A 71,196-nucleotide genomic window follows, 5' to 3' on the forward strand; every position below is an offset into this window, starting at 1 on the left:
AGAACCACTTACAGCAGTAGGACTCTGCTCGGGATATTTTTCATTATGTCTTTTTGCATTTTAGCACAAATATGTGCTTAATTCATCTTGAGGGATACAAAAATCCCCCACCACTGTTCTGCCAGATCCTTTGCTACCATTTCATTTCTTGCTGAGAGTAGTAATTTACATGAATTGAGGAACTACTCTCTGTAGTTTTTATTGTAACAAGATTAAAGAGACAGACAGGAGGAAGGTCATGCAAAGCCAGTTGCTCCTGAGCAGTTCATGAACAATCAAACACACTACATGCTGTGTTTTAAGTTTCAGACTCTCCCTGCCCCACCCAAATTGTAATATTTTAATGCTAACAGCTGTGAGGAACTGCCTTTATTTGCCTTATCTGTAACAGATAACACTCTTTTATTTCTTTAAATTAAATTAAATTCAGAAATTAAGGAAGTAGAACAATGGTTAGAGTGAAATATCACTACTTGTAAATTGCAGGAACAACGACCATTTACTTGCAAATGTCCCAAATGCAACAGTTTAAATACCATCATCATAATGATCATTAAAAGATTTCAGTACTCCTTGAACAAATAGGTTTATATTCTAGATAACAAGGTTTTAATTCTTAGTCACATGTCCTATACAAACTGAAGAAATAGTCCCTGTCTTTGAGGGGGGATATTTTTTTCAGTTTTTTTCCTCTTCCTCTTTTTTGATAGCTTCTACATATTTGGGTTATTTAATTAATTTTGTGAATCTTGTGTGGAGTTTGCTGTGGGAAAGTTTCCAATCCATTGCACAGTTAAAGCTCTTCTTTCTTTTTTGATACATTACTTCAGTTTTTGCTTCTGATTACCTTGAAATTTGGAGACAGAAAAATATTTCACCTTACCAGCTGTTGGTGGGTGAAGCTCTTTGTTGCTTCTCAGCAGATCCTTACTCCTTTATTCAGTGATTCTAGTACAATCTAGTCCCTCTGCAATAGGAAATTTCATCATTTTCTAAAGAGATTAAAAAATGCAACATGTAATTGAAAACAAGCTCAAGAGCATGGACAGCAGCAAAGAAATGTCATTTCCTGGACTGACTTCAGACTGCCTTGCTTTACACAATCGTTTTAAGGTAGTCCTGGGCTGGGAGTGGAGATTTTCATAGTCAAGAGGTCAAGATTCAGTGTCCAGACAGGCAAAACAGTTTTGGCAAACACACCAGCACAGACAATTTGTGAATGGAGCCAACAGTTGCAGCATTTTCAGGTGAACATCATTGCTCTGGTTGATGAATCCAGCTCTGGCCAAAAGTAACCAGCCTGGAAATTCATATGAGATTGGGACTAGCTACAGGTCTCTCCATAAATATTTACAAGAAATAAGGAAATATTTATTTTAAAGCAGAAAAGAAACATAACTGTCTATGTTTAAAAGTTGAAGCCAAGTTTCTACCTCATTAGATTTGTATATTTACTAAAATCTCTGCAAAAGCATCATTTGAAACCACAGCCTCTTCCATGCTGCTGAAGCAGAACATCTGAATTTCACTTTGTTTTACCCATTACTACAATTACTTCTGATGACCACAAAATTTGCAGTAAAGGAGGCCAGGAAGATCCACGTGTTCCCCAGACTATCCTGTTCCTAGGGAATAAACCACTGCTCAATACTCAAATGCAGGAAACACTTCTGTCCACCAGAGAAGCCACTGGAGTCCTCACACACCACCCTTGGGGGTGACAGCTGGGTCTGGTCCCTTTGCTTCCTGCAGATTCCCTCTGGTGATCAGGGGTCAGGGTCTCCAGGATGATGAGCTCCATGTGCCTGGCTCCAAGGTGGGCTGGACACTTCCAAGTGCGGGGAACTGTGCAAGGATCACACAGGGGAAGAGGGAAGGGGGGGTGGGCAGAAAGGAGGGCAGACAGATGGGAGGAAGGGTCACTGTAGTAAAAACAGGAGATACTCCCTGCCCTGCACAGCCTGAACCACCCACTCTGCCCAGAAAGCTTGAAGTCTAACAAATCACAGAATCACAGAATCAATTCAGTTGGAAAAGATCTCCAAGATCAATTCCAGCCTTTGACCACACACCACAATATCAACTGAACCATGGCACTGAGTGCCACATGCAATTATTTCTTGAACACCAGCATCACCTCCCTGGGCACCCCCTTCCAATGCTTAACAACCCCTTCAGTGAATAAATTCTTTGTGGTGTCCAACCTGATTCCCCTGTTTCCCTCTGCCCTGAACCACCCCTCTGCCCAAAGAGCTGGATGCCTAATAAATGTCCAGGAAAGCTGGAAGAAGGGGAAGCCCCCAGGCAGTGAGTAGGTAACAGGAGCTCCAATTCTCTGCACACAGCTGAAGAGGACACAACTAGGTGAGGGTAGGAAGGACCTGAGACTGCAGAAAACCCATTATCTGGATAGTCCAATGCACATTGGATTTCCCTGGTATTAGTGATGGCAGCAGCTCCCACTGCTTCAAGTAATTTGGATCTCTCAAATTTTACATATTTTTGTACTGGAAAAAGATTACAATTACAATATCCAGTTTATATAAGGCAATCAGGCCTCACCAAACACATGCAGACAAATTGCACTCTTGGCTCCCTCTCTGTGACTGACAGGAAGCCACACAGTGATGGCTACTCACATGAACAAGGACAGGTTTCATCCCACTCTTCACACTCTTCAGGATCTCCCCTCTCATTGTAAGGATGAAACCTGCATGTCAAACACTGTGACCCAAACTTCAGCCAAGTCAAACAGCAGACAAATACACCTGAGACATTTGCAGGAAGAGGTGGAATGTTCATACATAGCAAATCATGCAATTCCCTACATCTCATCCCTTACTAGAGAAGAACAAGGCTCTGGAATTGAAGAGAATGGCTCTGGTTCAAGTGTCTCTCTCTCTGCTCTGAACATGAATACATGGAGAGCATTCTACCCACTGATGTTGTATTTTTCACATCCTATCATGCACCCTCCCCCAGTTATATTTTATCCCTTACTTTTCCATTCCTCTATTTATTTTAAAGCCTTTCAAATCACTTCCCACTCCTTCCCACCACATGGGACATGCTGCTTTTTGTCTCCACTGGCTTGTGCTGAAGCAGCTTTGCACTGGAACTGCAAAGCTCTTCCAGGCAGTAACTCAGTCATCTATCACCCCCACAGTGGGATGGGGAGGAGAATTAAAAAAAATTCTGGGTTGGGATCAGAACATTTGAATAACTGGAACAAGTGAAATATTGTCATAATAATTACTAATTGAAATTTTTAAGAATAAAGCCCAACTGTTGCACAGTGCAGTTGCTCACCACATGTTGATTGATGCCTGTCCCCGATCAGCAATGGGAACCCCTTGGCTAACTCCACCCATTTAAACCCTGAGCATGGCATTCCATGGTATGGAATATGCCTTTGGCCATTCCAGCTCTGCTCCCTCCTGGATTTTTGTGCTAATCCTCACTGGCAGAGCACGGGAAACTGAAGTGTCCTTGACTGAGGGTAAGCAGTAGTTAGCAAAAATGAAACGTCTGTGTTGTATTGACACTATTCTCCAAAGCACAGCTCTGCAGCAGCCACCAGGAGGAAATGAACTCTGCCCCAGCCACAGCCAGGGCACTGGGGAGGGGATGGTTCTGGGGCTGGGGCTGTGGCAGCCCCCCAGCACCTCTGGCTGAGGGGGTGGCACTGGGCTCTGTGCAGAGATGCACAGTGGGGGAATAAGAGACACTGGGTAGGAGCTGAAGCATGGGGGGGATATATCCAACCAGTTATGAAGAAGGAAAAAAAAAAAGTCATTAGTCAATAATTTGAATGAATTTCATTGTGTGGAATCTCCATACCCAAGGGTTTTCAAGACTCACTGGGATAAAGCCTGAGGCAACACAGTCTGAACCAATTTGATTTATAAGGTTTGACTAGACAACATCCAGTATAATATCTGAATAATTTCATGATTACGGATTTTTCCTAGTGCTTTATGTGCCAACTAGTACATTTACACTGTATTTTGATTTCTTTTTAAATTATAATGTGAAATGGCTTTGACAAATGCATGGTCATTCGTCTTTTGCATCGTGCTCCACTTTTCTGTTCGTTCAAATTATTTCAAAACATACTCTGCACTCTCAGATTTGAATGAAATTCTGCTTAGTCTATTTTAAACATCTCATGTTGTGTTAATCTGTAGAACTTTATTGCCAGTGAAACAAAGTGTTATAAATCATTACATAAACTTGAAAACTGTTTTCAATGCATTACATTAAAACATTTCCCACTAAGGGGGTCAAGTTTTATTTTGCTGTTTTGGGAGAAAATAGGAGAACCAAACTCTTGACATGTGGAGAAAGGAGAACCCTGATTTCACCATTCACAGCAAGTGATGCTGCTCAGAGTTCCTCCTTTTTTTGCTACATAGTCCTGTGATTAAACAAAACCAAACTGATCACGTAACAAAGGCACTGCTGAAAATTCATGAGCTAATCACTAGTATTGATGTATGGCTCCTAAATAGATCAATTATTGTTTAACATGTCTCAGTAACTGCAGCAGCTATAGAAAACAAAGAATAGAAGACAGAAATTTAAGACAATACATCAACTGAAACCAGGCATTTCTAGTGGATAGCAGAGCCAGACATTCAGTAATAACTCATGCAAGGATCTGCTAAGTAAAGTTACAATTCTGGTTATTGGGGTAGTGGGAAAATGAGCCTCACAGCCATTCTTAGAACCCACGCAATGCACAGCTGGAGACACTAAACTAGCTCATGAGTTTCTGTGTGCCAGGATGTCCCCTTGAATTGTTAGGACAAGATGTACTCTGCAAGTTAAATGCTTGAAAACCTTTTTCAGAAACTCTGTGTATCTCACAAGAAAAGGCATGGAAGGCTTGAATCAGTTTAATAATGAACCAGAGCTCAGAGGAACCTGAGAATGATATCGTGGATGCTGCTTGGCGAGGGTCAGTCTGAATCAGACACCAGCAAAGACTCGCTCTCAGCAGTATAGGCTGGTATAGGATTTAAGAGCAATAAAACAATTAATCATGGACAAATAATTATCTGACTGCTTTTTGGATTTCTTTTGCATTCTGGAGGATGAGCAGAGCCAGACCATGTTAGCGTTCAGGTGGGGAAATCTGAGAACATGAAGAAAGGTACAGCCACTCCTGCAGAACATCGATGGTGGGACACTCTTTTCAGATGGTCACAACATCTTACAGGGATTTTCAGTAAGCTGCTTCACCCTGATGTCATTCTCTTAATGCCAACCCTATTATGCTTTGTCTTAATTGCAGCACTGAATATTTGCATTTGAAAAATCATGAAGCAATTGTCTTGCCAGTCATCCCTGTGATTAATTTCGGGAAAATGTGTGATATTCATAAGAAGTGAGGGGTTTGAGTGCTGTTGTGGCTTCATAGCCTCAACTGGAGGAAATGATGAACAACTCCCTAAAAGATAAATTATATTTAATGTGTCTCAATAATTGCAGCAGCTGTAGGAAAAAAAAAAAAAAAAAGAATAGAAGAAACTTGAGATAATGTATCAATTGCAGCCAGGCATAACTTACTGCTGAACCAACACAACTCAGCAAGGACACTTGGTGAATAAACTAAGATAATGCCAAATAGCAAGGAACAAAGCAAGGCCAGCTCATCAAATCAGGAATGGGTAATTTTGGCAGGGGGAGATCACAACCACTGACTCACCGCCCACCAGCCCAAAAAACTCACTGTCTGAAAAGAAGAGAAAGACTGAGCATGAGGACTAATTAGCAAAAGAAGTGAGAGAATAATTTAATCAATAGAAGATAAAATACTAGTTTATAAGAGAACTCTGTGACTTGTAGCCATTGAACATGAAAGTCTTTGTTTGTGTATAAATAGTGAAATGTTTTGATAGTAGCTGGGCTGGCTTTGTGGATTTGCCACCCAGCACCTGTTTCTGTGCAGAACTGTAAATAAACCAAAACACTCAACTCTATGTGAGGATCAGCCTCTTGAACACAGGGTGAAAAAAGCTATTTTGGGACAAGAGTATGACTTAGAATCTCCTTCAGAATGATCTCCTGTGCGATGAAGTGCAAGGACAGGGATGGTGAAAGAGGCCAGGAGAGCTCAGAGCTGTGGTGTCCTGCTGCAGCCTGTGCCCAGCCCCACCGTGTGTCACATTCTGTACCCACAGCCAGAGCCTGGAACAAATCCTCTGAGTCCCTGCCAGGTGCAGAATGAGGAAAAAGAGCTGGGTCCAGAGAAGTGTGACTGCTGTGCAGCCAGACCCAGGGACCTGAGAAAGGCAGTTTGAAACCCAGCAGAACAGCCAGGAATCGAGACCAGCTGATCAGTTGAGGCAAAGGGCAAAACCAGAGGGAGTGAGAAGCAAGGGAGGATCCTGTATCCAGCTTGGAAAACCCCTGACTGAACAAAGTATACAGGTATTGTTTCACAGCTTAGAGCCTATTAACAACAAAGAAAAAAGCCCCAAAACACAAAATATTGATGGCAGGAGAGCAAGGGAAGCAGAAGAGCATGCATCCTGACCTAGTGATGTTGAGAAAACACCTCAAGGTCATGAGAAACAATTTGGAATTGTCCTGAACCAGTGCATAAATCACACTGTGTGTCACTTTGCTGCCTTGTCACCCACATCCAACAACCTCTGGCAGCCAAGGCACAGCCCCACATGAGTGATGGCAGGGTTTGCCACCCTGGCTGGGATGGAAAGTCTCACTGGGAGGTGAAAAAAATACTTCTCCTATGGAGGGGGTCCTCACCCACTTGCTTTTTGCATGGAGGGATGAGGAGGCTGAAAGGATCCCCTGGATGGCACAGGACCAGCATCCTCATCAGGCAACAGCAGTGGGAGTGGGGCACAGCAGCTTGAACCAGCAGGTTCTGCCCCAGGTGTGAGTGAAATGATTCAGCTGTTGCTCAGTTATTTCCAAGTACCTCTGCCATTTGTCCCTGACATCCTATTACACAGTACAGCCAAGGAAGGAGGAGCTTAGCTGTGCTGTGAGGAGTTTCGTTTCTGCTATTCACTAAACATACAGGGAAATGAAAGGAAAACAACCCAGAACATTGCATTATTATTATTATTATTATTATTTCCAGAGTTATCACAAAGCTGTCACCTTAACAGTATGAATTTCACATTTGCCTGACAGAGCCCCTCTAAGGACTTTCACGGAGACAGTTTAGTCAAGAATTGTGTTTTGAGTTGTAGCAGAATTGCCTTTGATAAATGCATTTGCTGCATAAGTGCTAAATATCCTAAGGCTACACAGTGATTAATTAATAATTCACAAGTCACTAAAAGTTCAGCAATAATTAAGCTTAGTTCCACCTGGGTGTCATCTGCTGAATAGTGGTACAGAGGTGTAGCTGCTCTTCTGAGAGGTTTCAGTGAGAAGACTGAGATTTTTACAAGGGCAGGTAGTAATAGAACAAGGCTTTAAATTGAAAGAAAATAGGTTTAGATTGGATATTAGGAAGAAATCCTTCCCTGTGAGGGTGGGCAGGCCCTGGCACAGGGTGCCCAGAGAAGCTATGACTGCCCCTGGATCCCTGGAGGTTTCCAAGGCCAGGTTGAACAGGGCTTGGAGGAGCCTGGAATATTGGAAAGTGCCCCTGCGCATGTCAGAGGGGTGGAACAAGATCATCTTCATGTCCTTCCAACCCAAACCATTCTAGGGTACTCTGTCTCTCTGAACTTCTGGCTGTGAGGCCCCCCCTTCACTGTGGACACAATTCATGTGTTAAGATATCCATGCCCTTACCTGAGCCAGGTGCAAGGTAAGTGTGTGCCCACTCATGGCAGCTCTGTCTTTTGAAACAGCCTGGTCATTTCCACATAATCCAAGTATTTCTCCTGTGAGAATTAGTTTCATTTCTCCTGTTGTGTGTCATAATCAGAAGGTGGAGCCTGTAAAGAAAAAGGCATCTGAAGAAGTTTCAGAAAGCCACTGCTTCTCCTTCCTACAGGACACTTACCAGGGTAAGTTTCTTCTTTCCTTCTTCTAAAAAGAGTAATGCAATTTTTTACTGTTAACTTCATTCCTCTTAATGTGACTTTTTAAAGGCTGCATAAAGTGTCTAAAGTAAGTGTGATTAAACAGGGTTGCCAGGAGCAGGATTTTTTGCTTTCTGGGGTGGGAAAAAAAAGAGAAAATATGTCAGTATTGTTTCCTCTTTAAAAGGAGACAACTGAGAGATGGCATTTAATTTTCTTTTAAAGCCATTATTCAGCAAGATGATCTAGCTGGCAGTATTTATGAGGATCATAAGCTTTGCATTGCTTCATTTTCTTTTATGAGAACACAGCTAGAGTTAATAAAAATAATGGAAACTGTGAGGTTTACCCAAATATCCTGAAGTGACAGGATGTATCAGCCAGAAGTCCATGTGGTTCTCTGGCTGGGCAGAGAGCAGATAAATCATGCTCTGTGGGTTCAGCACTGCAGCTCTGCACCTTGGGATTGAGAGGGGATTTTTTAGGAGGGGCTTTTCATCTTCTACAGATGCAAAGCCAAAGGGTCATTACAGAAATCCAAAGCAACTCCTTTTCAGAACCATCAGCAGGTTGATGTTTGTGCAGATGTGGGTGTGCAGCAGAATGCTTTGTATTCTGCTGGGAGAGATTTCCCACACACAAGCAGGCAAATTCTAAAGGTAAAGCTCAAGGAAATCAGTATTGTCCTGCCAAAGGAGCCAAGGGCAGCTCTGGTCAGAGGAAATTGTTGGCAGACTTTCAGTATTGTCACATCATCCACGTGTCATGTTGTTGTAGTTTAAGGCCTGGCGATCTGAAGAACTCGGGATGTTACGGAAAGTTAGCTAACCCCCCTCTCTGTTAGGATAGTAAAACCTTCTGCAATTAGCCAATAGCATCTAGGTGTGATGTAAGCAGATGGGAGCAACACAGTGACCCCAAGCTATAAAATGTTAAGCAATTTCCCTGCAATAAATCACCATATTTGCCATCCATCACATTGATGCAGTGGGATATGGACCGAGCAGTTGGGGATTAGCTGCCGTGCTGGTTCCAGCCAGGGTACCAGCCTTGCTTGAACCCCACATCATGTTTCACAGGTGGATTCTGGCCCATTGTAGGGCTCTTACAATTGCAGCTTTTTTTGTTTTCCTCCCCTCCTTTCTTCCATCCGATGTTGTCACAGCTCAGTACACAAAGAAATCACTATGCCAGTGTGGCACAGGGAAAGGTTACAGAGCCCACTCACCCTTTCCAGGCCCAGGGAAGAGCAGCAGTGTACCCCAGAAATCCACACGATCGTTTATTCCCGGGCTGGCTGCAGGATCTTTGTGCAGGGGTGTTGTGTGTGTGTGTGTGTGCACCCTGGGGTCTGCTCCCCATCTCCATGTTTGTAAAGGGTGACCTAAGATAGTCAGGTCTCCTCAGGCATCCTCAGCCCTCCCCACCTCCCTTCCACCTCTGTGATGGCCATGGGGTTTGTCCTGAGTAAACACACCTGGTGGGTATGGTGGGAGCTCTGGATGTTTGCATAATTATCTCAGTTCCTGATCTCTGGAATGAATTATTTGCAATTGACTTTGGTGCACACTGGCTACAAAAAGGATAAAAAATGCTACTGGAGACTGGGCCAGCAGGACAAACTGGTGTCATGAAGTTGCAGGACGTTTCTGAGTCGATTTTCCCCCCTCCTCATCACCTTCTCTCCCCACCAGGATGCTCACAAGGTACCTCCAGCTCCAGCGCTTTTGGACAGGTGTTAAAATACCCAAGGCCCACCCAAACACAGACATAGAGTCCTACAGTAGCTCCAGATGTGCTTTGTTGCTTTGCAGTGGTGAATTCTGCAAGGCCAAAGATTGTAAATCTGTGCATTTCCACCTGAACCTAAAGGGCTCCTATTGTAGCCCTTTAGACATGGACTGCTGACCAAACCTGGGGCTAGGTGGGGCAGATGGTTGTTTGAGAAAAGAAAAATCTAGCTTTGAAAAAGAATTCTTGGTTTGTTTGTTTTTTTCTTTAAATCACTCTCTCTGGAAATCACCTTCTGTGGATAATGTCATGCCAAAAGCCACTGATTTCCTCAGTCACCCACAGAAAACAAAGCTTCTCCATAAGGAAATAAAACTTCTCCAAGGAAATAAAAAGCCTTGTAGTCCTCCCTTCTCTAACAACATGTGAAGCAAAGTCTGCTCTTGGCAGAGGGTTTTAAGCTATAGAGGAGGGAACCAAGATACAGAACTTCAAAAACCAGTGTCAGACTTGCCTCTGACAAGTATTTCTTCCACAAAAAAGGTGATATTAAAAATGAGATTCACTTAATAAATTATAAAAATAATTTAATATAAACAAAAAGACAATTAGGAGACAAAAGAAATAAAGCAAAGGGTTAAAACAGCCGGGTGCCCTGGCGGGTTGCCAGGTACACCCCTGGTATCCGGGAACACTCTTTTTATCCCCCCCTGCTGTGAGGGTTTAATGCATATTCAAAGCATGTCCCCTCCCTGGTTCCACCGTCTTAGATCATGCTTTTGTACAATTTTTATTTTCTGCTGGTCAGCATATTTTTTTTTTGCTGGTCATCATTATTCTAGCTGGTCAGCATTATTTGAAGTTTGGTTTCCTTTCTTTTGCAAATGGTCACTTGTTGATAACCGTCCGGGCCTCTCATCCTTCCTTTTGAGGGCAGCTGGGCTTCACATCTTCTGCTGATAACAGTTTGGGCTCTATTCTTCTCCTGATAACAGCTTGGGCCCCACTGTCTTTGCCCTCTGGGATTTCCTTGCCTTGTACCTAGGAAATTCTTTTAAGCTTAAGACTTGTTAGCAAGAAAAAAGTTCATACATAGCTAAAAAGTATTTAACATATAAGATTCATCTGCGAAAACCAATATCACAATACAAATTTATAACAGTGAGATGGCCACTTAGCAGATTATGGATTGGAGCTAGCCCACAGCCCTACACTCCTGACCCCAGGAAGTCAAGAATTCACACTCCCTCCAATCCTGCCCTAATACTGACTGAGCTTCTCCAAACACCATTCAGCAAAATATTTCCTAGAGGACAATCAGCTTTTGCAAAAATAGGTGTAACTTTTTCTTTTTTTTTCCCAAAAAAACAAATACTGTTTATTTCCATGGCACTTTTTTTAATTAAAAAAAAAGGCATAAGAAAGGTAAGAAGTGTTCCAAGTCTGTCCTCTGAGTCCAATTTTTGTGATTTGAAAAGAGCTGTGGCACTTGGTACTGTTCTAGATACCTATTATACTATTGGTGAAACAGAAAATTTAAGAATTAGGAAGAAATGCTTGACTAAAAGGGGTGTCTGACAAAAACCACACCCTGACACCCTAATTCACAAGAACAGGAAAAAGGGTCAAACTGCAAGATAACATAAGGAGCTGGAATACACAAACAAGATGCAAAGACAAAGGCACCACAGGATAAAGGAGATTCCTCGAACCCTAAGCCAGAAAAAACAGATTTGAAGCCCCAAAAGGCGGCCAAAGAACTGAAAGGGGCACAGGGCTAATTGTAATATGAAGACAGGCGGGGTTAGGAAATGAATATGTATTAGGTGTATCGTGTAAACCTGGTCTGTAAAGGAGAAAAAGGGAAAACCTAATCAAAAAAGGGTGCATGCTTTATGGAGGAGATATCCCCATGCACCTCAGAGCTGAATAAATTCATACCTGCTCTTATAACTACTCTGCGAGTTATAGGGTTCCTTTTATTCCACAAATCATTGGCTTTTCACAAATATTAAAATTCATGTTATTTGCATAATGTTAGAAAACTTTGCTGTATTAATATACAGCATATTATATTAGCATAAATATTTCTTTTATTTCTGTTATTGATAAAACTTAGAAATTGTGATATAATACATACATATATGTTAGGCTGTAGCATGGTATTAAAATAAAAACTACTTTTGTTCATATAACCCAGAGACTGAAAAGATGATCAGGAAACCTCCCCTGCACTCTTAGAATCTTTTATCCAGATGAAGACAGCAGTGACTGGAACTCCAAAGGAAGAATTTATTGAACCTCTATTATCAGGGAGTGTGAGACTCAACAGAGCCAAGATCTACTGGGGAGGGGGGAGTTGAAGCTAAACAAAGTTAAAACTTAAGAGGAATGTTTGAATCACATATAAGAATTTATGAATATGTAATAGGATTCTGTTTTTAAGGGACAATCCTTTGTTAGTAAGGTGTGCTCTCTTGGCTGAATGCTGAGGCACCCAGCCATATTTGTACATTTTGCTTTATTTCTATCTCCTAACTGTCTTTCTATTAAACTTTATAAATTTTATATTAAAAATGTGAACATTGTTTTTCACAGTACCTACTAAGGGTTTGGATCAGGAAATAAAAATGGTGTTTGATTTTCTCTGCTCTGATCCCTGTTGGAAGGTGGAATCACTCACTGCCCCATGTTTGGTTTCAGAAGCTGCACCTCAGAGTGGCTGGACCAGGCAGTGATCAAAGCATTTGTGGACAACCTGTGTGGAAGCCCAGTAAATTAGCAGGCCATGGATAAAATGAGAACACCATTCAACAATCCTTCTGGAAGAACCAAAACCCCAAAGAAAAAGGGGTTTGAATTTTCTTTTGTGAAACCACTTCCAGAAGCTGCTACAGTGCCTCTCCCACCAGACCCAGAAGAAGCTGCTGAGATGTCAGAGAACACGTTTGAGAAAAGGCCTAGCTGTGAACAGGAGGGCTTGGAGAAAGAGGTTTTTAGAGAAGAGGACAAGGCAAGTAAGGCAAGGAGAGGGAACAGATCCTCCCCACTCTCACTCTGTTGTTTCACTTTGTACCCCAAAATTAATTCCTTTGTCTCTTTGGGCAATTTGCACTTTATAGATCTAAGGAGAACTTTTGGGGTGAGGTCTAGAAGTTATTCATGTAAGTAAGAAGAGAGGTACCTGCAATTAATCTGCAGACATTAATAATGCAGGTCTAAAAAAATGAGGTGGCTGCAGCCTAGAAGCCAATTTAATGTGTGACACATGTCTGTTTTGATCCTAGCAACAAATGTTGAACAGAAACCATAAAAGCTGAGGTGTTTTTTTTTCTCCTTGAGGCTCTTCAAGCCACTAAGCAATGCACAGAAAAGTTAATAATAACCTGCTTGGATATTTTACACTGGACACAGATTGGTTTTAAGTCTGTGACACAGTTATTGAAGTTTTTTGAGAATTTGCTAGGTATTAAACATTGTAGTGAAAGGAGTGGGCAGGGGCTACCAAAAATGGTTTAAAATCCCTGCCTCCAGTAGTGTGCACTGCCTTCCTCATCTTGAACCAAAAAATCTGCTTTGTTTGAGTGCATCTGATCCATAGACATACTTTTGGAGGCATTTTTCTTGGATAAAAGCGATGGAGGAAACTTTAGTTTTTCTTTTCAGAAAATCAGGTCTGAATGTGCCTGGCCTAATATGTCTGAAACATATTGGTGTTCCCAAAATTGCATCTCCAAATGCAGCAGTCAGACTGGAAGATTGAGAGAGGAACAGGGAGAAGAGACCAAGATGATCTTTATATACTTTAGCTGAGCATATTTAACAGCAGATGGACCAGTTCTGCCAAAGACTGAAAATTATTTGGTTTGTTTTCATGTAAAGGAAGAGCCTATGTTAATATCTGGACCTGTATCAAACCCAGAAAATGACAATAACCAGTCATTTGAAACATCCCACTCATATTCATGCCTTATGTGAGCCTAAAATGAGGCAAAGAAGGAAGAGCCATGATGATCTAAAAGATTTCAGCCACCTGTTAAGAATGTTACAGCAGAACTCTTTTGGTGTCTCTGCACAAACTAAATCTCCAAATTCCGAAACAAAAATCTAATTAGGTATTTTTTACCAAATTCAGTGATTTCTGGGATCAGTCTTCATTTGCATGCACATCCTTCAGTACATCTGTGGATGAGTAGAAGAAAATGGCAGTTATTAAAAAAACTGTTATTAAAAGAAATTAATAAAACACTTAGTAATGTGTTCTTTACTTTCTCAGGATGGCTTCCAAAATTTGGTATTTTTACTAAGGATGGTCTGTGAGCCAACCTCAACTGTTTCTTTCATATTTACAGACACCTGTTTATTACATGGAGATGCAAGGATGCACAGTGATGTGAAGTAGAGCTTGATGCCAGTAAATAACTTTTACTAAAGAACGACGACTAGAAAATGCGTCTTGGTTTTTTTGGTGTTTGTTTTGTTTTGTTTTAAATTATGGAAAATTCATTGTAAGTTTAACTCTAGCAGGCTGCAGAACACACCTTGTACAACCAATATGAGGAAAAGATCCGACCCTGCATTGATCTTGTTGACAGCCTGAGAGCTCTTGGGGTAGAAAAGGATTTGTCCTTGCCTGCGATTGCGGTGATTGGAGACCAGAGCTCCGGGAAAAGTTCTGTCCTCGAAGCCCTGTCTGGTGTTGCTCTCCCCAGGGGCAATGGTGAGAATTCATTCCTCAAATTTTCATTTTGATGAGGTGGAAGGGTTCTGTGTTTTGGTTTTTTTTGGGTTTTTTTATTTTTTGGTCTAGAATCGGATAACTCCATGACTGAGAAATAGAGGTGTGAGTGAGGCACCACAGGATAAATCCAAGGCACATGTTCCAGGTGGTCAAGAGACCAGGAGTAAGAAGTGCAGTGTAATTGCCCCAGCTGACTCTATGCATTTCCCAGAAAGCAGCAGTGCAGCAGAGTATTAATTTCACATGGAAAACCAGTTTTTAAAATTGTTTTTGGGGTTGTTTTAGGTTTTTTGTTTTCTTACAGATATCTTTTTTATTATTATTATGTAAAAAAAATGTACAAAGATCTTTACTTAACGCATCATTTAAGCCAAAGATGATTGTTAGGAGACTTTACAACTCAAGAAGATCCATTTTCCAGCTTTGTGTGTATTTTTGCACACACAAATTCTGCAAGTTCCATGTGAGTTTACAATATAATCTAGTCCTTCAGGCTGGAGTTGTGCAAAGGTTTTTCATAGGATTTAGTTGCATCATTGGAAGAGATCATTCAGAGGGGAGCAAAACTCCATGTGTGGAGGTTTGCAGGGCCAGACATGTCTGGGAAGAGCCATGGTTGACCTCACCTAGCACTGGTGACAATCCTGCTCTGAGCAGGAAGTTGGACAAATCCCCTCTGGCAGCATCTCTTGGAACATTTGCACATTTTTGTGTGAAACATTAGGCAGCCCTGTGTGCCCCACACACCTCAAGGCCGTGTTTCATGCACAACCTCTGCCTTTGGATCTGCTGCAGGTATTGTCACTCGGTGTCCCTTGGAACTAAAACTCAAGAGGTTGCCTGAAGGCCAGGCATGGCAAGGAAAGATCTCCTACCAAAATGTAACCCAGGAGCTCCAGAACGCCTCTGAGGTGGACAGAGCAATACGGGAAGGTGAGTGGATTTGGCTGGCTCCATCTCCTCTGAATCCTCCTCTCAGGCTGAGCAGCATCCACGGTGATTGTGGAGTAACACCAGGAGCTGGATGCAGAGCAGAAGAAGCTGGGTCAGCAAAAATCCCCTCTCTCCAGGGAGTTGTAGCAGTGCTTCAGTGGTGAAGATGATCTATGATGATAATCCCAGAATGGCCTGGATTGGGAGGGACCTTAAAGGTCTTCTAGTTCCAACACCTTGGGCAGGGATGCCACCCACTAGATCCATGATCCTTTTATCCTGATCCATGATAAAGGCTCAGGCTATATCCTTACCTGGGTGGTGGCTTCCTGGTTTGGGGAGGTTGTCTGTCAAATTGTAAACATGGAACCTAAATGGATCCTGTCATCAGTTCAAAAGTCCAGAGAGTGCTTGAGGTGTCTCTGGCTGGAAATGTTATTATTTTGGAGGAAATTGCAAGAGGTCAGAGTGGAGGACAGAGAACTTCTGCCAGGTACTGTGACCACAGGCTCAGTCACTGTCCTTCACCTATCTCACCTTTAGTGTTAGGGCATTTCATCCTGGGTAAGAAATCATCTTCCAAGAGATGTTTTTACCCAAAGGGCAGTAAGCACTTGTCCTAAGTGTGAAAGTTGGATTGTCCTTACTTCCTTGACTAGCACAGCTCTGCACATTGTTACTCTTCCTAATTTTTTTAAATTAGCTTTTCAATACATTATTTGGATATTCTTAAAACTGGCCAAGCAATTGGTATGAAATAAGTAAGGTGATTAGAGCTGAAAAATCTCTCCTGAGAATGACTGGAGTTTCCTTGCTTTTCTGTGTTCACAGTTTAAGCATTATTGCCTTGTAGTACCTGGGACAATTTACTCTCAACCTCTCTATCAAAATGTGAAGAATATAGAACAACACCTATTTTTCTTTCAGGGCATCCAAGGATTAATTGATGCTTACAAAGTCTCTTGTTGTTGAGGGAGCATTTCTACAACTGACCAGTATTTTACCTGATACCTTTCATTATGGTTTATTTACATGCATTTTGTTTTGACATTACATCAGTTTGTTCTGCATGATAATTTCCTTAGATTTTTGCACACATGGATTTAAGTGTGTGGCTGGATCTGAAAGAAAAAGCCAAGCCTGAAAGAACCTTAGGTGGCAGTTGGCACTTTTCAAAGTCCTTGTGTTCAGCTTTGGTTTGATGCATCATTTGAAGCTTGTATTCATTGCCTTGCTCTCTTCACAGCCCAGGATGTTGTGGCCGGTCCTAGAGGTGCCATTAGTGGGAAGTTAATTTCCCTGGAAGTTCGGTCCCCTGATGTCCCAGACCTGACACTAATTGATCTTCCTGGAATTGCCAGGGTGGCCGTGGGGGACCAGCCAAAAGACATCGGGGACCAGGTAAAACTCAGCCTCGTGTGCCAGTCTGTGCCCTTAATGGGTGCCAGCAGACCCTTTGTGAAGTAAACAGAGTAAGTGGAGGGGATCTCTGCTCTTCCTCTGGCTGCTTTTAGAAGAAATGCTGGGGAATGCAAATAAAACTTTGATTGGAAAAGGCCTGCTGTGAGGCTGATGTGTAGGAGCTGGGTGTGTTGTTTCTCCTAAAACACCTTTAAATGGGAACTTGGAATAAGAGGAGCTCAAACGAAACTGGATATTCCAAACAGAAATGAGACAAGATTGGATTGTCTGGGCTTTCCTCTCTGGGAGGAGGGTAATTTAATTGCACACTTAGATAGCAATCTTTGTATTGTATTGAGAAGAAAGCAGCAGATGTGATAAAATCCAAACATTTCCATTGTCCTCAGCTGTCTGCATGCTCCAGAGATGGAGTCTACAGCACTGCAGCCTGTCAGAAACTGGGATGGGTGGGAAGTAGAGAAGAGAGGCATCTTTACCAAAATCCAGGGGGAAAAAAAGAGAATTGATTTACTGTGGAATAAATGCAGTAGCGCCCTGTGAAGCTTCTGCAAAACAACACAAATTATGAGGAACTTGTTTAGTTTGGCATTGAAACATAGAAAAATGACAACTAGATGCCATGTGAAACTTCAGTTTTGGTGCTTTTTCCTATAAATATTCCACTGAATAAAACCCGAAGACATTTGTGCTCCTTTCAGAGATACAAATTTGAGATTCATCAGTATAATCGAGCTTGCTTTCTTTCCAAAAGTGGATACCTACACATCAGAACCTGGTTTTCTTCCATGTGATTAGATATCAAATACCTTTAATATTTCCATAATGAAAGATTACATATGCACAAGAGGTTAAACTCACGTACCTCTCAAGACAGGCTTAACAACATTAGTCTGGTCTCATTCATGCCAGATGTTTGGATTAATCCTGACATAAGGAAAGAGGCTGCATTCTTCTGCTGACCCCTTTCCATGCCATCCTCCAGCATGTAACACTGTCCTCAGCACATGTGGCATTTAATGTCATCAGGTTCATATTGCTAGAAATTGTCACATCCTACAAGCAAGCATCTGATTTCACTGAACCTCCTCACTGCTGTATTGAATTGCAGATCAAAATGCTACTTAGAAGAACTATTGGCTGCAAAGAGACAGTGAATTTGGTAGTGGTTCCATGTAACGTGGATATTGCGACAACAGAAGCTTTGAAAATGGCTCAAGAGGTGGACCCCACTGGAGAAAGGACAATAGGTGAGATAATTTTTAAACTATGAGCTAAAAAGGAGGCCAAATCTTCACCCCCATCATGAGGTCTGACGTTCTGTGTTCTGCACCAGATATGTGAAATTAGCTACTAGAAAAAGAGGGGAAAAAAAGAAAACAGCCTAAAGAAAATATTTGCAAGTATTTCTAGTCACAATTCTTGAGCAGCTCCTATAATCCCTTCATTTGGTGTCTTGCTGGCACTCTTGTTATGAATAACTGGAAGCTGAAATCAGTTAATGGTAGTAACTACCAGTTAATGGTAGTTGATCTGAAGTTAATGGTAAAAAAGCTTTGCTTTTTGAGTGTTAAAAAAAGGTTTGCAATGCAAAAGGCACGGTAGGAGGCCAACTGTAGCATGAGTTTTACAGCCCAGGAACTGAGAGCTTTCTAGGAGAGAAAATACCCAAAAAAATTGCATTATAAAACACAGTACAGAGTAGTCCTGCTTGGTGGTTAACTTTCTCTTTTAATTTCACAGGAATCCTCACAAAACCCGACCTGGTGGACAGGGGGACCGAGGAGGCCATCGTGAACATACTGAGAAACAAGGTAATCCCCCTCAAAAAAGGCTACATGATCGTGAAGTGCCGTGGGCAGCAGGACATCCACAACAAACTCACCTTGGCTGCTGCAATCCAGCAGGAGAGAAGCTTCTTTGAGAATCACAAACATTTCAGGTACTCCTCACGGAAAAGTTCTCATCAAAAACATGTTAGAGTCACCTCAAAGCTTCCTGTTGATTTGCTGAGATTCCACTAAGGGGTTACAAACAGGTATTAGTTATACTCAATATTTCTCATTGCCCATGTGAGGTTGTGTTTCAGTAACCCAGATGGTTTTTACACACCAAACTTTTTCAAATTTTTTTTTTTTTTGGTTTGTCTATTTTGGGGTTGTGTTTTTTTGGCTGCAAAATACATGGGGGAAGTGCTATGAACTTCAGAAGTTCTGAATAGTCCCAGAGAATTCGAGTTAAAGCATCTGAGCAGTTCAAGTCAGGCACTGAAGTATTTCTGTTCACTGGAAAGCATGGAGGAGCAGCATGAGAAAGGCTGTGCTGAGGGCACAGGCTGCCCAGAATGACTCAGCAACAAATCAATCATAACACAGAGAATGGCAGCTGACAAGGGTTTTGAATCAGTGAACTTCACACATGAAGAAATAATAAAATAGTGCAATCAGCTGCTGTTAGAATTTGCTTTTTTCAGGTTTTTCTGTTTCCCTTTGCTCAGTCAGTAGCTGTCAAACAACTCTTGAATAAACGTGCCCAGAGAGTCCTGGGCTGTTGCCACATCTACACCATCATGGCCCAGAGACCCTTTCTTTACTCAAATTGTTTAATAGAATTAGTGAAAATAAGGCAGAGCATCAGTGCTGCCTCCTTGCCCTGCACAGCCTGGCTATCCAAACACACCTTTTCCTTTTTTTTTTTTTTCACAGGGTTCTTCTGGAAGAAGGAAAGGCTACTATCCCCCATCTGGCAGAGAAGCTCACAAATGAACTTGTGAAACACATTATTGTAAGTAACAGAGGTCCCATACTGAGCTGTTTGTGTCAGTTACTAGCGAAAAACAAGTTCAACCCTTCAACCTTGGACTGCAGCTGGATTTCATCTTTGTATGCTTAATGATCCTTCAACTCAGTGCTCTGAGAACAATCTGAACTGAGAGGCAGAGGTAAAAAGTCCCATGCTCTGTCCTCAGATTTGCCTTTTAACTGCAGATCAACAATAAGCAAATTATTTCATCTATTTGTGACTCATAATTCCTGCCCTTTCAACAGCAGCCATGATATTTCTTTTTATCAGTGTTGATCACCTGGGTGACAAGTTACTGAAAATGTCTTCAGAACATCCAGATGTTCTATTATATTTATATTATAATGTAAGGATATTGGGGGGTTTTATTTGGTATAAGTATGTCTGTATGTAATATATCTTATTCCATTAAGAGAAGAGGCTAAAATATAGGGAACACTTAAATTCCGTCTCAGAGGAGAAAAAAAAAAGATGTAAATTTACAGAAAATAAGCAACTAAACAGCCATGTTCCATCAGGTATTTATCAGGAATTGAGCAGTCATCACTCTCCTGGCACAACCTGTGAGGACATTGTTTTTGGCTCACTGTGAAATCTTGCCCTAGACTGCAGCTATTCTTCCCAGCTCTCAGTGAGGTCCAGCCTGATCCCTCAGGGAGATCCTGGCTCCTGCATTCCCTCAATAAAGGCCATATTTTCTCTTCCATGTTGTCCCCCTATCACACATGGGACAGTGACAGCAAGCTCTCAGATTTATAGAAACAGCAAAGATCCCTTGCAGGTGTAGGTTTCTCTTAGAGGGATTTTGTTTTCCTTCCAAAACCAGACAGGTTCAACCTATCTCAGTTTCCTTCTTCACTGTCTCCTCCCCAGAAATCTTTGCCAGCGCTGCAGAGCCAAATTCGTGACACCCTGCATAAAACATTACAGGATCTGCAAAGGTACAATAGAGGCACACCCCAAACTGAGTCTGAGAAGCTGTTTTTCCTCACAGATGTAAGTATCAGTATTGGTCACAGAGCAAAGCAAGGAGGTAACTGTGGGAGAAAAAGAAACCACCTGAACTTATCAAAACTTCAGCATGGACCACCAGGAAGTTTGTGGTTTCCATCATTTCAGTGAGGGTAACGTAGACAAACCACACTTGCAAAAATAACACACCACAGGAGCTCCTGGCCACTTCTAGCAATTTTTTTCCTGTGATTATGGGACAAGAAAGCCAAACAACTTGATTGATTGGATCAAAGTCAAGCATCTCAGCAAGGGAAAACTTAAACTCCTGCCTGCTCAACACTTTGAAGTGTTCCCATTGTTTACAGCACTCATAAGATCAAATGTATTCCTGATATCCAAATGTGGTTTGCAAGTCCATCTTCTGAGTTCCTCATCTCAGGGAGTTACTCCCTGATTAAGCCCTCAGTAGGCATTAGAGGTGTTTATGGAAGTTCATCAGGCTTGATACGAGCCTGGCCTATTAAAATTTACTAAATGGTTCTAAAAGTCTACAGGGGGAAAACCAAAAGAGTATCAAGTTTGTTCTCCTCTAGCTATGAGAGTTTGGGGGGAAAATAAAAAAACCCAAACAAACCAGGAGCTAAGAGCATAAAAGATGTAAGAAAGGGATGTTTTCTATGAACTGTGTCCGTGCTTTAACATCAAACAGCTGCAGATTTACTTAACATCCACAAATTAGTCTGAAGAAATGAAACTTCACTAAATTGCCTGCTTGTTGCTGGATTCACTGCAGTTGATCAAACTCTTTAACCAAGACATCTGTCGGACCATTCGGGGAGAGGAGGAGCTGTTTGGAGATGAGGTCAGACTGTTCACCAAGATCCGCAAGGAATTTCGCACGTGGGGCGTGATCCTCCTGGAGTGTGCTGCGAGGGGTAAGCACAGAGCCTGGCAGGGTGTGACACTGGTGGCTGGGTTCTTTTTCCCAGGAAGAGACTTGTTTTCTCATATTCAGGCTCAGTTGTTTATTCTTTCTTATCTATATTACATATTTGCAGAGTACAAGGAGCTATATACACTGGGGAAGCAACGTGTGAAATGGAGAGTGAAGAATCTCTCCAAGGTCTTTTATGTGTCTATTTGTCCAATAATCAAATTTTTCCTAGTGACGCAGTGACCTGACACCTGTGTGCTGCACTGCAGATTTTCTATCCAATCACTCATTGTTACCCAAAAACCCTTAGAAGAAGATGAAGGAAAAAGTAGAAAGGGACAATGCCCTAAATCCTCCATCTTGTCTCTTATTTTCTGATATAGCTTAAACCCTAAACTCATTCTCACCCAGTGACTTAAGAAAACTCTAACTTACACACTCACATTCCCAGTTTTTCTGCTTAACTTTAAAAGCTGTCTCCATGGTGTTATGCTAAACTCAGTGCTCTCTTGGGTGTCAGAGCCAGGCATCACAGATAAGGGTCTATTTTCTGTGCTTCTGACCCCAACAAGAGACCATCTCCTTTATTTAAACCTAGACACAGCATCTTCAGTAAATGTTTTTCAAGAAAATTAAGAGTAAGAAGGCAGGAGCATCCATCTGTTGTGGTGTTTTGGGGACACAGACAGAGTTTGTTGTTAAATGCTATCATTAAAGAGAGGTCAGTGCTTATCTTTCTTCTCCCAGCACAGCAACAAAATCAAGACACTGGCATAGAATTTGTTGGTGATTTTCTGAGCCATTCTTCTAAATAACAGCAACACCAATTAATAATAATAATAATAATAATAATAATAATAATAATAATAATAATAATAATAATAATAATAATAATAATAATAATAATCTAAATAATAATTTTTATTATTACTCTTAATGTTTTTAATTTATTGCTATTAATATTTTAGAATCTGAGTGGGGTTTGTTCTACTTTAGCTCTGGGCTAAGGTGATACCTCATAAAAAAAAAATAGCAAATTTATATAATATCAACAAAGAAATATTGACTGTGATAATAAATAGGAATGACTAGTCAACAGTAGATTCCCTGGAAAAAAATGTTTAGTGAGCTTGGGGGTTTGTTTTGTTCAGGTTTTCTTTTAAACTTGGAAGTGACTGGTAATGGCCAGCTACTTCTGTGAAAAATGGTAAAAATACCAAGAACCAGAATTTTTGTGATCCATCATAATTTCTGTCAGTCAGATGCTTGATCCAATGTGTGAAATGGCTCATTCAGAGAGCAACAACAAGCTAGCTCTGTTCTGTGGTAACAAAAAATCCTCTCAGTACCTTTTCCCCTCAAGAACAGCTCAAAGAGGAGAAACAGACTACCTTCTTAAACCTGAAGTGTATCCACTGAGTGATTTAGTAACAAAGCAATGTTATTTTACCATTACAGCTAAAAAAGCTGTCCCTGGCAGAGTGTGCAAATACGAAGACCAGTACCGTGGACGGGAGTTCCCAGGCTTCAGCAACTACAGGACTTTTGAGGATATTGTAAAAGAGCAGATCAGAGAACTGGAGGAGCCTGCAATTATGATTCTCAACAATGTGATGAGTATGGCCCAGGCCATGGGAGGCTCTGGTGTGGGGGACACTGCTGGGCCTGACAGCTTTATTTTCCAGGAGAAGCTGATGCTCTCACTGATGCTCTCAGGGTCCTTCAGAGTGTGGAAGTAAATCTGATTCAGCTTGTGGACTGCTCCTTCTCTAGAGCCTTCAATCTCTACACACAGTCTCCAGCATTTGTTAATACTTTTCCCAGTGGCTTTTGGAAGGGAGGTAGAAAATAACTATATCATAAATAACACAGCAAGGAAACAGTACAGCAGCATCTGGTGCTAAGTGGTCACCTTCTTGGACGTGGAAATCTGAATTTTTACTTGTCTGTATGTGTCATAAAGGCAGAGTGCACCAGTCCAGCAGCACAGCTATTTCTGAATGAATACAGAAAATGAGTAGTCTCCCAAGTGTTGTGTTAACAATAGCTTAAAACCCTCACTTACTTACCTGACTTTATTTTGTCTTTCTGTTCTTCCCTTAGAACTGGTTGAAGAGAAATTTATGGACCTTACTAACAAGAATTTTGCTAATTTTCACAATCTGAGCAGAGTTGCCAAGGTGAGGCACTACCTACAATCTGATATTCTCAAAAGACAGAATGGCATTTGTAAATACATCCATGCTTATGGTACCTGCCTCACTGCATTACCCTTATGCAAGTGGGGAATTTCTTGCAGGAAAATAAGAAAGATCCCAAAAATGATAGCATTGTTCTAATGCCACTAAATAAAGTGCATTTTATACTACTTTGACAAGATCTAGTACATACATTCTTTATTCATTCTTGACATTTGCAACACAATGCAAAGAAAACCTGGTGTGGCTACTTTGAAGAGTTTATCATTAATTTCAGATTTAAGTCCTGCAGTGATTTGTCAGAGTGCTGAACTGGTTTTAGGTGTTTTTCACCTCTCTGAAAGCAAGCCAGGGTTTTAGCCAGTGCAGGAATCTCATCTTTGATGAAAGGGAGCAGGAGCAGACAAACCAAAAATCATCCAGCCACGAAAAAACTAGAAATGGCTGTTTACAGTTTGGGTATTAGCATGTTTTGGGGTGGAGTTCAGTGATATGGATCCTTGAAGGCCTTTTCTCAGAAAAAGCTTTGAGAAAAAGATGAGAAGCAAAGCTGGAAGTCCACTCACAGGGTACTGCTGAAAAAGGAAACTCAGAGGCAAATGTGAGTGTAATAGGTGGTTTGCTCTTTCACTTCCATGGTCAAACCCAACTGAGCTCCCAGGCCAGCCAGCCAGTGAAGAAATAAATTATTTCATCCAAACACAGAGGTGTTCAGGCAGGGTCTTTAGAGAGCTCCACAGTGAGAGAAATGAAGAGGGAAGAAGTTCTGGCAATCACTGGACTTGAGAAAAGAGATGGGGTGTTTTCTTAGGGATGCTAGGAAAGCATTTTGAGGTAATTTGAACATATCTGAGGGAACTTTGCCACCCCCACAGACTTTTAGAAGGCCACAAAGCATCAGGTGGCTGGAATAAAAGCACCAGACAGAGAGGGGTTAGATGGAGTTGGTTTGCTGACAACAGATATTTTCCTTTGGGTTTCAAGCACCAGGTTTGGACTGATTCCACTTGTGTGTAAGGGGAGGACAAAACTGTCACATTTTCCTGCTCTTTCACAACAGAGACACCACAATCTGAACCATTACTCCGTGTTCCCATCTTCTGAGATTAGACAGAGCTGCACAAGGGCAGTTAAACACTGTGCCCACCTTGCCATTCCCTGGGGATACTGCTGAGCACTGGCACCTTCCCAAAGGAAGCAAATGTCTCAGAACTTCTTGTTCCTTTCTTTTCTAGGTGAAAATTGAAGACATTAGGGAGAATCAAGCAGCAGAGGCCGAAAGACAGATCCGGACACAGTTTAAAATGGAGAGGATCGTGTACTGCCAGGATGACCTTTACATTGGTGATTTAAACTCTGTTAAGACAGAAAACGCTCCAAATGCATTCCTGGGGACAAATCTGCAGTTTATGGATCTAGACGAGCCCTCTGTTGCCACGGAGATGGTTTCTCACACCAGTGCCTATTTCTCTGTGAGTTCACAGGCTGTGATGGAGCAGATTTGCTGCTCCCTGAACGCTACAGCAGCTTCCCCTCAGCCAGGTCTTGCTGGAGTCAGTCCAGCCTTGTACACCACACTGGGACTGTGGAGGGAACAGCCAGGGGCTGGCTAAGTGTCTCATTCAGCTACATGCTCAGCTTCTGTACAAACTTCTTGGAGCTTCTGACCAGTGATGAGTGTGGGCTGTATCAGCAGGTAGCAGGACTCAGGATATGGTGATTAGAAAAGCCTGAAGGGGCCAAAGTGACAGCTGGCTCCTAAACCACTTGTTAGCTACCTGCCAGTCTGGCTCAGGTCAGCCCCAAGCCACTCTGCACATTCCTGCAGGCAGCAGAGAGCGGTGTCAGTGGCTTGCAGTCGGATCCTGAACTACTACAGCAGGAGGAGCAATGACAAAATGTTACATTAAAACATATCAGCTGGCTGTAGAGATCAGAGTGCATCTGCTGTATTGCAGAGAGCACCGTGTAAGTGAAGTCTCTGAAGACAAATGGGGTGTTTTAATAAAGGATCATGTTAAAGAAAGAAAAGAGAACACACACTATCAAGATTTGCTTAATCATAAAACTCTCTCTGAAAGCAACAAGTTCAATATTAATAATTCAGGAAGGTAGGTAGCAGCTCACTTTGAATTCCAAGAGCAGGCTTTGTGACAAATTCCTGCAATTAAATGGCCAGGCTGCTCAGGCTGATGAAGAGAAAATCATTTGCTTTCTTAGAACAAGAAACAAAGCCAGAAGTGCATAAAGCACTTCCATCCCATCTTGTTACACACTCTGCTACATGTTTTTTCTGCAGTTAAATATTTTTGTAAAGGCCCTGGGAGCCATTTTCAGCAAACCCCAAGTGCCAGGGCATCATAGCCCCATGGGACTGACTTATTCAAGGCCAAATACAGTTTGAAAGAGATGGAAGCTCCTAAGTGTCCATGGCTGCCTTATAAATGCCATTTTCAAGTCATACTACAAAAAAGAAAGGCAGAACCTCTCAATTGCAACCAGGCACTTGTGTCTAAGTGCTCACCCAGCACCAGGAGGGCTGGAGGCAGCCACTTGCCAGAGCTGGGAGAGGTTTAGAACTTCATGTTGCCCAAAAGCACCAGGTGGGCCCCCAAACCCTGTGGATGTCCATGGGGAAAGGGCTGCACAAGCTCTTCTGGGTCAACCTGTTTCAGTTTCCATCCATAAATCAACCAGGCAGTTGGTCAGGTCAGACAGAAGATATCTCATGGAGATATTAATAAATGTAATGTAGGCACTCTGGTCTCTCTACTGCTGAAGACATTTCCCCTTAAGGCTAAAGCTTCCTCCAAAGCTGTCTGAAACTTAAAAGAACAACCACATCAGAAATACCATCTAAAAGAGGAATTTACCAGCTTTAGGAAAAATCACTCTCTGATTTCCTGCATCAAAACCTATTGTTAGCATTCAGTGAAGATGGACACCAGAAACTGTGCACAAGTTCTGTTTGTCAGGAATGTCCTCCTCTAAGTTGTCCCAGTGACAGCTGGCAGAGCTGAGCAGAGAACAGCCTGCCTTGGCTTTAGTTTGCTGAGGCAAGAGAAGCAACAGCTGACATCCCCATGACTCCAATCAAAAAATTATTAATTTTTCTATTTCAGGCACAAAAACATTGGTTGCAAACATTTTTTAGTTCATAGCAGCACTCCCTTCTTGAACAGTAACTCAGTTCAACACTTCAAAACCTTGGAACCACTTTTTTTACCAGATTACCTATAGCCCCTTCATTGTTTTTTTTTTTTACCAATTTAGTGTTTTGCCTTTTTTCCTCCCCATCTTGCAGGGAGCAAGTAAACGCCTCTCCAACCAGATACCTCTGATCATCATATCTTCTGTCCTTCATGACTTTGGAGAAAATGTGCAGACCTCAATGCTGCAACTATTACAAGATAAAGAGAGGTTGAACTTCCTCCTTGACGAGGACACTGAAGCTGCTAAAACCAGGAATTACCTCAGCCAAAGAATCGATCGTCTGACCACAGCCTGCCAGTACCTGAGAGATTTCCGTTTGTTGTAATTTGTTTTTCGTGAGGTTTTTTTTTCTCCTTATCTTCCAGCACTCCTGAAGAATTTAATATAATCCCATAAAAATGTGATGTCAGCCGAGACCTTTAATAATAATTTCTAGTGTTCAGTTTTCTTTATTTTTCATAATCAGTTATATGCAAACGGATGCCTTTGCATAGAGTTCCACAGGTGGAGTTGTGATTAAATAAACATTATCCCATGTTTAAACATTTTCTTTATAAACTCTGTGCAACCACTGGAATAATTATTAAAAAGCTAACACACTTAAGATTATATGTTTTGTTGGGGTTTGTTGGGGTTTTTTTCCTCTTTTTAATGATGGAAGCTGTATAATTCACAAACTGTAGAAATCAAATTATCTAGCTTTCCTCAATGAAGCTTAGTGCACGACACTCATGATATCCCACTTCCCTTTGTGTTTTGGTCTTGCTGGGGTTGTTCTCTTTCCTGCCATCACCTAAAAGACACCTCTGCAAACACAGTGGACATGAAACCATTCCAGTCTAGAAAGAAAGGAAAGTTTATTTACTTTATGTGACCAGAGGATGCCACTGGCTCTGTTCAGTCTCCTTTCCCAGCTGTCTGATTTGCAGAAGGGCCAGGATGCCTCAGATGTCTGCAGCATCATCTGAAATTTTAGGACTGACAGGCAACTCACTAGAGGGCAGGATTTAGATGTCCAAAAGGAAAGAAACCTCCAGGACATTAAACATTACACAAGTGTCTCATGTGTTCTGCTGCCTTCCTCCTTTCCCTCCCCAGGGCAAGGAGAACCTTTCCAAAAGCTCTTCCATTTCATGGAAGCCGATGCAAAATAGATCACACACTGTGTTTATGACATCTTTCACAGGGGAGATTTGGTTTAATAACCAAAAACACCAAAAGTAATGCCTGCATCCAGCTAGAAAAAATGTGCTTATACCAGTGTGTGATGCAGGAATTTCCAGGTTTCTTACAAGAGAAGCCTTCCCCTCAGGGTAGCTGTGACAGAAAGTGTTTGTCCCTCTGGCATGGAACTGCAGCTGGTATTTTTTTTTTTGATACATTTTTGTACAGCATTCACCCCAACATCCATGTTCCTTAACCTTGTTGAACCCCTTTCTTCCAGTACATTGTTTTGCTATTATTGACTTGCAGTGCTGCAGGTCAGGAGCCACAGAAAATGTCCCTCATACCTGTAACAACTCAATCTTTTCATTTCTGTTTTGAAAGTACTTTAAACTCCTTGGTTATTGCACAGTATCCCCCCATCCCCCAAGGGGCACTTGATGCACAAATGCTACTGAAAACACACCCATCTCACACCTGGAGAGGAGAGACACATTGCTGCAGGCAGCAAGAGGCAGAGTGACAAAATAGGGTGTGACTCCCTCAAGCCACTGCCTGCAGGCTAAACTTCCTTATTTAATTCAATTAACTCAGAGTCATTTCATCAGACACAGCCACCAAAGACACTCAGCATTCCTGGACATCTTGCTCTCTTTTCCCTGGGTTTGTTCAAGGACCTGAAATATCAGAATTAAAATAATCTCTTGGCTCACCCTCTTGAGTTGCTTTTCTCCTTTTTTTTGTTTGTTTGCTGTTGGTTTTGATTTTTTTAATTAGACACTCAAAGCACTTCGTACACTGAATCCAGCAACTGCTTAAAAAAAAAAAATCCAGGTAAACAGATATAAAGCACGACTAAAGAAAACTGTTTGTTAAAAAAAAAAAAAAAAGAAAACAATTTATTTGGTGCAGTGTTTACATGTAAGATAATTGCATTTCAGTACCAAAAGAGAAAACAAGACTAGTGGAGTAATTTCATTCAATAAAGATTTATCCTTCTTAACAAAGTGACTTGATATGGCTTTTTGATCCTCTACCACGATTATAAATTATTATCAAAACCCTCATTCAGGTGGCACTCGGATTGGAATTAACATTTTGCTAAAAACATACAGGCAGACACATAAAGGAGAGCTGTAAGGAATCAGAAGCCAAATTTAACAAATGAGGTAGTTCATCTCGTCCTGCAGAAACGCAGCTTTGTGTTTCCTTGTACAAAACATCCAGTCTGTGTGTGTGGCTGTGTGTGCAGCTCCAGAGTCACCTTCAGTGTGCTCAGCCAGGGGCCTCTGCGCTGAGACTGCTCCTGCTGCAGCTCTGGGACATCCCTGCCCAAATCCCACATCCACAAAGTGCCCACTTTGGGTTCAGAGCAGCTTAAGGCAGAACAGCACTTTTTGTAAGGTCTGAGGCAGCCAGACTGCAAAGCCTGGCTTTGATTGACGGCTGTGTTGAGATCCTGAGGATTTTTAACTACCTGAATATACAGTATATATATATATATTTATTTTATTTTCTGTGCCTGGACTGTAGTGCATGAAAAGTTCCCTTCATATATATCCCTCACCCTCTACTCTCCTGAGACCCCACCTGGAATCCTCCATCCAGCTCTGGGATCTCCAACATGGACCTCTTGGAGCGAGTCCAGAGGAGGCCACAAAGGAGCTCCAAGGGCTGGAGCACCTCTGCTATGGAGACAGGCTGAGAGAGCTGGGGGTGTTCAGCCTGGAGAAGGCTCTGGGGAGACCTCAGCACCTTTTCCAGTCCCTAATGAGCCTACAAGAGAGCTGGAGAGGGACTTTGGACAAGGACATGGAGTGACAGGACAAGGGGCAGTGACATCAGACTGAAAGAGGGCACATTTACATTAGATTTTAGGAAGAAATTCTTCCCTGTGAGGATAGTGAGGCACTGGAACAGGTTGCCCAGGGAAGCTGAGGATGGTCCATCCCTGAAAGTGTTTAATGCCAGGCTGGATGGGGCTCTGAGCAACCTGGGATACTGGGAGGTGTCCCTGCCCATGGCAGAGGGGTTGGAACTGGATGATCCTTAAGGTCCCTTCCAACCCAAACCATTTTGTAATTCTATACTAAAAAAACATTAATTTCCTTTTAAATTGCCAACCAGCAGCTCGGAGATTCAACATTCACATTGCTTAACATTTAATTTAAAAACTACTAAACCAACTGTCTCAGCATCCTGCTAGGAAAATCTGAAATTAAATCGTGATTTAAATTGTCATTATAAGCCTGATCATCGAGCGAAAGTTACTCAACAAAAGAGAGAAATTTCAGCAAGCAGTTCACAGAAAGACTCTGCCAGGCACCACAAGGAGAGGAAAGGTGCTCACTGTGATAATCCTTCACTGATTAAGATCCGTCACTGTAGCCAGCACAGAACCAAGTGTGCAATCCTTCATGTTACTTTTAAAAAGAAAAATCAAAGAGGAGAGATGAAATCAACTGCAAAGTGAATAAATATCCCAGGCCCCCATGGCTTCATTAATTCTTGTCCTCAGGAACATCGATGAGCAAGGAGAGTGTTGTCATCTGTTTGCCTGTTTTAAAGACAAAACAAAACAGAAAACAAAGGTTCAGGTTCTGTTTTAACAATCACTTGGATGTTTCCCAACACGACAGCTTTGTTATCATGCAAGTCACATTTACTGAGGCCCCACGCTTCAGGATGTGGGGCCTTAAAATTTATGAAAAACCCCAAATATTTTACCTGCATATTTTTATAAATCCAGTCTGTAAACACAGTCATGTTCCCGTAGACTCCAGGTTTGTTGGGAGTGGCACAGCCAGTGCCCCAGCTGGTATCTCCAACCAGCCACCACACAGAGTGGTGGTGGGTCACCAGAGGACCTCCACTGTCACCCTGCAGGGGACACAAACACCTGGTCAGTGACACAGCAGCCAGGAAAAACCCGACCCATTTCACTCCAGGAATGCAGCTTTAGGTCCAATATAAACCTGCCTGCCATTTAGGGAGTCACTAAAACAAGATATGCTGGCAATTTTGGTGTTAAATGATGTCTGCTTCCAATAGGGATGAAAATAATTTGCCCAGAGCCCTCCAAGTAAGATTGGCATTATTGACTGTCTTGTTTACAAGCACAATGCTGTGATTAATAATACAATAATGATAATAATGCTGTGGTTAAGAGGAGCATTTGATCACTTTCAGGTACCAGGTAACAAACCATCCTTGAAGCATTAAAAAGAAGCCTCACCCTCCTTGGGAATTCAGTGAGAACTCAGCACTGGCAGCCGTTCAGACAATGAAACAAAAGCTCTCCTCTTTAAAAGGATGCACCATCAAAGGAAACAGAAGCCCAACCAGATGTAATGCAAATTTTTAATTTTGGGGTGGCATAGAATTTATTTTAGATAGATAGATAGATACATACATACATAGCCAGCCTACTAGCAAGGCCACAAAAGTAATCAGATAATATTTAGCTATTAATTAGGAATAATTACCTGACAGGAATCAATTCCCCCTGCTAGGTCTCCAGCACAGATCATTGTAGGCAGAATCATGCCATTGTAGATATAAACAGAATTACACCTCGAACGTTCTATTAAGGGCACCGCAACAAAATTCAAGTTATTTGATGTTTTACCTGGAATTTAAATATGCACAAACATGCAAAGATAAAGTCAGAATAAGCATCACATTACTTAAACTTCCTAGAAGCAGCAGGATGGAAATTTAAGATTTAAGAAATCTGCAAGAGGTCAACAGGACCTCTCCCAGTACCTTTCTTATAGCAAATAAAACCCCTTTCCTCCCTTTCCTTTCTCCAGTCTTGCAAATTTTCTTGCACAATTCTATTTCAGCCTGAGGTGGTGGAAAGGAGCAGCTCCTGCCAGCAGGGGCAGAGAATTATCTCCTGGTTGGGTATTTCTGGCCCCCAGTACTGATCTGAGGGTCCTTTGCAGTCTGCTGAATGCAACACATCACAACTTGCTTTGAGACAGAATGCCCTGGGTAAATATTGGGGGCTGTAAAATGGGTGAAAAAATAGTGTATGAACAGATCTAATTCAAACTGCCCCATCAGCCCATGCAACAATATTCACAGGATGAAGAGGACTAGTTTATGGAAAAAAATCAAAATATTCCAAAAGTACTTTTTACCTCCTTGGTATTCTGCTCCCCATCCTGATATCCAGCACTGCTGGTTAGGCTGGAACATCATTCCTGGATTGGGCAGACAAACTGGCCTCACAGTTTCTGCAAAACAAACAGAATAACCAATGTCCAGGCAGAAAGCAAAATAAATTTAAACTGCCACCACTTACACACCATGCATTCCCTCTGTACTCTACATTCCTTGCAGGCAGACAACGCAGAAGGCAGCAGAAAGTTTACCAGCTGCCCTTTCCCTGAGGGGTACCTGATCTTCACCTCAAATCTACCTGATCATCTCCTCAAATCTACCTGATCTTCACCTCAAATCTACCTGATCATCTCCTCAAATCTACCTGATCATCTCCTCAAACCTACCTGATCATCTCCTCAAATCTACCTGATCTTCACCTCAAATCTACCTGACCATCTCCTCAAATCTACCTGATCATCTCCTCAAATCTACCTGATCATCACCTCAAATCTACCTGATCATCTCCTCAAATCTACCTGACCATCACCTCAAATCTACCTGATCATCACCTCAAATCTACCTGATCATCTCCTCACATCTACCTGATCATCACCTCACATCTACCTGATCATCACCTCACATCTACCTCATCTTCACCTCACATCTACCTCATCTTCACCTCACATCTACCTCATCTTCACCTCAAATCTACCTGACCATCACCTCAAATCTACCTGACCATCACTTCAAATCTACCTGATCTTCACTTCAAATCTACCTGATCTTCACCTCAAAGTGAGGAACAAACAGGTAATGGTTCTACCTTAATTCATCAGCTTAAATAGAACAATTAACACCAGCTCCTCTGAGCAGCAGAAGACAAAGAAAAAATTCTGAAAACTACAGCTCTGCATTCTCTTTGCAAAACTCTGCTGAAAATAAGCACAAGACAAGCAGGATTCAGTACTGATATACACAAGAAGTGTGCAGCACCAGAACAGACAATCTCCCTGCTCTCAGCAGCAGAAAATCCCTTTCAGATTACTCCTGGTAGCTTTAAACTGATGCACTGAAACACAAAGGGCCTGAACACAAAAAAGCACTTCAAGTTTAAATAATGGCTTGTTCTCTATTTTGCACTGATTGCTTACAAACAACCTACATCTGCTTTCATGAAAGGAACTTCTTGTAATGTTGAGTTTGGAAGGGTTTTTTGACCATCATTTGACCTGACTTGAGTTGGGATTTAATCAGCTGCTCCACCACTGCACCTGTAGCTGTCTGCACATACAGCAGTGGCTAAACTGTAGAGCATTCTGAGATAAAAGTACCTACCCATGCAATAGATTTAAATAAATCCTGCTTAGGAAATCAGAGGCTGTGCCCTCTGTCTCTATACCCTGTCTCTAGGGTCATTTTGTGTTCTTCCAGTAAGTCTCTACAAGAATTGCTTGATGAAATTCAGAAGTTTTAAAAGGTGTGCTCACTGGCACTGGATTTTTCCCCTTAAGAACAGAATACCTACCAGTAAAACTCAGTGGTGTCTCCAGCTTCATAAGGGCAACATCGTTGTCTTTAGAGTCTGTGTCATAATCTGGATGAGAAATTATCTGTTGCACTCTGTATCCACTTCTAAAGAGCATCTCATCCTGATTCAGAATGCCAGCGTAAACCCTCCAGCTGTGTGGGTCAGAAAATCGCCTACAGAACAAAGAAAAAGCATGAAGGATTTCTTCTCTGGTGACAAGAGAGGAATTAGGACCTGCAAAAAATTGTCTTCAGGAGCTGTAGTCAAACGTTTGTGTGACCAAAAATGCACATGCATCTGAGTATTCTTTTTGAAGAATAAGACAAATTGCCAGACATGTAACTTGAGGAAAGCTTGGTTAGAGTTCCAATAATGTATCAAAAAAATCTTTGCAGTGGGTTAAGTATCACTGTCCATCCCCTTAATCACTCAGCACAACAAATTAAGTCTGAGACTGCGACACTGAAGCCCTTTGATTTCCATGACTGAGGGATCGGGCAGGTAATTCTGAAGTCTCACATGTCAGTGGTATCAGCAGAAGCCAGAATTAGTAAAAACATGATCTGGTGAAAGAATTTCACTATCTTGAAAATGCCAGAGGTTTTTTTTAGGCTGGTTTTGAGTCTTGGTGGGTTTTTTTTTTTAATATTAAGCACACTTGCTAGATATTATTTAAGCAGCCTCTTGTGCTCCAGCACAGTTTACAAAATCTTAACAGAAAACCTGCCACAAGTGTTCAAACTCCCTCCATGAGGAGCACCAAGGCAGTAGTGCCTGCAAGTCACCCCAGCTCCAAAAAACCCCAGATCAGGCTGAAAACCAGGTTTGTGCCAGCTGCAGCTTGGTTGCCATTCCCAAAGCTTTTGCACACTACAGAGCTCAAATCCAGACAACAAAGGAGGGATAAGATCTCCAGGTAGAAATCAACACTTGCATTCCTTTCTCAAGGTTAAGGACAAATATTCTTCTTTGCCTTAGTCTCAAACTTCAATCCAGCCAACCAACCATTAAAAATGTTTTTACTTTGTGGGTTTTCCTTCCAACAGAAGCAACCACCTTTTAAACAAATTCTGCCCTTTCTGAGGGTACCACAGAACCCTCAACTCTCTTTTATAGGTTAAAAATGTACAAAGCACCAGCTATTTTTCTTGTTGATGGCTACATAAAGTGCTCCTTGGATAGATATAAATCTGTATTTAATACTGACTTGGACTTTACTACCCTGTGGCAAGAAGATACGAAGAAATAAATGGCACAGGCATCTTTAAATTGATCATATCTACAGCAGTGTGATATTTGAGAATTTGGAGGTGGGGGTGGAATTTCCTTTGGGTTTTCTCACAGTGTAATTCAACATCTTCATGAAAACATTGTACTGGCTGGCATTAAATTTGGTGCCTTGAGTTTACATCGTAAATTGGGTGGGTATCTGTGCTCAACATCACCCATTTCATTTTGTAAATAAGACAAAACATAAAATAAGGCTTCTTGTAGAAAGCAGACAGATGAGCTGCAGCCAGCCTTCCCCAGAACCAACCTTCCCTTAATACTTCAAATTTCCCTCAGAGACAAAATACTGCACCGAGCACCTGCACATCAGGTGGGGGGGAGGAATCCAGTTTGAAAGGAGAGAATTGAATAAAATTTCTGCATTTCAGCTTGAAGAAAGGCAGAGAGAGCCATGGAGAGAGGGGCTCACCCTTCCACACAGTGTGCTGCTGTGACAATCCAGTGGCGGGTGATGATGGAGCCCCCGCAGACGTGGGTGCCCTGCACGTGCAGGCTGACCTGCCACGGCCACTGCCCCAGCACGGCCCCGCTGCCACCCACGATCCTGTTCATGATGCTCACGCTCTTGCTGGACAGGCCACACTCTGAAAGGTCAGTCACACACACAGAGGTTTATCAGAGAGTCAGCTGGGAGATGGATTCTGCACCTCAGGCTTCCCTGGCAGAGGGGTGCACACACCGTGTCTGACCTGTTGGATGCACCACAGCTCAAAGCCCTGCCCTGACACCAAATCCCAGATCTGCCATCACCCAGACCCCCATTAAATTGCAAACCCCACCTGGCAGCTGCTGCCCTCGGTTCACCATAAATTCTTCACACCTTTCAGGAATCCCTGGCAATTCAGACACCTCTGTGCTGTGCAGCAGCAGCCAGGAGACTGCTCAGGACAGGGATCACCACCAAGAATGCACTGCCCACCCAACTGCTGAATCTTGGAGAGCAAATGTGCCACAGACATCCCAACACAGCTGCTGGGGACAGATATGGAGCTTCACCACAAGTCTTTAAAGGAACTGGTGGCAGCAAAGACAAAAGCAACCACAGATCCACTGTCATCCTTGTCTCCTCTCCCACCCTGCTCCTAAAACTGCATTATTTGGGAACCAGAGATAAATCATTTGCCCATGCAAAAAGTGCAGTTAATGCCACAGGTCCAAAAGGATTTGCCAACCAGAGCATTTCAAAGCACAGAGAAGCAGAAGTTTGAAAAAGCCAGTGAGTTACCTATGCAGCGCAGAGAAACCACTTTTCCTGAGGCACAGGAACCACTGCAGGAGAAATAAAATAACCAAACATGATCTTAGGCACTCAGTGAAGGAAATGGTGAGCAAAGTCCACCCTCCAGCTGCTTTCTATCCTTTCCAGCTATATGCCCTGCCCTCAGCCTCATCTTCCTGTGGAGGGTTCCCTCCTTTCTTCACTTTCTCCAGCTATCCCACCAGCAACCATCAGGCTCCACCATGCCTTGCATCCACCAGAACTGTCCTGTGGGAGAATGCAGACACAGAAGGTGTGCAAGCCTATTGAGAAGCAAGATGAAGAACAGCTTGAGAGGAAGTGGAGCTGATTTAGGAAGTCACTGCAGAAGAATTAAACAAGGGAGGCACAGCAGTCTACAGGTTTTGAAACTGGACACTTCAGAGTGGTTTAATGATAATAAAAATGATGCTTTCCACAGTGAAGATCCATGTTTGCATGCTGTGTGTCCATGTGACAGAAAAAAAGGCTGTGCCAGCTGCTGTGAATGTGTTGCAGCTTGTAACTTCTGTCACCATACACAAACTCCTGCTGATGGTCAGAGGGCTTTAGAAAAATACCTTTGACATGGCAACATTCTACACAGCACAGAAGGTAGGACAATTTTTTTTAGCAGAGGACAGGGAGGAGTGAAAAATGGCAGCTGTGTTTTTAAAAAGAGGGAAGAACAGTTGCTGCAACCAGATTAAAAATAAAGTCTCTTTCCCTCCAACAATCCCCACTGGAAGATGCACACTTGCATTATGCTGCAGGAGAAGCTACAGCTCTTACAGCATCTGGAGAGACCCTGGATGAAAGGAGAGAGGCTTTTATTAAACAAAGATACCTGCTGTACAGCTTTTTGTACAAGTCTATATTCCCAGCACTTGTGTTCAGCTTCATGTAGCTCTTAAAGCTGACTTCAGGCACTACCCCTTGACTGTGGAAATATGTATCCCTGCAAAACAGAAAGCCCACTATGAAACCCAGTAGTGGTTTCAGATTTCAAACAAGTGATAACAATGAGCTGTGCCAAGCCAGAGCTCCTGGCATGACACTAGAAATATTTGTTTTTGTTTTCACATGAATGCAGCCCAGCCAGAGCCTCAGATTCTTGAAACATCTGTCAAGTTCCACTTCCCACCAGCCACTAGGTTAAAATAATATTTCTATCTGATATGCATGCACCTCGTGGAGCAGGGCAAGATGAAGAGTACAATTTCTCTTTTTGCCAGTACAATTTCACAGCAAAGTCTCAGCCACGTAAAAAATGGCAAGAGGGAAATTTTAACCTTTCTGTGTCTGAGCAAAGGCTGACAGAGTTTGGACTTACACACTGTAGCCCATGTCTTTGCATGCAATCTTCCCATAATCATCATTCCAGCCATCTTGGCAAACAGGATACCAGGATTTGCTGACAGGTGAATAAACTTCCAGGATAAAATTTGGTCCAAAAAGTCTAACTGCCAGAAAAGGAAGAAAGGGAAAAAGAAAAAACAAAAAAGAAACTAAGAACACCACATGCTGTTATTACTGCTTTCTCTGCTTGGGAGTAGTTACCCATAATATCCACTTCATGTATGAACTGATGTTAATTTAATGCTCCCTTCTACTCAAATTTTGAGTAAATATCCAACAGACAGGAATATGGAAATGACTGACTTCTTTTCATGTAAGGCAATCTCAAAGAACTACCAGTTTCAAAATGCAAATGTACAAGATAGAGCTCATCCTTTCATTCAGCTTTTATACTCAAAATTCTCTTTTATATTCTACCACTAAGATTGCAATAATGAAAATTTTCTGATCTTTTCTCTATGCAACCATATATTTCTTAATCACATACTGTCTATAAATAAAATATGATCTATTGAAAAATACTATTATCTCTTAATACACCAAATTTCTTCAGAGGAGCCCTTTGTAGAGCAAGAATGTAACCAGGAGCAATTAGCTCTGGCATTCCACCTCCCATTATGTATTTGCTTGCACAAGAATTTAATAAAAAATAGTTGAAGCAAAAGAACTGATTGAAACAGGCTCCTCCAAGAACCCATTATTCAACCAAATGGAGTGGAACAGCTACAAGCAAATGCTAGCCCTGCATGAGAATGTGCTGGATACAAGTTTACAGAGGGAATTCAAAGCACAGCTGGAGTTTTCCAGTGTGGCACTGGCACAACACAAGATGCCAAACCTCTGGAATGGGCAAATCAATGTTTCCACCTTCTACCTTCAGCTTTGCACTAAAGCTTCTTCCCTTGGCATCTTTTCAGTTCAAAGCAATGGTTAGGCCAGGCTTTCTTACACAAATGAGTTGGGAAGTAGTTGAAGAACGAAGGGGGAAGAATGAGGAATACAAAATACATGGAAAAAGACAAGCCTGACTGAAGACCACCAGCTTTATATTTTCACCTGAAGCTTACTGAGAAGTCACCACTGACTGCTCCATCCAGAGACAGTGCTAGATTCAGTTCTGCACAAATCCCACTCAAATTAAAAGGTAATATTTATAAAACTGACTCAAAGTCAAGGCAGCTCAAACCCCTGAGCCAAGTGTTTTATTTCAGCTTTTCAATCGGGCAGGAAACAAACTGAACATCTATACATAGCACACATCCTAAACCATTTTAAAAAACAGACTTTAGGCTAAGACAGCCTTGTTGCAACTTGTAGGCAAGCTCTGGACAAGGCAATCTGCTTCCAGCTGACCATCATCCTGCAGCTGCTGCAGGTTTTTTCCCCCCCAGCCCAGGTTGGTGTCACTCACCACAGCGCATCTCGTCCTCCCCGTTGGGGCAGTCGCTCACTCCATCACACCACTGGGAGGGGGACATGCACACCCCTGAGGAGCCACACTCGATCAGGGAGCTGAGACAGTGATTCTCTACTGCAGGGAGACAAACACAGCCAGGAGGCTGCACATCAGCCCAGCTCTCAAAGAGTTTCCCACTTGGATGGAGCAAACCGCTGGAAGCGGCTCTTAAAGCGGGAGGTGGGAGGGAGCCCAGCCTGCCACAGCAGAAGATGGATTGCTCTGTCCTTTGAATCGCTTGTCAGATCGAGTCTCTGATGCAGCTGATTTGATTTTGGCCACTGGCCTCCCCTGAGTAATCAGGCACCGGGAAGTTGTCAGAAAGGAGTCAGCTTTGCACTGGCAAAGCGTTAACATGTGTAAAAGGAGGAAGAGAGTGAACGCCTCGATTAAGTACTTTTACTCTCATTTAAAACAAGATTAAATCAAAATGAGTCAAAAAAAAAATCATTCATAGGGTCGTTCTAATAGTTCTAAATTAACTCTCTTAAATTCATAGTATAGTTTGGAAGGGGTCTTTGAACATCATTTTAGTCAAACCCAAATGCAATTGGCTGGGACATCTTCCATTAAATCTCTCTTCCTCTTTTCGTGAGCAGAACAGAAAGGAGAGGCTCCTAAAAACAGCAAATTTTTAGTTTCCTGCTTTTTTGGCAAAGCATCTTTCGATGAAAGGGAAATTCAAGACAAACTTCACCTGAGCTGAACAGAACTGGTGCAGCCCAGAATCAGAGCTCAGCCACCCCAGCTGGGGATGATTTCCAAGGCAAACATCCACGGTACAACTTAGAGTGCTGAGACAGGTTGGGCTCATGAAATGTTTACACAAAAGCCCCACAGAAAGAACTAAATGGATGTAAATGACTTCTGCTCCAAGAGAGATCCCACTTTAGCAAAACAAAACACATCTTGACCATTTACAGTCTTGCAGTTAAATTTTACACACTTACTGCAAACTCCTCCCTTCACCTGAAATTAAGTGAAGCTCAAATTTGGAGAGTAATAACAGCATTAAAATTAAAAAGAAAGAATGAAAGAACAAAACAAAGAAAGAAAACAAAATAAAAACCACCCCCACAAAAAAAAAAACAAAACCTGAAATAAACAAAACACTAACACCTAAACCCACAAACAAAACTGAGCCATTAAGAAGCAATATTAGTCCATCTCTTAGGAGAAAAGGAACAAAGACTTCTTTGTCCTTAATTCAGCATAAAGCATAAAATGAGAATGAGATATTTCTAATTTGAAAAGCTTAATACATTAAAAGTAAATAAATAAACAGAAAAAAAACCAAAACAACTTACCAAAATACCAGATGAAGAAAGCAGCAATTGCACAACAAATTACTATTAATATAGATAATAATATGATTATGGTTTTCCTTAGACCTGAAATGAAAGCAAGGAGGAAAAGAGAAATTAGGTTCACAAGTAATTTTCACCCACCAGCACTATTTTATTTCACATTAAAACCAGTCATTTTTAGCCAGACTTTTCTCCATTCCACCATCCTTCCCCCCCCCAAGCACCCAGATGCACCAGCACCCCAGCCAGCTGTCCCTTCTCCATCCACAAGGAAGCTGCTCCTTCCATGCACGACTTGGAAGGGAAGGTCCCTTTGCTTTGGTACCTTTCTCCAGGAGAAATCACCCCCCAGAACTTACTGGCTGCACAGCTTCTCCTCAGGAGAAACCACCCCAGAACTTACTGACTGCACAGCTTCTCCTGGAGAAATCCCCCAGAACTTACTGACTGCACAGCTTCTCCTGGAGAAATCCCCCAGAACTTACTGGCTGCACAGCTTCTCCTGGAGAAATCACCCCAGAACTTACTGGCTGCACAGGTTCTCCTAGAGAAATCACCCCCAGAACTTACTGGCTGCACAGGTTCTCCTCTGGAGAAATCCACCAGAACTTACTGGCTGCACAGCTTCTCCTGGTGAAACCACCCCAGAACTTACTGGCTGCACAGCTTCTCCTGGAGAAATCACCCCAGAACTTACTGGCTGCACAGCTTCTCCTGGTGAAACCACCCCAGAACTTACTGGCTGCACAGGTTCTCCAGGAGAAATCCCCCAGAACTTACTGGCTGCACAGGTTCTCCAGGAGAAACCACCCCAGAACTTACTGGCTGCACAGCTTCTCCTGGGTGGGTGTGCTACCGGCCTGGTGGACTGGTGGGTGGCAACTCTTGGGACGTAGCTTGGCACGGAGGGAGCGCTTGGAGAGAAGAGCTGTGGGTAAGGACTAGCACCTGCTGCCTGCCTGGCAGCGTAGATGGGCTCTGGCTGGAAGCCCCTGTTCTCGTAGTACGGCGGTGGTGGGCCCTGAGGGGTGGCGTGGGGAGGAAGGAGACAGGAGAAGGTGAGGAACGAGGACAAACTGCAGAGCCCCACTCGGTAAAACACAACCCCTGCACACAGAGCGCTTACTGGTGACTCCAGTCTGCACCAAGAGATTCACACAACATGCCTAAAAGCTCACGTTTTGAATAATAAATGTAACACAGAGCTGTGAGGCTGGAAAACCCCTGAGAAGATCCGTTTCCTGATCCATAGCAACCCAGCCCAAGAAGGATCCTTGAGCCCAGCCCTCCCGAGATGTTTGCACAAACGCTTGCCCTGGGATGCCTGACAGGGTAGAAATAAACAGCAAGGACAGCTGTGGGCAGCACCAGCACAGAAAGAAATGCTGACAAGTAACAGCCTTTGTCCAGGTCCAGGATTAATGCTTACTGCCCCATTTCGTGCTGTGACAGCACCAGGTACACCGAAGCTATTTCTGACATACCCTGGCCTGCAACAGCTCGTGGAATATGTTATAGATACATTTTATATAGTTGGCTTTTCACAAATATTAAAATGAATGTTATGTGTATAAGAATGATAAATTTTGTTGTATTAATATAGTTTGCTTTATTTCTGTTATTGATGAAATTTAGAAATAGTAGTATAATACACATATGTTAGGCTATGGCATAGTATTAAAATAAAAACTGCTTTTGTTTGTATAACTCAAAGACTGAGAAAAAAAAAAATAGCTAGAGAACTCCTGCATTTGTAAACTATCTTACCCAGATGAAGACAGCAGTGACCAAAACTCTGGGGGAGGAATTTATTGCATTTCTGGTATCAGAGAATGTAAATCTCAATAACACCAAGAAAATTGATCTATTGGGAAAGGGGCAAGAGAAAACTAAACAGAAGAACACCAAAGATCCTAAGAAGAATGTATGAATATGTATGAGAATTTATGGATATGTAGTAGGATTTTGTTTTTAAGGGACAATCCTTTGTTAGTAAGGTGTGCTCTCTTGGCTGAATGCAGAGACACCCGGCCCTATCTGTATACTTTACTTTATTTTTTTCTCCTAATTGTCTTTTTTATTAAACTTTTAAATTCTATAAAAATTATGTGAACCTCGTTTTTCACACATACTTATCCTGGAAGAGCTTTAAGAACTAGTTGGAAGCCATTCTAACTTATCTCACCAAAACAAGCTTAAATAAATCAAAAGAATGTGCTCAAAAGCATAATTCTCCCCTCTAAGTATCTGAGCACTTGAAATGTTGATTAATTTGAGCCTTTGACACCTGCCTAACAACATCTTTTCCCCTTTTGGCCAACGAATATTCCATGTTTCAAAAGACTTGTTAATCAGGACATCACTCAATGGGCTGTTGCATATAAAGAAATAAAATCACATTAAAAGGAAAAAAAAAAAACCAGAGAGGAATATTGTGAATATTTTGTTTACTTACTAGAGTAGAGGCCATTTTTCTTTTGTCAACAGTACAGAAACAATTCAAGTTTCAGGGAGTAAAGTGTGAACCTATACAAACAAACGAAAAAGAACAATCCCAACTGGAGGCTTTGTCCAGCTTTCTTGTCAGTTTTCCCTTTGGAAAAAGGCCAGATTTGCAGAGAGGGAAAATAAAACAAATTTTTAAAAGAAGCCCCACCCCAAACCAAGCGGAAGTACTTGAAGAGAGGGTACAAATTAAGGTGCAGCATGAAATCAGATCTCAGCAGCCTCTCAATACAAGCCAGAGGATTATACAGTGGCAACTATTCATTAGCAGGAGGGCAGCAAAAACTGAGAAGGTCAAGTCAGTGCTCACTCTCGCTGGCAGAACGAGAGCCAAAGAATATCCTGGCAGCGACCCACTCGGTGTCAGTGCCGTGTTCAGGCCCTCCTGCCTCTCTCAGCACTTACTCGTGTGTCACTCTGAGGTTTGTGACACACAAACCAGCAAAGCATCAGGAAATACAAATTCAACAGCACAACTCATAGCCCCCACCGGGCACATTTTTTTCACTCTTACTCTCTGCTTTCTTGGCTGTGTGGTGTAGTTGTCCTAAAACCAGGGAGAGTAGCGTGGCAGGGGAGCTGTGCCACAATAATATGAAAGATTTGCAAACAAAGAGAGGGTAAAATCCTACATTGAATGTTTCAAGCATCCAGCAGTTTATTTTAAAGTTAAACGTTAACGTTGAGCAAAACCACTGATTGCCACAGACACGAGAAATACAAAAAGTTTTGCTGGTGCAGATCTAAAACAGGCATTTATACACCTCCACAAGCATCCTAATAAATGCTGCTATCTACTGAGTCCTCTCATGCTGCTCTACAAGAAAAAAAGCCTAGAAAGTGCCTCAGTCCTGCACTGAGAAATACTTTTCTCTACCTTGCAGAGCAAAACCCTGCACATTGCAGTAAGGACACGGTATAATTCAGCCCAAAGTAGTAGGTTATTTTTTAGAACCTCCATCAAGGCATCACTTTGCCCAAAACTGAACTGCAAATGTCACTGAGGCAGATTCCAACATCTGCTTGGCACCTCAAGAGTGCCAGTTCTTGGGGACACCTCAGGAAGGCTGATGCTGGTGTTTGCTTATCAGTGCTGGCAAAGAGGTGTAAATAAGGCACCACTGAACTTATTTGTGTGGCAGACAGGTGAGAAAGGAGTCTTACTCATACTTACTGAAAGCCCATCAGACTGGTGACTAAGGCTCCAGGACTTCTGCTTTGATTTATGTCCCATCCATCCTTGCCCAGCTCTTCACAGGAGTTGGGAAGTGCAGCTCTGCCCAGACTTAGGGACAAATAAATCACAGGAGGATGTTTCTGTTCCTCCTTCTCTGAAAAGGAGAGGGGGATAAAAAGGGTTAGGAAGTTTAGTGATACCAGAGGGAAGTGGTGATTCTGACGTAAGCCAACAGGTACTATGACCAAAAAATTCCAAAAACTTTATTTACATTACCATTTAAAAGGCTTTGCAAATTAACAGGGAAACTGTTCCTCCCTCTTTTTTGGAAGTTTCTGGGAGTAGTTTTGGTTTGCTTTTTTGTTTTTTTTAAATGAACTGAGGAAAAAATATCTCTCTTGTTTAGCTGGTTTTCTACCATCACTCCCAACTCAGTTCTTGTTAATCTATTTCCTATCCAGCTTCTGATTAATAAGAGTTTCCCTGTTATAAAATACAGGAACTCATAGGTAAATACAGACTGACATATTACACATACACATTTTCCAGTCTTTTAAATCTACATGAAACCAAAACCACTGAACTCTTCGTTGGTTTTGCAAATGTTTAAGGCAAAAATCAATCTGTAGCATCCAATAATGATACAATCTGGTTTTCCTAAGCACACATTACTCCCACACTTCGAAATGTTTTACAAACACATTAAGGGAACTGCAACAACTTCTCAGATAAGGAAGCTGGGTCATGGAGAACCAAACTGACCTGTCAAACACTCCCCCCATCCCAACAGATGCGAGCTAGAAGGGACTGCTCTGCCTTAGCTCAGTCCAGTGCTTTGGCCTCTAACTCACCTCACTCATCAGACAAATTTAAATAAACCATTTAAAAGTGTCATAAACTCGCTCTGATGATGCAGAGAAGTTCAGTGGGAATGTACAACTCTCCTTCCCTCTCGCTGCCCTCATTCCTCCTGATGTCTGCTGAGCTAGTCTAGTGCTTTACTGGGTGCATCTGAAAAAAAACAAACTTCAGGAGTCCTCTAAAGGGAGCTGGAGACCTCAGACAGGGAACTGAGAGGATGGAGCAGGCTTCAAGGTGTCACAGGGTAGCAGAGGGCTGAGGGCTGGCTTGCTAACACCTTCCAGCAAAACTGCACCCAGATAATGAGAGGGATCCCTCAGTCCTACACACTCAAGCCCCTAAATTTCAAAACCTCCAGTATGGATGGAGCAGAACCAGCATTTAGAAGTCCAGCAACACAGAAGGTCCAAAACTGAGTGTGTTTTTCTTTCAAAACTCAGGAATAAAGCCACTGTTTCTAATGACATGAGAGACAAAGAGTAAAAAGCCACCACTGACACACAGTTCACTGAAAATAAAGCAAAATGTGTTTCCTCACAGCTGCTACTTGAAGTATCTGAGCTTCTTACATACACCTTAAGCATGTTAATGTTATATCATGGTTCATTAAGATTAAAGAAATGTATCACTATTTCCAGTAAATCTGTCCAAAATTAAAACAAAAAAGGAACACAAACAACAATACAAAAAAATAAAAGTATTAGATTAGTTCAAAACAAATTCAATCCAACAGCTTCCTGGATTTTTTATAAGTTTTTCTACAGATTTCTGCAAATCAGGTCTTTCAGTAAAAGTTGCAGCAGAGTTGGTCTGTACTTCATTTGATGACGTCTTATTTAATCCAGAATGGACTTTCCAGACTCTCAGCCCTCCAAAGGCTTGGATCCCTACCACAAAGGCTTCCTCCCTACCACAGGAACAGTCCCTCTGTGCCCTGGACAGGAAACACCAAGCACAGAGTTGTGCTGCTCAGCTGTACATGGTCCTCACCACCACGTGCTTCTACACCCCTCGCTGAATTTTGGTGAATTCTGGGCAAAAACGAGACTCTGCTTTTGCCTCATTACAGCTCATGGCCCCCTCACAGTTCCTGTGTCCTTTGCTGGCCAGGAGATCATCCCAAAAAGGCAACAGAGAGAATGAAAGGCAAAGAAACCCTAAAGGTCTAAGCAGGATTTTGTCATGACAGCAGACCTGCTGCCTTTTACCCTGGCTGTCCCTGCAAGAAATGACAGGACTTCCTCAGCACTCACCAAGCTGTAATTGTTAATTGGCTTCCACAAGCTTTCACACAGAGATCCCCATAGGCTGTTTCCATGCCCAAGCCAATAGGATGGAATAAGTGCCCCCAGATACCCCAATTCAACACTGTGAATTCAACTGGCCAAGGAAACCAGAGTTCTATTGGCAACAGCCTGCTTCCTGCATTTACATATTGCTCCAGCACACGTTTTGTGCTATTTCCTGAAACAGAAACAACATCAGCTGTTTGATAGCTATCAACAATTGAAAAAGAAACCCCAGAACAAAATAAAAAAAAACAAACTAGTCACAGTTAGACCTACGTAAAAGCAACCACATGTAAACAGAAAGATCTAAGAGGACAGAACAGTCAAAAATCAAATGAATGAAGCTCACCCTCTAAAAGGAGGAAGCATAAAAGCATCCAGATATTCTACATGACCCTAACACACTGCATCACATCCAAATCATTCCCTGTATCGAGCAAACCAACAATCTCAACTCATTGAGATAGCAAAGGAGTAATTTCAGTGCAAAGCTCAACCATAAAGAAGGGCAAGCCAATCCTTATGGCATTGATGACAGCAGAAAGGAAACATGATTTCATTTTTTTTAAATTTCCAACCATTTTATGACCACCTGGAAGTTTCAGCAACATAACCATGAGCACAATATAACCATGAAATGATGGTGTGGAGGAAAGGTTAGTGGGGTAATAAAATAAAAAAAAAAAGGGGAAAAACAAGCAAAGAGGTTCCAGATTCATTTTTATGACCTTTTCACAGAGCAATTTCACAGGACAGTTCCTGCCTTGTCTCCTGGACAAGAGGAAAGAAACATAGTCAAGATTCCTGTTTAACAATCAGTAACAAAAATTATCTTGACTTGCAAATGAAGTATAGAAAGGTTAAAAATAATCCAGTTATGAATGAAAAAGGAAAGGTGCTAAATAAGATTTTTTCATCCCATTTCATTAACAAGATTTCCTTGACACTTCTTCAGGAGGTGGCACTGAATATTTTTATTGTGATGTTAAAAAAAGTGATTTTAATTTACTCCATTTGTCCTCTGGCAGGGATCAAAGACAAATTGACCGAATGTCCCAAAGTCATTAAAATCAGGGTCCTACAGTGTCCTGGCCTTTCAACAAACCTTCTCAACAGAGGTGAGCTCTACTTGGCATGCCTGTGCAGTAAGGTAAGTAATACTTGTAATACATCACAAGTATTTCAGAGAACTCCGTGAGACTGTGCAAATATTTACATGAAAGGCAGCCACAAATAAAAGCTAGTCCTTCTCACAGCTCCTGAGAAATAGTTCTGAAGCTATTCTAGATTAGCTCCTAAAATGCCATTATACTGTACAACTACTTATCAAGAGGTGTTAAAACACAGTGCCTCTTGATAAGCACTATCAGCAGTATTCCCCAGGCCAGGAAACCAAGATTATTTCTACTTTCACGTGCAAAAAAAAAAAAGGAGACATTAAAAAATCTCTGAGTGTAACATTTTAAAAAGTTATAGGATGCCATACTCATACTACAAATAATCATTTATGATTATTATTATTATTGTTATTATCATCTGTCTGGAAACAGACTGACTTCAGGCTCAGCCTTGTCACAAGTACATCACGTGCTTTGTTAGGAGCAGTGGGGTGAGGAAGGAGGCTGAAATGCTCTTTCTTTCCTTTTTTCTCATTTCACTGAGCGGATGGTGAGTGGCACAAGAGCCTTTCAGCCATTTCTGAAGCAGAAAGGACCAAGAGCCCAGAAGAACCAGAGGCTCTGGCATGGTAAGAGATGGACCCATTGTTCAGGCAACAACTGCAAACCACAGCACCCACTGCCAGATCACAGGAGGAGCTGGAGGATGCAGCAACAGCCAGCTTGGCCTTTGGGTTCTTAATTCCCCTACCCTACATCCCAGGTTCTGCCCTTGCCCTTCTTCCAAGGCATAAGCAAATAACTTTCTGGCAGAAGCATGTTTGCCAATCATCTTCATATTTGATTGTTACCTTCTGGCTAAATTCAAGTGTCTGTCTACGTCACTGAAAGTCGCTGGCAAGGAAATAAACCACTTAAGAACACTTGTTCACCATATTTGAGCTGCAAATTAATATGATACGTATAAGGTAGCACTAGGTACCCACACTGCAGGAAAATAAAGCCCAGCAATGTTAACAAACCAGACTTATTTAGATACCTGTCCAGGTCAGCGATTTTTAACCTGTGACCAACAGGTCCTGAGGAGCTGCAAACCACTTCTAAGGGGTCTATGGCAGATAAGAGTGAAAAGCAAATCCTGCTGGCAGGAGGTTTGAATTCACTCCACGGGGAGGCTCGTGTTGCCAGGAAAGGTTTCAGGGTGCACACATCAAAGCCGTGGGGGAAGCACTGCTGCAGAGCACAGGCACCACTGAGCCACCACCACTGCTCCTACTCAGGCTGGACCAGCCCTGGACTGGCACAGGAGGAAAAGCCCATATCTACAGGACTGGCAACTCCAAGACAAATATTTTGACCAGCATCCCAGAATAATGTGTTACTTTGTTTTTCCATCAACATCCAGGAACGTAGTTCCGACTTATTTCCAATTTCAGGCTGGGCTACCCTGATAGATTTGCTCTAGGTTGACTGTCCTATAAACCAGAATAAATTTTAACAGATTTAAGAAGGAAAGGAAGACAAAAAGGCACATGAAGTCCCGCTTTGACATCAAGATTTATCTTAGCCCACCTGTCTTTTGGCTTTACATCTACACCTGTAGGTAAAATCCACAACTTGCCATTTTCCCAGTACATTGATCTGTGCCATACACAATGTCCATCTCTTTCCCTACCTAATGCTGCCCTAGATGATGCAAATAATCCAAGCTGCTTCCTTTAGCTTTTTCTAAAGCACTGGAAACAGCAGTGTCACTTTGCTCAGGACAAAGGCTCAGTGTTGACAATGCTCCCTTAAATTCACAGACACCCACCCAGGAAGCTGAGGGTGAGATTGGAGGTCCAGGTAAGCAATGAACATAAAGCCACCAGCGAGGAGGTGTGGGCTGGAGTCACCTCAGCGTGCAGAGTTTTGGCACTGAACTTTTAACAGTAGGGTTGAAAAAAAAAGTTACTTTTCCAAAATCGCTTGACGAGCTGTGCCAACTTTCACCCGAAATTAGCGCTTTTGCTAAAGCCCAATGCATTAACACACACCGAAGAGTCCCCAGAACTAAACGTCGTTCTGATTTACTCTCTCTGCTCTCTCGGTGACCTTGAGGAAGTTGCCCAATCTTAACCTTCATCACCAGGGCAGGAGATGGACAAGCTCGACCTGGAGCGGTGCGGGACGGGCCGGCGCTGGCTGAGCCCTCCGCACCTTCTCGGACCGCGAGAATCCACAGCGCCCATCATCCTCCTCCTCCTCCGTGAGCTTCTGGCTCCCGGCTATCCCATCCACCTCCTTCCTCCGGGTGCCTCTGGCTCCCGGCTTCCCCATCCTACTCCTTCCTCCGAGTGCCTCTGGCTCCCGGCTATCCCATCCTGCTCCTTCCTCCGTGTGCCTCTGGCTCCCGGCTTCCCTTACACCCCGGCCCGCGGGGAAGCGCAACTTCACCGGGCTGCATCCCCCGCTGGAGAAAGCGGCTGCGGACCGGGGGCACAGGGGAAAGCACAGGGGAAAGGCAGAGGGGCACGGGCAAAGGCAGGGGAGCACGGGGAAAGGCAGGGGAGCACGGGGGAAGCCGCGTCCCCTCTCGGTTTCCATCACCCGGCGCCTCCCACCCTCGGGCCGGGGGTTCCCAGGCGCCGCCGCGGTCCCTCCTCATCCCCCCCCGAGCACAGCCCAAGTTGCTCAGTTAAATCCAAACGAAGCCGGGACGGCGATTCCCCCCCTGCGCGGTGCTTCCCGAGGCGAAGGGGCGGCGGGCGGGGAGAGCAGCGCTTACCTGGGGCTGCGGGAGCGGCTGGGAGGCGGCGGAGGGAGCCGGGAGCGGGCGGGCGGCCGGGGAGGAGTCACCGAGCGGGGCAGGGACAGGGACAGGTGGCCGCAGGTGGATGCGTCGCCCGGCCCCTTCCTCCCGCTGCGGGCGGGACCGGCGCTGCCCCGAGCCCCCGGGGGGACACGGGTCCTTCCCTTCCCTTCCCTTCCCTTCCCTTCCCGCCGGATGGAAGCGAAGGGAGCCCGGCAAGGGGGAGGCGGTGGCTGCGCCCCCCAATTCCCCCGGGTTTGGCTTTCCCCGCTCCAGCCCAGCGTGCTGTGGCTGCGCCCCGTGTTTTGAACTCGCCCATGGGTCCCTCTTTTGGCCTCCGTTTCAGGGTGTTGCAGGCAAATAAGGACTCAACACTTCCCCGAACAGGGCAGGTCAGCACCTGATAAAGATTGCTCGTAAAATACCGGCCGGGGCAAATGACTTCCGTTTTCTTTGGACTTTTTTAGGGTCATTTAATAACGGGGCATTCTGGAAAATTACTGCCGTCTCAATGGTCGCGTTACTTACAACGCTCTGGTGACTTGTGGTGCCACCTGTAAAGCAGACCTAAAGTGAGAGAGGGTTCTTCTCCGCCAAAGCTGAGCTCCAAAACAAAAACAAACAAAAAAATAAAAAAATAAATCTACTCACATCCCAAAACTTCAGAGCACTACTGGCAAAGTGAGTTCTGAAATGAAGAAATTCCACTTACTGTTAATAACAGCCCTGATTTAGCGGCAATATTCCTGCATGCTACTCTTAACATCTCTGTATGGGGACTGCAGATAAGGCAAAGTACACAAGTTTGGCATGCAAGTGTCTGGGGTTTGTTTATATTTCCTAATGCATATCAAGGAATTCTATCAAGAGCACCAAGATCATACCTTCAGTATTTTTCCAGGTCCGTGTGTTTGTTCAGAGAGAACTGTGAATCTGCAGACCCCTTGGTACAAAAACATAAGGAGTGTTGTCTAAAACATCTTTAAACTTTATCTTGAGTTTTTAAGCTGCACCATTTTGGGGGTTACTTCTGCTCCTGAGCACCCAAAATGAATCAGCGAGATTCGGTCATTTTCCAGTATGGATTCAGTTAGAGGAATTTGATCTCAAATTTAATCTGAAATAAAAGGTAAAAATCATCCCAGACACAAGGAAAACACTGAAGTGTCACCGTCTGTGGTTCTCTAACATGCCCACCTGTGTGGCGTGTCCTTGCCTTTAATTCACAGCAATAGGTGGCCTTCAGACCTTACAGATGTTTTCAATTTGAAGCAGGGTGCCCGATCATTAGATTTCCCTGTTAAGTTTCCTTACCAAAATGGAGGAAAATAGCCCTGCTAATTGATACTTGGCATCATGGCCACGAGAAGAAAAAAAAAAAAAATCCCCCAAGATCTTTTCTACTAGAGAAGCTGCACACTTATTTTCATTGGAAATTCACGTATGTTTTCCTCTGAAAGTCGCTTGGAGGTTATGTACTGCCGTACTGATGGTGTCCCGTTCATCTCTCAAGACATAACCTAGTAAGTTATAATCCAAAACTGTAGTTCTTTTGAGTTTAGAATATCCTGGAGCTCAGTTTGGATTTGTCCAGATGTTTTGCTCTATGCCTACGCATAAGGAGAGAGATTTTTAAAAATATACGCTTTTAAGGTACGACCTCAATTCAGGTGTCACAAGAAGAGCTGGGCAGAAGGAGTTTAAACCCTTTACGAGGTCCCGGGGTTACTTTGTGCGCTAGGAAACACAACCAGACGTGCTGGGGGAGAGATCCAGGGCAGCTCGGTTCAAATGAATGGAGCTCTGCTTAGTTACAGCCTTGAAGATCTGGGCGTTCGCCAGCAGCTCGTTGATTACCTCTGTTAACACCTTTTCTTCTCGGAGAGGGCTGAGCTGGTCAGCCAACAGCGCATTCCCACCCTCTTTTCCCCATTTATTCCCTCCCCTCCTGGCTTCTCTGGTTTACTGAAGGGCTTTGCGGGAGTAGTAAAAGCTGCTCTTTTTTTTTTTTTTTTTTTTTTTTTTTCTTTTTTCCCCCTTTCAGCCCGGGTTAATATTCGCCGAGGTTAACTCAGCTTGCTGCCAAAGGTCAGAGGAACAGGAGAGCCTGGTGGGGAGGGGGTCATTGCCTCCTCTTGGCAGCAGAAGCTGCCTGGTCTGTTCAGCTTGTCCTCCCTGGTCCAGGGCTGAGCTCGTGGCCCTGTTATCTCACCCCAAATAGCTCCCTGAGCGTGTAATTGTGCTTTAAGTCGTGCGGAGCGGGATGCGGAGCATTCGTTTTATTAATGGATTATAAACAACCTCTAAATCAGGGCAGGGTCGGGTTTTTTTCCGGGTGGATGCATGTTTTGGGAGGAGCAGGCAGTGTCTGCTGGAGAGGGATGTGGTCTTGCTGGGCAGAGACTGCTACTCAGAATTCGGGGTGTGGAGAACTTCAACAAGACCCAGCAATTGCTCCAAACACCTTCATCGCGCTTAAATATAAGCAAGTTCAATGGTATTAATAATAAAAGTTATTAATAAGTTAAATGTTTAGCAAACCGCTTCCTCCTCCGTATTCCTGCCACAAAACGATGTTTGGATGTGATCTTCTGGTTCTTCACAGGAAAGCAAACTAACCTTTCCACGGACTGGTGCAGAATAAGCATCTGAATAAATAAATAAACTGATGAATAAACTGCTCTTTTTCAGGTGTCTGGCATTGTTAACTGTTGGAAAGGTAGAATCAGAAAGGAATTATAGATATGACTCCTTAGTCTTTCTGGAAGAAATACAAATGAAAGCACTGTTTGAATAATTCAAATAAACCGGGCTGGTATGCCAGAACACATTCCTCCAATAAAACTTAGCTGAGACCCCTCTCCCCAGCCTTATAAAGAAAAGTTCAAAGGACCCCTGAGATAACTAAAAATATTCAAAAGTGGCGATTTCTATAGGTCACACACAAATGTTACTGTATTAGTATACTTATAAAGATTGGTTAGTAAAGGAATAGAATATTCAATGTATAGATTATATAAGCAATTGTAAAGGAGAGCTCGCTCTCTTGCTTCTCTCTTTTTCCTGCTCTTTTCCCAGCTCTCTCACTTCTGTTACTCTCTTTCTTAGCAATCTTAGGTCTTGAGCTCATGTATTCATATTTTACCCCCTTTTGTATTGTTCCCTCTGAGCCTGCTTTGAGCTCTATCTGCTGCCTCCTAGCAGGGCTGTCTCTCTCTCCCACGCCCTGAAATAAACTACAAACATCTCACTCGACTATAGAAGTCTCTGCAGTGTCCCGGACCGTCCACCCCGAGGTATCTCTTACAGTAAACATTGTGCATCCTACCCCGGGATACCTTTGGCTTCCTGTGGCACCTCCTCAGCCCTGTTCTATAGCTCTTCCCTCCTATTTTTAGAATCACAGAACATCCTGAGTTGCAAGAGACCCATCAGGATCATCGAGTCCAGCTCCTGGCCCTGCCCAGACACCCCAAAAATCCCAGCCTGGGCATCCCTGGCATCCCTGTCCAAGCGCTCCTGGAGCTCTGGCAGCCTCGGGGCCGTGCCCATTCCCTGGGGAGCCTGGGCAGTGCCAGCACCTCTGGGGGAAGAACCCTGCCCTAAAACCCAGCCTAAACCTCCAGACTCTGCTCTGTGATGTTTCAGTGGTCATGAGAGTGGAGAGATTGGTACCTGCCCCTCGGATTCCCAAGACCACAATGAGGTCATTTGTCATAATTCCCTTTGTTTCTGCGGGCACTTTGTCAACACAGTTCATTTCCCACCCACTCAATGCCCAACTTGCCATATGCTCTCTTGTATTCTGATTTCTGCCCTTGTTTCAGGTGTCTAATCAAAAACTCAGGGCAGTGGGAGATAAAGTCTCCCTAAATCCAAACACTCAGGGTGAGCTTGCCCTTGACACTTTGGGATTACAGCACAAAACTTCCTTTTACCATTCCAAAAGAACTACAATTAGAGCCATCTGCAGGGAATTTCCCAGGACTGGGGGAACAAAAACCCAGCAATATTCAAATGGGGGTGTCCTCTGAATTTTTTCTTCCCTTGGTACCATGAAAGATCTCTGTGGTTGATAGAAACTACAGGTACCCACTCACCCATAAAACTACACCAAACCTGGGAACATAATTAGTCATTTAATAACTAAGCTTAAACTGAATGTATGTTGACTTTGGAAGTACATTTGCATCTGGCTGGTATAACCATGAACACACACACATAAATTTACCTGCTGCAGGTATAGCTGAAAATCAAAATAAACAGGCAGGCATCTTCAAATATAATATTTTTTTTTTATTTTATTCCAGCTGTTGAATGAAGCAGAAGGTGATCCTTTGTTAGGGTATGACTAAATGTGCTGAAAAAACACAGCTCCTTACCCCAATTACCCATTATCTGGGACACAAGAGAGGGTCTCATGGGCCTGCAGATTAGAAAGGTGAGTCCTTCTGAGCATTCTCACTTCTCTCCCAGCCTTTCAGAAAATATTGTAAGAGTTTGAAGCCCCACACAGGTGGAAACCCATAAAATTGCCCAGACTCTTATTAATTCTCAATTTTTATTTTTTTTTTCCTTTTTCCCCCCAGTTCAGTTTTCTACTATAGAGGCAAAGTTTCAGGGTTACAAAATTAAAATCTTTGCTGTCTCTTAGAGGGAAGACTGGAATAATAAGTGACCTTCACTTTAGTTCAGGTGCATGTTGTTTCACTGAGTTTCTCCTGTTACTGTATAACAAGAGAGAATAAAAATTCAAATACTTGCTCTTTCTTGGATTTTTCTGGGTGTATCATGTAAATACAGCTACATTTTCCCATATCAGAAGAGAATTCGACCTACAAATTTGACCTCCTATCCACATTAAAATAATCCTACTCTTGTGGCACAAAAATTGAATGACAACTTTCATTTAAAGTATGATTTTTTTTTTTTTCCTGACACTTGAGGCTTTTTTTTGTTTTGTTTTTTTCACTGATGTAATAGTTTAGCTTTGTCTAGCACAAAGCAGCAATAAATCCAAACTGCTCAGCCAATTAAGCCAGATTTAGTTACTCATATGCCAGCCTGGTCTGAAGCAACCACAATGCATCAGTAAATTTGAGTTTCGATGCAGAATGATCTCACTGTTCTCACAAAAAGAAATTACAAAAATGCATTTTAACTTACCATTTTTTTTTTTTATTTGCAAAAGAAAAACTACCCTGTTCTTATGTGATTGGCTTCAAACAACCAGAGAAATAACTGTTTCAGTATAAATTAGAATAATTTAGTCTTCCTGATTCATACAGAAAAATATGGATTAGTAAAATAAAAAGAAACAAATTACAAGAAATCTTAAATTTAGATTTTTTTTCTGAATTAGAAACAAAAAATGTTTTGGATGTAATCTTGGACAAAATTAACATTGATTGAATGGAACCAGATTTTCTCAACTGATCATTTAATCATAATAAGTTTTTAAAATGTTGACTGTTAACCATGCCATCTCATATTTAAAAAAACCACTTTATTTTCTATAGCTCCAGAAAGAACAGTGTTTTTCATTTATTTGGTAATAATTCTATGCTAGATAGATTTAAAAAAATGAACAAGACCTTTTGAACAGCTGAATTTTCCGAATACCTGCATGAGATAACCAGAGATAAATCCCATCTGAAAAGAATTGCCTTTTGTTCCTCTGAATAATAAAGAGAAGGGGTTTTTTTTTCACTTTCCATACTAGTTCAGCTCCAGATTTGCTGTATAACTTCAGCAAATTTGTTTTTATCTGCCTGTGTTTCCTGCTCTGCAAAAGGGAATTAATGGTATTCAATGTCAGCTATATTCACATTTAACCAAATATTTGTAAAAGTGCTTGGAGGTTTGTTGATTGACCTGTTATAAAAGGGTAACAATAAAGTGTCCTCTTTATATTTACCTGCAGCTAGACAAGCTTTAATGGCCTGTTCCTGCATCAGGTATAAAAGTACTTGATTTTTATCAACAACTGGACATTGTTTTAATTCCGTGATAAATGGAGCAGATGAAGTCAGAAAACTGTAAATCACTGATTGGTCACCAACAAAGTACTGATCCAGTTCATTGGTTATAAAGGAGGAAAAATGCAGCTCAGTTTCAGCAGTTTCTATTCTTCAGCAAGCCAGTAATTCACTTGGGACAGAATATACTTAATTGTGAGAGAAAATGTTGTTTGCATATGCAGTTTTCAAGGAGCTGTGCTTTCCATGGAAGCAGCCAAATGTGTTGTCCACAACTTTTGTCAAGACAACTTTCTCTGTGACTAAGGCAGGATTTTACACTTTGATTCCCCTGTGTTCAATTATTTTACCTTTCTTTCTAATTTTATCTGAAGTGGCTCAGTGAAACCCTGTTTGCATGATAATATAATTTTAATTGGAGGGAGAATGATGATTTCTGAAATTATTTCTGAACCACAGTTACCACTCTTCCATGTCTTGCTATAAAAATTATTAACTTGTAGTAGGGTGTCACACACTCGTCACTCTTGCTTCATTTCCCTTGTTAATGACTAAAATATGTCTTACTTCATCAGTCTTAATTTAGGTCTGACTCTTTATTCTGGTTCAGTGGCTGCTTGAATTCCTTAAGAAAGAATTTGTTTGCTTGCCTGCTGCCTCTGGGAAGAAGCCTTGTGTTTGAAGGCACAAATAAAGCCAAAATACTTCTTATCCTGCAGATCCTTTCTGGTCAACAACAAGAGCTGTGGCATTACAGTTTTCCTCTAAGAGGTGCAAGATTGATGCTTTAATTCAACCTTTGCCAACACTTTGTAATTAAGCAAGGAAATTTTCCAAGAGGAAATTCCAATGCTAGGTTGACCAAATTGATTACCAGGTTTTTAGTTCATAGATCTCCTTTGTTATCAAAACCCAAGCAGGCTGAAAGATATCAAAGCTTCACATGAAGGTAAAGGCAGTTAGCTGGAAGTGTTTGTTTTCTCTGGGATTGGTTGGACATTGGTCATCAGACTCCTGTACAAGCAGCAGGTGAGTAATTTTCAAAGGGTAATTTGAACCCATCCCGGGGAAGGAGTACAAGCTGGTTGATACGAGTTTCTGCTGGTGATGGGCCTGTTTTCTTAAATATTTCTGTGTGGAGAACAGCAACAATCTCATAAATACCAGCTAGGGCTGGCACCTGCACTGCTGCTGTACAGAAAACTGCTCAAAGTGCAGGTGCAATAAAAACCACTTGACAACATTGCATGGGCACTGTGGAAAATGGCCTTAAGAAATGAGAATTTCCAGAAACACCCAAAGCCTGTGCTTTAGATCTTAACATTTTACCACTGGTACTAATTGGTCAGGTCAGGCATTGCAAAATACTGGTTATCTTGCTGTCTGTGTGAGCAGGTTTTGAAGGAAAAAAATAAAGAATGGATGGCATAAATGGAAGTCAGGTAACTGAAGCTGACCAGCTGATAGTTAATTTTATGAACGTGGTCTGTAGTCAGGGATTTTATTTTATTTTATTTTATTTTATTTTATTTTATTTTATTTTATTTTATTTTATTTTATTTTATTTTATTTTATTTTATTTTATTTTATTTTATTTTATTTTATTTTATTTTATTTTACCACTTTCTTTTTTGCTGCCACATGCTGCCTAATACATAACGAGTTGTATTTGTTGTGGGGCAGTTGTATTTCCATTCCCTGTGTTATTTTTTCAAGTCTACTTCAGTATCCTCCTCTCCTATCTGATTTTGAGGAAGGCATATTATGATTTATTTTTTAAATTTTCCTTTATTTTGTCCCTTTGCTTATGGCTCTGGTTTTGTAATTTCTGCTCGTGCCTATGTACCTGTGGAAACTTAATATTAATTATATATATATATATATTATATATAATATACTATATATAATATAGTATAATATATAAAATATAATATATAAAATATAAAATATAATATATAAAATATAATATATAAAATATAAAATATAATATATAATATATAATATATAATATATAATATATAATATATAATATATAATATATAACATATATTATATAACATATAACATATATTATAATATAGCATAGTACAGCATAGTATATATATTATATATATTATATTATATTATATTATATTATATTATATATATTATATATTATATAATTATAGTAATGAAATTTTTACTGTGTTTTATTTTTCTCTGCCCTTGTATCTTCAAGACAAAACAATCCTCTGCCCCATTTCCCATGAATTTAGTCCTACTGAACTCGCCCAGCCGGATAAAGAGGATTTCCACAGCTTTCAACACAGCTGCAAGGTGCCTGTAGAAGGAAAGCAAGGAGTTCACCTCTTGTTGAACTGGCTGAAGTGGCAGAGAGAGTTTGGAGCTGCAGATTCCTGCTCAGGAGTGATGCAAGAGCTCAGTGCTTGGCTGTCCTGCCCTTTCCTGAGCTCTCCAGGCTCGTTCCCAAGGGACACTGGCTTATCAGGGCTCCCACTGCCCAAGATGGGAGGGTCAGACCTTGGAAAATAATAATAATTCCCAAGGTGTGGGTTGGATACTTCCTTAAGGAGCAGCAGGATGGCCACAGCCACCACAGTGCCTGTCATAAATATTGGCAACGTTTGGGTGCGTTTTAATGTGTTTTTTTTTTTTTCCTACAGCTTTTAAATACAAAATAAACCTCGTATTTAAAATTAATCCATAAGGTTCGTGTGTCTTGATACCAGTCAGATTTGTTGGAAAGGCCTAGTCAATACATAGTCTTTTAATAGTGGACTACCCTTAAAATAAGCAGACTGTGGGATTCCACGCGAAAAACAGGATTTTCAGGGTATCCTTGCAGAGATCAGAGCTGCTGCTCAGAGAGGAAGTTACCCTTTAAGTGTTGGGAACTGTCAGAAGACCTTAAGGCAAAGAATTCACAAAATAGCCAGATTTTAGCATCCCATTACACGCCCCAGAATGGCAGGCTTGGAGCTAACAATTCAGGAATGTGTCGGTACTTCAGCACTTGCTTGATCCCTGACTGAAAGGCTTGGAATTTCTGTCTTAGATATGCTAAAGATGACAAATCAGCCGGTGAGTTATTTCATCAGCACTGATTGACATTCAAACACTCTGAGTTAGTCACTTATGAAAGGACTTGAAGGAGGCCACTGGGTCTCCTGCATCCTGTGCACTCAGAGTAGGTAAATTTGATGTAATTCGGATGCAACCAGCCCGCACAAATCCAAAAATCGTAGCACCGTGTGAGGGGCTGCAAAAGCTGCAGCCTTGGCTCTTCTCTAGGTGGGAGATCAGGCTCGGAATGGGGCAAGAACAGCGGGTTTTAGCTGTGGTGGGATTTCAGCTATTTGCATGTGAACAGGGAAGCCTAATGCCAGTGTTTCTGCATGGAGTCATCACCATCATCATCCTCAAAGGGCTCCCAGGAGGAGCAGCAATAATCCCTTAACAGCTCCTTCAGGTGCTCCCCTCTGCAGCAGGAGAGCAGAAATGACTGCAGCCAGCTGAGCTTAGCCTGCTTATCTTGTGAGAGAGGGACAATCCTCTCGCCCTGGGGACATCCAGTGACCCAGGGCAGAAGGTGAGCAGTCCTGTGAAACAGCCCTGAAATGATGTGTCCGTTCTTGTGGATGCTGTAGTGCACGAAACACACGCAAAGCTGAAACTGAAAAGTGAAAGCAGTGGGGTTACACCCCTGACACTGCTGTCTTCTTCACAGAGATGTCACAATGGCTCTCCCATCGCCCGAATAAAAGGAAAGTGAACAGAATAAAAGGCTGAAAAAGGAAACCTGCGTCCCTCTCAAATGTGATTGAAAGATTGAGTCTTCCTTAGACGCTTGCTTGAACACAGATTGGTTTAAAACCTGCAAGAAGGCAATTTTTTGGTGTGGCTTTCAGAAAAAAGGTTGCTGTGATACATAAAGAAGGGGCTGGCTCGGCTTCAGAGCAAAGTGGTTCCAAAGCATGAAACTGCAGAGCAGAGGAGCAGCTGTGTAAGGCAGGGGTCTTTAGGGAGGAAAAAAAAACCTCGTGGAGGCACCCTGATTTCACTCTGATGCTTTTGAGGTTCTCTCTTGGTTGTTTTTCCTCTCTGGCCAAGTGCCCACAAAGAACACTGATGCTTTTTTTAGGTTGCACTCTGCAGGCTGTCTGGAGCTGCCTCCTAAATGTGGCCATCCCTTGAAGTCCCTGCAAGGAGCAATGTCCCAGCCAGGGCTCGAAATGCACATTTAGTTATGCATAACACTCCAGTCCTCACAGCACATGCTGTTCTCAGGCCACTATTTCTGTCCCCTGGGAGCAGAGCAATTGCAAATTACCTTCCATTGAGACTATTGTCTAGTGAGGTTATGGATCAGGAGCTTGATTTTCCCTCCTGGCTTCCACATGGAACACACAAAAGCCTCCTGGCTGAGCCACCCAGGGTGACTGGCTGCCACCCACAGGTTCTGGGGCAGCAGGGAGGTTTGAGTGAACTATAAAATAGATGCTGAAAGGAGTTTGAGGGGCACAGTGTGTAGCAATGGCATTACTGATGCTGGTCACGCTAGGAAATGGCACAGGCTTCCAAGGGATTCCCACCCAGGAGGGTTTGTCACTAACAAAAACAGATCTGTAACAGAAGTTTGCACCAAAGGGGATTCAGGTATGTTCCAAGGATGGTGGAGAGGCCTGCTAGATGTGTAAAAAGCCTGGTTTAGCCAGTGGAAGTGCTATGGAAGAGCTCAGGGTTAGGTGGATGTTAAATCTGAAGCTGAGAGCTTTCTCCTCCCTAGTGTGGCTGTGTCAGCTGGAGGGTGTGTGTGTGAGTCAGCACAGGCAGGTAGCCAGAACAACCACAGAGAACCACGAATTCATGACTAAAACACAAATAATAAAGAGATTTCCATTACCTCTCCAGCCAGGGGATCCCCAAAGCAGAGGCACTCAAGAGGAGACACAGACATTGTTAAACTCATGCCCATGCCAGGGGATCTCTGGCCCTGCTGTTTGCACAGGCTTATCAAGGCTTATTCCAGCTGCAAGGTCACTTGGGCTGATTTACAACCCTCCTCCAGTCTTCTGCTTTTTAACCCATTCCTCCCAAGACTGAGCATTAAAGAACTTTGCCAACTACCTGATGGGTCCTATTGAAACCTTGCCTGGAAAAAGAGAACAGACGAGCTATTCAGGGCTATAAATCCACACCAAATCAAGAAGGAGCTGGTTCTCCTTCCTGGTGCACACAGAGCACTCACTGTACCTGCGTGAAACCTCTGCCAATGTTTTTATGACTGCACCAGGGAAGCTCTGAGACACTGACTGTAAAGCCCCTGAAGCTTTTTAAGGAGTGTGTCCAGAAATTAGGAGCTGTGTTCAGTCTGACAGGAGTGTGGAGCTGGCATCCTCCTCCATCCTTGGGTTTGCTTTTCCATGCTCTTCAGGAATGTCAATACCTTGTGCCAGTCTGACATTTACTCAGGCCTGACTTCAGAAGTTACTGAAATGCCTGGAAAAGCTCAGGTACATCATGATCCTTGTTTGAATTAAGAGATTGTCTGATATTCTTCTCCTCACAGGTGCTGTTCAGTGTGTAGAGACCCACAGCTACGTCTGAGATCTCCTGAAGGGAACACTCAAGCACAACCTGTTTATTTTTCAATAAATTTTCAAATAATTTTCTGGTTTAAAGCCCAGTTCCTCAGGATAAAGAGGCAGGTGAATTCCTCTTTTTCCCCATGGATATTCATGGATGGTCCCTCTCACTTTGTGCTGCCTTTCACAGCTGCAGTGACAGACTCCATGGAGGACAGCACTGCAAAAAAATTACAGCTTTCAGGATCTTGGAGGGGAAAATTAATTTATTTTTTTTTCCAGGGAAGAGCCCTGATGACTCTTGACACTTTCTGCATCAATTGTGCCCTCTGTTTTGTTTTGTCCCAGACCATTTGACCTCAAAGAAACGCACAACAGTGAAATCAGGACCTCAAAACGATACACAAGAGTGAAATTAGGGAACAGGCTCCAGCAGGATGGTTTGAGGGATGGGAGACATAAAGAGTTGACTACAAAAAATCTTCCACATTTCCCAGAGATTGACTGATGGGCAGATCTGCTCCTGGCTCTATCAGCATCAAAGGGGCAGGCAGCTACAACAGGCTCTTCATACTGGCAGTGCAGCAACTAAGACAAAAACAAGACAAGAAACATTTAATGGGTTATTGCATAAAACAGGCTGCCTCCAGACAACTTGAAAGACTCGTTTCAGTAGAGCTACGTGTGAAACAGACAGAAAAGCTGTTATTTTGTGTCCTGTGATAGGTTTTTTGGCTTGGGATTTTTGCTTGCTTTTTGTTTTTTTGGTTTTTTTTATCTGGGTTAGTGTGTCTAAAGCCAGTGTGGGCTCTTTTTGCATGTCTTACCTATTCTGGTGAACAAAAGGCTGCAGGACACCCTCTTGTATGGGTTTTCTTCTGACGATTTTGTTGGGGGTGAGAGATGCCAGGACAACGTGGTGCCACTGGTGCCAGCATCCCTTTGGTTCTTTGGGGTTTTTTGTGTCATTCATCCCTTAGAAAGGAGCTGTTTTGGTCGTGTTAGCAGAGCTTGAGAGGTGCTGGCAGGAGTTGCCTGGATGTGGACATGAGTTACTACCTGAACACCTCCCTCATTTCTGTGTGTGCCTGTCTGTGTCACCCACAGCCACCTTTTGCTTTTCCAACAAAACCAGCAGAGAATTGTCCAGCTTCCTCCTCTTTTGACCCACCTCTTTCTCTTCCTGACATGCTTTCCTGATCTTAATTTTATGAGACCATTGCTCTATTCTGGATCCTCTAAAAATGTAATGCCATAAAAAAAAAACCCACCTATCAACACAAGAGAAAGGGAAAACCTTCTCTCTGAGTGTGGTGTCCACTGGAGAAGGGGTTTCAGAACCCTCTTCACTTGCATTTTGTTGTGGACTTCTGCCAAGCCCATTTTTGTCATTATATAACAACATTTTAATATTAAATATTGGCGATTATTCCTATCATCAGCTGTATAACTGCAGTGAGCACTAAGCTTCTCATAGGTCATGCTGAAATAACAGCAATGAACGCATTGAAAAACAAATGGCAGCAGCCAGACCTTTCGAAATCCAATTTATTTCTTCATAAGGTACCCCATTTTTACAGGAATACAGAGTATCTTCATCCTTATCAGCAAAGGCTGACCTTACATAGCTCAGTGAGGACAAGCATGCATAGTTTATAACTGACCCTTTCCTCCTGCAGGTAATCTGGTGGAACATCTTGCCTAAAAGCACAAGTTTAGGATTGCAAAGGCACATTTTTGCCCTTGATTGCAACACAGGTGGAGTACAGTTAATTCCTGCAACGTGGCCCGGGCTGTTGGCTTTGAGAGCTGAAATTTCTGAGGACAAACACGGGTCCTTTGCTGGGGCTGCTGCCCCCGAGGGGCTCCGTGGGGACATGGGGACAGCCCTTCTGGGCTGCCTGGGAATGCAGTGAGAGGGCAGAGACCTCTGCTTTCAGCCTCGGGAATTTTTTCACGGCGTAGATAAGGTCCCAGACATTCCTCTGACGGGAACTGAGGGACCTTCTCTGCGTGCTGGGATTTTACTGGCACAGGTTATGTGGAGTTTGGGATAAGTGCTGTGCTCCAGACTGGTGGGTATTGCCTTTCAGGTGTTGAACATAAGCAAAAATCCAAGGTGCTCAGCACAGAATCCCTGTGAAAGATGCAGTGAATCACTGCTGAAGTGCTCATGAGGCTCTGGATGTGGTGCTTTGACACGTGTTCTAGGGGTGATGATGGGGTTGATGGTGGGACTGGATGGTCTTGAAAGTGCCTTCCAACCTCGATGATCCTGTGATTCCATGATTCCCAAATTCCCCATCCCAGGTGCAGCACCTGGCCTTGTTGAATCTCATGAGGTTCTTCTGGTCCCACTCCTCAAATTTTCCAGACCTCTCTGGGCTGGCAGTGGGACTGGAAAATCCCCCTGGGATCTCCCAGCCTTGATGGTTCTGTGACTAATGAGCTGGGGCAGACACAGCTTAATTAAAGCCATAACAAAAAAAAAAAAAAAATCAGATTTAAGATTTAAGAACTCTCAGAAAAGTGTCTTAAGTGCTAGAAGGTGGAACATAATTTACAAAGTTAAGAATGTCAACTTCATCTTCAAACTTCAACTTTTCCCTTGTCCACTTTGGATTCTGATCAAAATCCTTAAGATTGATTCAGCTCTCAGAAAATGGATCTCAGAAAGTCAAATTTCATTAAAAACCCAATAGTATAATTGGGAAATATAAACTTTTTAATATAATTTAATTCATTACTAAATATCAAAATAAACACTGTAGAATTTTCTCCATTTTTTCTCACTGAAATTTACTTCTTGTTTGTTTGACTTACCAGTACTAAGATTTACCTAAGGTGCAAAAGGTTTTAAAAACTGAAACTGGAAAGCTATTTAGAAAAGAGTTAAGTCAGTTGTTTTACTGATATGAAAAAGGGCTGCAGAGAGGACAAAATACTTACATGTTTGAATCCTAGATAGATACTAAAGTAGACACATAGATCCAGATTTCTGAAAGAAAAAAAGTATGTGGGTTTATTGTCAAAGTTTTTGTTATTCTAATAGCTCAATACTATTTAGTGAAAGAGCTTTTCTGCATAAATATACATAATATAATTAATACCAGAAAGAAAATTGAAAGGATGAAAGTATGTGGGTTTGTCTCCACCTAATTCCTGATAGCAAATAAAAATTAATGATCAAAATGACAGCAAGGGGTGTGAACTTTCTCATTCATTATTCAGTTTTTCTTTTGTTGTTACACACACTATTTATGGCTCTTTGAAAATGAAGCTGTATGCATAAAGTACAGTGCCTATTACCACTCCTATTATTGTAGATCCTTTGTTTGGCCATAATTCCTTAAATTATCAAGCAATATTTTTTATAAGATTAATAAATTTACATTTCAAATGCATGTGCATGCTGTTGCATGAGTAAACTGAATGAATCACAAGCATCTGAATAATAACTGTAGGCCATAGTGGAAGGAGAGATTTTGCTTTATTTTATGGGTGTGTGTGAGGGAACACTGAAATATGATTTTGGGAGGAGGAAATAGGACTTTATCTTCCTGCTTCCCCCAAAACCTGCATTCAGTAACATGTTCAGAAACTTTGAAATTATAAGGCCAAAATGCAAAGATTACAGAAATGATTACGCTGAGGAATAATAATTATATAGTAAGAAAACAGCTGATAAAGACTTATCAGACTGGATAGCACCATGAGCTTTTAAAACTTTATATTTATTAACACTGATGTATGTAGTTAAATGTAGTGAATTCATGTTGCTTGAAACCAGATGAAATGAACCCCAGGGGTAACCAGTCAAAAGAAATGCAATTATACAAGGAGCAAAATTGGAGCAAAACATTGAGGGGAGAGGTGATATTAGGAAGCTTACAGAAAATGAAGACAAGAACTAAAAATAATAGAATTAAATTAAGATGGGAGGTAACCAGAAATGGAATGGGGGGAAAAAAAAATCAGAAAACATTATTTCTTCTGGAGCTTGGGATGAAAAGGGTCTAATGACTGTGTGATTTTGCAGTGGGGTGCTTGTGTAAAATAGTTTAAAGCTCCAATCCTTTGTATGGTGATCAAAATTCAGAGAGATACCAGAAAAAAACAAGGGAGTACACAGAAGGAGAAAGCAGGGACAGGCTGCTTGGTGCCACAAGGCATTGCAGAGCATGCAGGGATGTGGCTGGCAAAAACAAAGCTCAGCTGGAGTTGAGTCTAGCAAAGGATGTGAGGGACAAGGGCTCTTCCTTTAAAGTACATTTTGCAATGAAAATCCAGGAGGATGCTGCTCTGGGGCTCAGGACCCCGTGCCTGATAAAAAATAGGCTGAGGTGCCATTTTTTGCCTGGTTTATCACTGCTCAGGTGGGTTCTCTGGCCCTTCAGGTGTCTGAGGCTTTCAGCAGAGCCTGTGGGAGCAAAACCACAGCCAGAGAAGAGAGTTAGTGAGTGCTTGGGCTAATTAGCCATGGACAGGACCATGGGAGGCATCTATGGAGCTGGGCAAGTGGCCTCTGTCACTGCAAGGCCACTCTCTGTAAGTCATCACAGTGAAATGAATCCCAATGAAAAAGCCAAATAAAGCACCCAGCCGCAGGAAGAACAAGGAGCACCTGGGGAGCCAGAGGATGGTCAGCCCCAGCTCAGTCCCCGGGGATGTCACACAACAAATCCTCCTAAGAAGCCACTTCTGGACACAGGAAGGACAAGAAGTGGATTTGGAAGAGCTGAGATGGATGTGCCCAGGGATAATTGTGCCCTTTCAGTGATGGCATGGCAAGCTCTGTGTACAAAGGGAGAGAAGTGGACATCGTATTCCTAAACTCCAGCAAGGCCTTTCACAGTGTTTCCTTCGATATCTTTATTGCCAAACTAGTGAGATATGGGCTGGATAAATGGATGATTAGGTGGGTGGAAAACTGGCTGGACTGCTGGGCTCAGAGCATTGTTTGTAAATCATCAGTGATCCAAAGTCCAACGGTGGCCAGTTACCAGCAGCGTGTCTGGGGGATCAATACTCACACCAGGAGTGGTTCAAGCCTTTATTAATGACCAAGACAGCAGGACAGAGAGCAATAAATGTTCCCACTGTGGAAGCAGTCAGTGCAAGGGGCTGCTGTTTAGAAGGGCTGTGGCAAATGGCTCAGCACTAGCGAGGCCATGAGTCCAGTTTGGGGCTCCCAATACAAGATCTGGACTTTGAGGAGGAAGTCCAGCACAGGAGCACCAAAACAGGCAATGGGCTGGAGCCCAGGACATACAAGAAGAGCCAGGATGAGCTGGGACTGTTCAAACTGCAGAAGAGAATTTAAATTCCCAGCACAAGGGAATTTGTTGCTGTCTGGGCCTAGCTCATGGCAGGCTGCAGAGGACAGAGCCAGGCTCTTCTCAGAAGGGCAGGGTGACAGGACAAGAGGCAGTGGGCACAGGCTGAAACATTGGAATCTCTGAGTAGGTACCAGAGAAAGGAAATACCAGCATGAGTCTGGTCAGAGTGGGGCCCAGAGAGGTTGTGAGGTGGAGATTCTAAAATCCCATTGACACAAGCCCTGAGCAGCCAGGGCTGACTGACCCTCCCATGAGCAATGGGCAATACTCAGTGGCCTGCCTTTCACAGAATCACACAATGTTCTGAGCTGGAAGGGACACACAAGGTTCATCGAGTCCCACTCCCAGCCCTGCACAGAACAACCCAACAATTAATGGATTCAAGTGAGCATAAATCTGAAGACAAGGGAATAGAGTACCAAAGGCCTGGACAGGAGCTCTTTGCAGATCTTGGTGCAAGGACACATCTGTGGAAGGATGGAGGAAAACTTAATCTGAGTTTCAGGGAGAATAGCAAATCCCTTTCTCTGTGTTTCCTTTATCTATTATATGTTTAGGACCTAAGCTGATCTTTCTTCTTTTTAGCATATAATCTCTCTAGGGGTTTTCTTTCTGATCAGTTTTCTGTCCAAATTAATTTAATTAAGGAAGCAAAGCACCTAGCAGCCCAGTTTAGGCACAAAGTTAAGCAAAAACCTCATTATAATAAAATAATTTTGCGTATTATCTTACACATTCAATACAGTAATTTTGCTGCTGGGCTGTTGTTAGAGAACAAAATTTCACCATCAGCCATAAGGAAGGGAACTGGTTTTCATATCTGTCTGGTTGCCTGAGGAATTACCATAACATGATAAAGAATATTAACAGTTAAACATAAAACTGAGTTGAAGGTGCCCTTTCGTGCTGCGTCATATGAATAAATCAAAAGTTTGAACAGTGACATTTCCTTTGGGCTGTTTTGCTACTAAAGGGCTTTTATTTTATAATCTTATAATTAGTATTTGCACAACAACTCTGTTCCTCTCAGGCACATTGCCAGTCAGCTGTGCCCATCACGTGCTGGGTTTTGGGGATCTCAGCAGTTCAAGTTACAGGGAACAAATTTGATGCACATTTCAAACAAAGTGAAGTCGTTTCTAGGAGGTCACGTGTGCAAGTGGACTGCACAAATATCAGTGGCAAACGTGGGACTGTGTGTTTGGAGACACCTCTAGCAGTGGGTGTGAGTGCCAAGGTGCTCCAGTGTAGGGGTGTTAGGTACAGACTAAATTTCCTCCTCTCCTCACTGCTTGTCTTCATTTTCACAGCAAAGCAGGAGGGAAGGTGGCTACAGCTGGAATCTCCTAGACTCTGCAGGAATCTAAAGGAAAGAAACATGGGATATGAGGATAAAGATGTCCTAAGGGTAAGAGAATGAGCACTCTTTACACCTCTGGGGTAACCACCATCCTGGCACAGGGAAAATCCACATTCAGGTTACCGCCACAAATCACACTGCAGGTGGGCTGAAGCCTTTGTGCCTGTCCACATCCCAGCTAGCACTTCCCACCTCACTGACCTGGATGAGATTATCTGCCAAAACTCAGTTTGGCCCAGGAAGAAGGTGCTGGGATATGTGGAACTGGCAGGGGACATCCACACTTCCTCATGACCAAGGGCCCCAGGTCACACCACAAAGAGCTACAGAGGCATAGGGGCCAGCTGATGGGGGCCTGGAGGGGCTTCAGTGGCACTAAAAATTGGGATTTGAGTTTGGTTCTATGAGTCTTGACCTCATTCTTATTTGGTTTCCTTCTCTCAGCTGTTAAATGGGGAGCAGACAGTAGCTACCTGCCTGGCTTTGTGAGGAAATGCACAATAAACAGGATCCAGACACCAAGGTGTGAAAGGTAGATTATCTTTTATACAAATAAGGAAATGCTAGACCTTCTAGCAAAAAAATAAACATGGGAAAGATAAGGACTGAAGAAACTTGGCTACACTTGGCCTGACACCATGTGTTGTACACAGCAGTGCTGTGGTGTTTGCATCCCTCCACTGTGCACCAACAAACAGGACTGATGTCAGCACCTCTCATCCAGAAATGCTGTACAGGCAGTGCTCTCTCTCTCCAGAACATGAGAAATCCATCAAGTTTGCTTTCCCCTGTGTTTTAATCTAAATTGATGCGTGGGAGAATGGGTAAGAAAAAGCCTTGGCGATATCTTGCTGTGTTTTATCACACACATTTGGACTGTTGGCATCGGGGTTTTTGGAGCTGCTCCATTTTTCTTCCTCTCCTTCTGTGTTGCTCAATCTTCTGGTCAGAGCTGGGAGAACAAATAGCATAGTTTATAATCTCTGAAGCATGGGTAAAACATGTTATCTTAAACAGCAGGCAAGCTATAAAAATAGCTGCAAACAGTAACTATAAATATATAATAACATAGAAATATTTGGGGAAGAAAAAAGCTAAAAAATGCCATTCATTTTCTCAGTTCTGCCCAGCTCTGTGTGGAGCCATATCCATGCTCTTTGGAGGATAACTGTGTTGGGGCCCATGTTTTCTCTCTTTTTGTGGCTCTGGAGAGCCTCCACAGCCTGGATTCTCTCCTTAGTTAATGGTTAATGGAATTTTAGCTGAGGTGATAAATCCTGCTTCCTGCTTCAACCTACACAGCCCCTTCCCTCCTCCTCCCAAAAGAGGGTTAACGGGGGATTTGCATTTCTCCACCTCCTCCCGTGCCTCCACACTGCTGCCCTTTGCATCCCCATTGGGGATTGCTCCAGATCTGAACAAAGGGAAGGGTCTGCAGCCAGAAGAATGGGGGTGGTATGTGTCTAAATAAAAATACATCAGCTTGTGGTGTTTCTGTTGCTGGTTTTGTGTTTCCGTTCTGGCTCAGTACTGGTTTAGTTTGTCTGGCATTTTCAGGGAATGGGATTGGGTCTTTAGGAAAGAGAATTCCACCTTTCAACCCAACAATTGTGAGATCTGCATGGCAACTCTCATGACTGGGGGGCAGGTTTTTTTGGAGGGGACAGTGACAAGACAGACAGAATGACAGGGGTTGGACATGATTCCAGATACAGATGCCTAAATTTAGTTTCCTGACATGTAGGTGACTTCATGTGAGCTAAGATTCTACATCAGGGTAAGCTGAATTGCACATTGTACAGTGGAGTCTTAGCTAATAAAAGTAGTTTGGGACACCCACATTTGGGACTAATTCCCCCTTTTAATATTCTATCCTAACCTGAGTCAAGCTTTTGAAATAATTTTTGGATGCTACACTTTTCATATTTTCTTCTTCTATTAAGATTAATATTCTACTTCAGGTTACAGGCAGAGATACAGCACTGCTTTATCGTGACAATTTCATATCTGCATTATTGATAAACATTGATTTGACTACATTTCTGTAGGGAACCCATTAAAATATTTTAATCTTGCTAAATCTACTGCTGCAGAGAGGGAGTAAAAACTTGCTTGGACAGCCATGCCCCAAGAGCAGTTTGCAGAGGTTCACTGTCAAAACAGTGGCAAATTCTGTAGAAAGGACTTCTAGGTCTACAGGAGGTCAAAAGAGTAGCATCAGGCAGCAATGCCATGGTTTTATGAAAATACAACAAACACAGTCTGGAGGTATAAATGAGAGCAGTGCCTGCAAATGGGGGAAGGAATCTTTCCTCCCTGCTCCATCCATCACTGGAGTTTTGTATTCAGGAACTGAACGAGCACAATTCAAGAAAGCCCCAAGGAGAGAGGTGGGAAAGACCAGGAGCAAAACCCCCCTCCCAGAACTTCCAGGGAATTACTGCAGTTTCATTCAGCTTAAAGCAGTTGAAGCCAAAGAGGAGTGTAAATTCTGTAATTCTTCATGTGCATAGAAGCTGGGAGGTGTCGTAGTTTCTGCATCACTGTTCATTTTTTCTCCTTTCATCTACATATCCTGGACACGATCTGCAGACCAAACAGAATTCAATCAATAATTCTGCTTTTGAAAGCACACAAACTGCATAAATGTTTAAAAACCCCAAATCATGTCACTGTGCACGTGAACAGTGGTCAGGGCTGCCCTCCCCGAGCTATGGAGTTGTTCCCTAGCAACTGCCAAGGTGGCCTTTGGAGACAGGCCACCACCTGGGAAATGATGGAGAAATAATCTCAAATCAATATTTC

At 42.5% G+C, this 71,196-nt stretch overlaps 2 protein-coding genes and 1 long non-coding RNA gene across 5 annotated transcripts; 2 read left to right on the plus strand and 1 right to left on the minus strand.

The window, feature by feature from the left end:
* Positions 1-7,920: 7,920 nt before the first annotated feature.
* On the plus strand, positions 7,921-28,825 carry LOC131583349 (interferon-induced GTP-binding protein Mx-like). 2 transcript variants are annotated; one of them, XM_058847353.1, is made up of 14 exons: positions 7,921-7,997; positions 12,447-12,756; positions 14,268-14,463; positions 15,280-15,417; positions 16,664-16,818; positions 17,948-18,086; positions 18,580-18,778; positions 19,542-19,620; positions 20,512-20,634; positions 21,386-21,527; positions 22,985-23,143; positions 23,630-23,706; positions 24,960-25,196; positions 27,029-28,825. In XM_058847353.1, exons 2-14 carry the CDS (start codon positions 12,532-12,534, stop codon positions 27,260-27,262), a joined length of 2,103 nt encoding a protein of 700 aa, XP_058703336.1. In that variant the 5' UTR covers positions 7,921-7,997; positions 12,447-12,531; the 3' UTR covers positions 27,263-28,825. The 2 variants fall into 2 exon arrangements, with proteins under 2 accessions (XP_058703336.1, XP_058703346.1); XM_058847363.1 differs by having other exon boundaries at positions 14,271-14,463.
* A 180-nt stretch (positions 28,826-29,005) lies between these two features.
* TMPRSS2 (transmembrane serine protease 2) lies at positions 29,006-50,717 on the minus strand. Of its 2 annotated transcripts, none has more exons than XM_058847385.1 (15): positions 50,658-50,717; positions 44,068-44,224; positions 42,844-42,914; positions 41,211-41,409; positions 40,389-40,472; positions 39,037-39,156; positions 37,600-37,729; positions 37,114-37,224; positions 36,255-36,298; positions 35,439-35,613; positions 33,737-33,912; positions 32,247-32,342; positions 31,587-31,729; positions 30,829-30,981; positions 29,006-30,658 (listed from the first exon to the last, which is right to left on the minus strand). In XM_058847385.1, exons 3-15 carry the CDS (start codon positions 42,856-42,858, stop codon positions 30,647-30,649), a joined length of 1,458 nt encoding a protein of 485 aa, XP_058703368.1. In that variant the 5' UTR covers positions 42,859-42,914; positions 44,068-44,224; positions 50,658-50,717; the 3' UTR covers positions 29,006-30,646. The 2 variants fall into 2 exon arrangements, with proteins under 2 accessions (XP_058703368.1, XP_058703359.1); XM_058847376.1 differs by lacking the exon at positions 50,658-50,717 and adding an exon at positions 50,106-50,286.
* Positions 50,718-68,177: 17,460 nt separating this feature from the next.
* On the plus strand, positions 68,178-69,822 carry LOC131573530 (uncharacterized). The gene is made up of 3 exons (XR_009276210.1): positions 68,178-68,256; positions 68,342-68,439; positions 68,836-69,822. It is a non-coding gene; the product is annotated as an uncharacterized LOC131573530 (long non-coding RNA).
* Positions 69,823-71,196: the final 1,374 nt, after the last annotated feature.

The sequence above is a fragment of the Poecile atricapillus genome, chromosome 1 (assembly GCF_030490865.1).
Source record: "Poecile atricapillus isolate bPoeAtr1 chromosome 1, bPoeAtr1.hap1, whole genome shotgun sequence".
NCBI classification, from domain to species: domain Eukaryota; kingdom Metazoa; phylum Chordata; class Aves; order Passeriformes; family Paridae; genus Poecile; species Poecile atricapillus.

Coding starts and splice junctions, on each gene's coding strand:
- LOC131583349 (XM_058847353.1), top strand. CDS start 12,532: ATGGATAAAATGAGAACACCATTCAACAATCCTTCTGGAAGAACCAAA. Junction 12,757..14,267: donor TTTTTAGAGAAGAGGACAAG/GCAAGTAAGGCA, acceptor GTTTAACTCTAG/CAGGCTGCAGAACACACCTT. Junction 23,144..23,629: donor GATTCTCAACAATGTGATGA/GTATGGCCCAGG, acceptor TTCTTCCCTTAG/AACTGGTTGAAGAGAAATTT.
- TMPRSS2 (XM_058847385.1), bottom strand. Junction 32,343..33,736: donor GACACCACTGAGTTTTACTG/GTAGGTATTCTG, acceptor TTTGTTTTGCAG/AAACTGTGAGGCCAGTTTGT. Junction 31,730..32,246: donor GGGAGCAGAATACCAAGGAG/GTAAAAAGTACT, acceptor TTTAAATTCCAG/GTAAAACATCAAATAACTTG.